The sequence below is a fragment of the Empidonax traillii genome, unplaced genomic scaffold (assembly GCF_003031625.1).
Source record: "Empidonax traillii isolate 1590-97213 ecotype Southwest subspecies unplaced genomic scaffold, ASM303162v1 scaffold441:size580623, whole genome shotgun sequence".
In the NCBI taxonomy this organism is placed as follows: Eukaryota; Metazoa; Chordata; class Aves; order Passeriformes; family Tyrannidae; genus Empidonax; species Empidonax traillii.
Window position 1 is genome coordinate 276,047 of NW_020955634.1, and position 71,910 is coordinate 347,956.

Sequence of the window (71,910 nt, forward strand, 5' to 3'; positions counted from 1 at the left end):
TTATTACTTTTTTGATGGTAAGATATCTAAAAGGCAAAGACAAACAGAAAAACTGGAGATTTTTCTGAATCATTTGATCCTGTCCTTTGGTGGTAAAAGCAACATTTTACAGAATCACTTTGATAAATGTCATGAGCTCCAACTTTAAAGCAGTGTAATTTTTTTGTTCCCACTTAATCCTGCTGGAGATGTGTTACAGACTATCCTCATAATCAGGAGTCTGTAAATTTCTGTATAAATGTATCCATTATTAATTTCTAAACATTCTTCTCTAACCAATATGGCCCTTTCCTTTAGAAAAATAATTTTCCTCCCTGATATGTTCATCATGAAGTCCCTCATCACCTGATAAGTGAGTCACCGTCAATTATTAAGATATTACATGTATGCACAGAAATTATCTCTAGTCAACAGAAATTGCATCTGTTCAGTGATCAGTAAGTAAACTGTATTTAAACAGTGTAATATTTTCTTATATATTCTGTCATTCTGTTTTGCCATGATACCTCACCTCCCCTTTCCTATTTTCCCAGACATCCTGTCTTTCTTCTGAAACTGTTCCAAGCAAAATTTATCTTCTAGAACATGGGAAGAGAGAATCATACACACTATTTCTGGCAAGGTGCCTTAGGGCTTTGCACTATGGCACTAATAAATACCTTCCTGGCTTTAGTGGGAATCTCTTGCCCAGAAGCCACTGGGACTTGTATTCAATTTTCCAAGGCCCCATTGCCAGGGCAGCTTCCAATCACTCTTGGGTCTCCCCCTCAGTCATTCTCAACCCAGACACTTAAGCACAGTTCTTTTTACTACTTAATTTCTTCTCATTCCCATGACTCATCCTCAAAGCCACTGTGCTCTTTCTGTCTGATATTCTGATCCTCCTCATATTTGAACACAATAAATAATGGATAAAGACAGCTCATGTTGCAAAATTAAGCAGACTGCAGGTTATGGATGGCATTGAATTTGAAATAAACCACACATGGACTTTGGCGGACGTTCAGTATATTCAAGGACAATAGTAAGAATTATTATTTAATCAAAAAATCATTGCAAATACGGATTTTATCTTCTCTTTTGAAAGCTTAGAATTTGTGCATTTATGTCAGTCCATCTGCTTTACAACATTCTGATGGCAATCAGCAAACACAAGGTTATTTCAGTGTGAAGGAAGTCTCTGTATTACACAGCCCATGCAATATTCTCTTTTCAGCCTTGAGTTTGCACACAGAGAGAGCCAGAGAAAGCATAGACACAGCGCAGCAGTTGAACATGCCTGAACTGGTTTTGGCAATTGGAACTATGGTTCAGTTATACTCAAATAGATTTGAGTTACAGAGCATCACAAAACTTACAAGACCATCCCTATTCCTACAGTTATGCTACAGTTTATAACCATCAGCAACCTAGAAAAGCAAGTTAATGATGGCAGTCTAGATGACATTCACAAGCAGGAGAACATAATAACTAAAGACTGTCTCTTCTGCCACTAAATGTTGCTCATGTTTTCTTGTTCTGAATTGGTCACTGTAACTAGTAGAAATAAAAATACCTACCAAAAATAATTGTCATGTATCATCATGGGAATAATTCTATATTGCCTGTATATGCTGAAATATCATACCTCAGTCTATGTGTGTAGGCAGAGTTAAAATAATGTATATCTTACTGAGCCTTATTCCATTTGAATTGAACAAATTACTTTCTACCACAATTAAAAATGGCTTAGCTTTTAGGAAGTTTACAGTGAAAAATTACTCCCCCCCCTTAAGCAAACACTGCAGGCAATGCTTATGGAAAATTATTCTCACGGTAATCAGCTGTACATGCTGACAAACTTGTTCTTTTCTGGTTGCCTAGCTGTCTACCAACCTCCTCTGGCTCCCTGCCATGACCTCTGTGAAAGAGCAGCTATAGCAGTTGCAAGTAAGGCTCAGAAAGCCTTATTAGCTGTGCTGTAGGTTTCTAGTTATTGAATAGCAACTCGTTCCACTGTAATTATTGTGAGAATATTTTAAATCAAAATGCTTGATTTCATCTTTTGAATAGATATCAGAAAACTCAAGGTCAAGAAACCTAACTGGAGCAAACAGGTCAGCATCACATGTTACACTGTTGCAAACACTGCAAAACCAAGTCGGCATTTCAAATAAAACAAGATCTGACCCTCCTAAAATCCACAAAAATATCCTATTAGCTGAAAAAATGGTAGGTCTGAAGCTGTGGTAGATATATATGTATATATGTATTATATGCATTATATGTATACATAGATGTAATTTTAATGCATGCAATGGTAGGCTTGAAGAACCATGACATCTACCAAAAAGTTACACATATTCAAAAATTTATTTGTCACAAAGAAATACAGAAAGAAAATTGATTAAAGAAACAGAACTAAATTGCACCACTTCAGGCTGTAGCACACAGAACCAATATTTATTAAAGGATGGTTAGTTTTATGAGATGGACTGCTGCGGATGTTTTCTAAGTTTCACATTTCCTCTCTCCAGATTAGCCACTGCTTTCTCATATGTGTTAAATGGGCACCAAAACTGTACAGAGTTTCAGGCACTGCTGTGCTACACATACATTAGTATTTTAGCAATAAAAAGAAAAAATCAGCTACGCTAGTTCTTACTGGACAACTTGTTCAGGTTGAGCTGATGAGCATGAGCAAAGTAGATATCCACATAAAGCACTGACATAATTTGTATGTGCCATCCTAACACACCATAGGAAGAGTCCTTAATTGAAAGTAATAATAGGATAGCCAGGAATGTACCAATTAAAATAACTTAGTTGTCTGTGCTAAATTCCAGATATTCCTAAGGTCTTAAGGAAATTTGACTGTCTTTACTTCATAGAATGCTATCAGAAACAAATAAGCATTTTTAGACAACTCTCTCTGAGGTGAAAAAACTGGACTGACCAGGGATTTTCTTATTGATGGATCATAAGCATTAAGCAACAGTCATTGACTGCATGTAATAGTTATAAAAAATAAAATTTATAGTTTTCAGACATTTTCTCAAAACAGTTTGCAGCATGTTCAATTTCATTTAGTTTATATATGTTAAAATCCTACAGCGTACATTTGTTAAGCTTTTAGATTTGTTAAGCATATTCTCTTTTTCCTATAAAAACAATATACTTCACCACACCAGCAGCTCTAGTTGGCCTGGAGCTGATATAAGTGAACTCCCTGAACACAAAAATCAGGTTGATCAAGATATGCATGTTCTCGGTCTTGCTTTATGAGGTGGAGCCATACACCTGCAAGAACACTGATGCATTAAGACTACTCTCTTTTTTCTTCCCCCTAAATATTTGCATGAACTTGCGAAACCCGCACAGAAAGAAGCATGACAAATGAAGTACCAGATACAGTTTGATGCAACAGAGAAGCCCCAGGTCTAGACCCAAGTCTGACCTTTGACGGGATGGATCTTAGCCTTTGGCCTCCCAGAGGGCATCAGCAGCAGCAGCAGAGCAGGACTGGCAGGACAGGGCCAGCCCTGACACACCACAAGGCTGCAGTAAGGATCTGTTAATGTGAGCCCCAGCACAACCTCAACAAGAACCAAGGTGTGGTTCATGCCTATTCCTTAGGGTTGTTACATGCCAGATAGAGAATTCAAAGAAAAAATAAAAAAGAAATAAAAACTACATTAAAGTTATTAAGTCATCAATCAGGATCCAAATGGTCGCTGTTGCTGAGTTACATTACATATTTGCCAGGTGCTCATTGACCTATTGGGAGTAAACTACCGACTTCAAGACAGATTTTAGAGGGCAAGTACTACTTGGTGCTTAGCACTTACAGTGAAAAGGGTGGATTTTGAATGCACTTGCCTGTGCTCCCCTCTGCTCAGTAATGACGAGGCTTCCTGGTCAGAACCATGCTGAGCAGGGTGGGGGATCAGTCACGCTGCAAACAAGAACTGACGTTTCAAAGCCAGAGCAAGATTTCTGTTGTTAAGGAAATGTGCTCTAACAACGGATCTGCAGATTGCAGTAAGGAAAGAACATGTTTTTCTTTTGCTTTTTTTTTAACTGGTGAGATTCTTGAGCTCCAGGGTGGCTGACTAATGCCTGAAGGGGGATTTCACTATATTGAATTCAAAAACTGTCAGGAAAATTACAGGAAGGAATAACTGTTACTTTTAATACCTGCAAATAAATCAAGATTAAATTATTTACTCCACTCATGACTACTGCTGAACATAAAACTCAAGAAGTCATACATCTGCTGAGGTATAAAGCAAGTAAAGAATAAAAGGTGTTGCAACAGAACCTGTGCCATACAATTTTGAAAACAAGCTCTGATGCAAGGTTAGATGTCAGCTGGGCTGGGGAAAGAAAAATGTTCTCCTCTAATTTGCAGAGCAGCTACAGAACTGTTCCACAGTTGCTGTAGGCAACTATTGATAAATAAGAGGAGAGAGATCTCAAATACCACTATGTTGCTTGGTCCATCTTCCCCACTGTCTTGAAAAGGAGAGTGATATAGTCTTATGTTTCAGACCTCAAAGGAACCGCTGAGGAGCTCTCAAAACACCTAGATTTCCCCATAACTTGAAAGTATGATTGTACATCCAAACCAAAATCAGTGTTATTCTTTGATGAGCAAAACTTACTCTTCTTGAAGTAAACAGTCTGATGTAAAAAATGAGGACTAGAAAAGATATGGCAAACAAAATGACATGTACAATGGGCACTACAGGAAAAGAAAAAGTTCTAGCTGGCACCCAAGACAGCATTCGTGCAAGAAATGAAAGAACTTATTGTCCCACAGCATTGGTTTTCAGGCTCTAGCCTGCTCACTCTCGCAGCGAGGACGCTCTGCTGCATGGTCTGCCCACCAAAGGAGAGGATTCTTCCTACTGACACTACACTTCCACATCCATATGGAATCAGCAGATGCCTTACTGTCCATTTAAAGTAAAACTTGTCATCTTTTGCAACTTTTGTTGCTAATTCATGTCCTTCTGTAATTGAAATTTACAGCATACAAATTCAGTACAGGGAAAACCCCCCTCCACCATAGCTTCAGATCCTCTTTCTTCCAGACTATTACTTGTCTGAAAGAGATAATGCAAAATCTCTGAGAAAGGAAATGCAGTGACTGAATCTGAAATGAGCCACAACTTAATAGATGATTTAGTTCCCTACAGAATGGGCTGGGATTCCTAAACTTTTAAAGGTTCAGTCACAGAGAGCAGAAGCGAATGAGCCTTTTATCAGTAAAATAACTAATATGTTATTTGACATTGATCCAGTAATGCAAACTCAATCCTCTTCAATGAGCTCCCTGCAAAGAAAAACAATGTGGTTTACTCAAAAAAGAGAACTTGTGTCTTCACAGCTCCAAACCCACTTCTAACCACAAACACAGTTCCTCTTTTTCAATTACCAAGCGGTTTTGCAGTGAGTGGGCTGATGTTTTCTTCAGGCCCAACCAAGAAGGGTATTGAGGGAAAGAAGCTCTTCCTCCGTTTTGCTCACTCCTGGGCTGCCCTGTTGACATGTCCCTCCCATGCGGTGACAGTAATCACAGCTCCCACTCCTGATCTCCCCCAACCATGCTGATGTGGTCACTACAGCGAGGTTTGCACTTGTCCCAGACAGTTCTACTTGTCACTGAGAATAACATGAGATGGAAGAGACAGTGGGAATTCTTTTTTTTTTCCTGTGGAGAGATGCATTCTCCATTACACCTGACTGTGCTTTGGTGTAATCAACCTTCTCTTCATCTTATGGAAAATAAGAAAACCAAACTATGACCTAAACTCAGGACTGGGACAAGATCAAGACTTGGGAAACACTATTTAAAAAAAAAAAAAAATCCTTGGAGAACTAACTTCTTTCCTTTATGTAATTCAGTCTCTAATAAAACCTTTAATGTATGATTCACAGCACTAGAAAAAATAACTTCAAGTAGAAAGTTTTCCTCACCTTTTTACTTCATTTTGATTGCTGAATGTTAGTACTGAAATTGTGCGAATATTTAAACTCTGAAACTCAAAGTATGCACAATTGCTGTAGAGATTCACATTTAAAGACAAAATTCAATTTTCTGTCAAAGCTAAGTCTGACAAGGATAATAAAATCTGTTTATTAAATAGATATTTATAATACAGATCTTTAAAATCATGACACTTGCTTATATTGATACACATTATGCAATTTCCAATTTATTTCACTACCTTGGTGCTATGAGCTGGTATCCTGAAATGGAGACACGTGAAATAGGAGTAGCTTCCATGAAGTTCACAGACATCAGCAATGGGTAACACAGCTTGAACCCTAAGGATTACAGTGAGAAATTCAGAGGACAACCTCAAATAAACAACTGCAATTTCCCTAAGACTGCAAGACCACTGCAATTTCTTCAAAATACAGATAGACAATTCTACCTCGTGGCTTTCCTTGAGAGAACTTCACTTAAATTTTAAGTTTTATGCAGAAATAGCAGCTCTTCGCAATTATTGCTGCAAACAGAAATATCGAGGACAAAAATCTATTTTTCAGTGGGTCCCTTGGATGTACCATATTTCCACTTCCCTTCAGGACTCAATGCTTAGCCATGATATAAAAACAGAAACAGCTTTTGCATTTTTAATGAAACCTAGGGTATGAAAATAGACCTTTTTTCTTCCCTTTCCTGCATACCCCTATTAAAAAAGCAAACAAAATCCTAACAATAGAGCTTGAAGGTTACAAGGCCCTTAGGAACACTACCAGCCAGCTGGTCTGAAAAGAACAGTATGAAGCAAAATGTACCACCCCTAACACCCAGAACTCTCTTTGAATGGCAAGATCTATACAGGAACAGCAAAAGCTAACAGAAATGAGGGAAAAAAAAAAATCAAGGAACGCAAGTGCTTAGAAGGTGAGGACAGTACCAGCAGTTATCCATCAAAAGTATACTATATTTTTAGATATTTACACTATGGCCACACAAGGGAGGTGTGTAAATATCCTCAAAATGGCTTTGGCTATACAATAACTGTTTGTTTTATGAAATAAAACATGCACCCCTCTCCAAAAAAAAAGCCAAAAATCCAAACCAAAAACAAACACCCCCCCCCAAATCACACAAAATATCAAGTATCTTGTAAAGTACTTCCATTTGTTTTATCTCTATGTGCATTTGCAAGGAAAAAAAATGCTGCCTATATTCTATAGCTAAAATATTTCGCGTTCCACTAAAATATGAACATACTTATACAGAGAAATGTGTAAAGCTGAAGAACTTAGGATTGCTGAGAAGTATTTTAGAAGCAGTTTCCTACTATTTTGCTTTACAATAAGACCCAACTCCCTTCTGTGACACCTGCAGACCGAGGAGTCCTGTATATGCATGCATTTCAAATTATTTTAATGCTGCAATGTCAAGATTTTCTGCTGTATTCTCCCTTCTTACTCTTTTTGGACACAGTTACAGGCACTTAAGCAAGGGCAAAAGGGCCTAGAATTAAAGCAGAAGGGGCTGACATCTGTTCCAGCCTGATTTTTGGAAGATACGAAGAGAAGCCGGTACAGCTTTGTATGAAGACTTGTGTCCCCAGATTTTCCTCCTGTGCTTCTTCAGTTCTTTCCTACAATACCAAGTGAATTGCGAGGGGGGGATTGCTTTAGCACCTGCCAGAATCATTTATCAGAGGATGAGAAGCCAACACATTCACCTCAAACCACAGAAAACTAGCAAAGCGCTCATTTTGATATCAGGTTTTCACCTTAGTGAACACTCATTTTGTGCAGCTGAAAGCCACGTTGGGCATAGGACAGCTGCGCTCTGGATCTTTGGGCTTTGAAAGGTCTTCAATCTCCATCGCAGCTATTTGCTGTTAAGCAAAGCAGGGGAAAGAGAAATCCGTCCGACAAAGGCTGCTGATTGTGTACGTGATTTCTCCTCAGCAGCTGATCCCCGGAGTGCCTGAAGTGCCTACCCCTATTTCGAGGTGTTTCACCTCAGACTGTGGCAGGCAGAGTGAGGCAGGGGGTGGGTGACACCCCCGGCTGGGCAATCGCGCCGCCAACCACGGGGAAACAGCTTCCTTTCTGCCTCAAGAGGAGGAAAGATTTTTTTAGTTACAAACTATGTGGGGTTCCGCTGACAGTGAAAAGTCTTCCAGCACACGCTGGTTCCCGCACCCGCGGGAGGCCCGCCCGGACTCCCCACGCTCCGGGGACGTTCAACTCCTGCCGGGCCCCTTCGCGCTCCGGGCGATCTCCCCACGCCCCCCGCCCGCAGCACCGGCGGCGTCCGGGCCGCGCTGCCCCTCACGGCGCCCCTATCCCTATCCCTATCCCTATCCCTATCCCTATCCCTATCCCTATCCCTATCCCTATCCCTATCCCTATCCCTATCCCTATCCCTATCCCATCCCTATCCCTATCCCTATCCCGGCCCGGCAGGTACCGCGGGGGCGGGAACTGAGGGCGACTCCCCCCCTCTCCCCCCGCACGGCGCATGGTCGAGGCGGCCGCGCGCTCGCCGCGCTCCCCCCCCCGGCTGCGGCGCGCTGTGGTCTCGCCCGCCCCCGCTGCCATGTTGGATCGCGCGGCCGCCGGGGCCGGGCCGGAGTTGGAAGTTTAGGGGCGGGAGCGATCGGGATCGGCCCCGGCCGGAGCGGCTCCGGCGCGGCTGCACCGCTCCCGGATCCCCGGAACACCCTCCCCGGCGCCTTCCCCGCAGACCGGCAGCCGGACGAGGCCCCGCCGCCCCTCCCCGCCTCCCTCCTTGCCCGACTCCGCGAGGGAGGCTCCGCGATGCGGCTGCTGTGAGGCCGCGGCGGCGGCGGCTGAGGAGGAGGAGGAGGAGGAAGGGACCGCGGGCGCCATCGGTCGCAGGGTGGCGAGGGCAGCGCCGGGCCGGCCCCGGCCATGAGCGGCGCACCGCAGCAGCAGCCCCCGCGGCGGGTCACCAACGTGGGCTCGCTGCTGCTCACCCCGCAGGAGAACGAGAGCCTCTTCGGCTTCCTCGGCAAGAAATGCGTGGTGAGTCCCGGCCCGAGGGGCGGGGGGCGCGCCGCGCCGTCCCCAGCCGGGCGCGGCGGGCCGGGGCCCGGGGCGAGCGGGGGCGTGTGAGGACAGCCCGGCCGGGCGCCGGGAAGTTGGGGCTGCGGAAGTTTCGTCCCGCTCCGCCGCCCCGTCCCGGGCCCCGCTGCCCGCCCGGCCCGGCGGGGCGGGGGGCGATGCACGGCGGCGGCCCCTCGGGTGGCCCTGAGCGCCGGGCCCGGCCTCGCCCTGACCGGGCGGCCCCGAGACCGCCTCGGATGCCGCTGCGGGCGCCGTCCTTCGGCGCCTCGCTGTCCCTCCGACATGGAGCTCCCCCGGCCCTGCAGCTGAGCCGAGCGCTGCGGGGGGAAGCGGCGAGGCAGCAGCCGCGGGGCTCGGGGTTCCACAAGTCTCATTGCTCGACGAGGCTGGGACGGGCCCCAGGTGCACCAGCGGTACAACAAAGCAGTGTTGACGAAGTTGTAGGCAGGCTCGTATCAGTGCTAGGCCTGCCTTAGGTTTAGTCTGTACTTTTCTTAGCCTAAACAACAGGTTCGTGTACTCTGATGTGACTCAAATACTGCATTTTTTCCTCTTTCTAAATCAGTAAGTTTGTATTCAGAATACCTTCCTGCATGTTAATATAAAACTGTGCCAAAGCTGTACTTATCTGTTTTAAAGAAGTACTTGAAGGCTTCAAAAGTTAAGCACTTATATTAGAAAAGAATCGGTTAAAAAAAAAAAAATCGTATTTTTGAAAAAGTGCTGCTTTTTGGAATCCACTGAAAGTTATGTCTTCTAATGTTCTGTTTCCAGTACCTAAAATACTGTTAGGCACTTGCTATAAAGCTGTCAAGAGTGTTTCATGAACTTAAAACTGTGACTTAAAGCAGGATATCTGTGTAGTCATAATGATTTCACATAACTCTTTGGACTTTGAAATGGTATTGTTGATCAAACTGACTGTTGCAAGGAAAGTGTAAGATGCAGCAACTGAACAGGAAGTAGAGAATATTTACATTGGGGTAGGTTAAATAAGATGCTGTAAGTTAAACATGTCAGAAGGTGGAACCGTAAAGTATGTGTTTTGAAAAGTATGGATTCATAAAAAACCACCTTCAGTTAAATGAACTGGCATACATTTTATGTCTTCAGCTTTTTTTGCTAAAAAAAGAAAGAAGTGCCAGTTTTTCTCTAAATATAAAAAATAGTGCATGAATTTGTGTGTGTAAATTGATTTCTAGGGGTTTTTTTCTACAACTTTGATTTTCTCGTCAAGTGAACACATTTTGAATTTTTTTTTTATACTCAGCTGTAACACTCACCTACTCAAGTTCTCAACTTTTTTGCATAAATAGTATGTTGAAAGCAGACTGGAGGTAAATAGCTTCACGCGATCTGGTTGTTGTGCGATTTGTGACAGGTTGCAGCTTTCTCGACGTGGCTTGCTTGAAACTACACATTCAAATGGTTTACTCTGAATGTTGGATGACTTTCCAATGAGGTCCTTCTAATCGTGGTCTGTTCTTTTCCCCAGCCCCATATGCTCTCTAAGTCAAACATAGGCTCATCTTACCACAGTTGAGGGTCTTTACTCAATCATGAGGACTTGAGTATTGAAGCTCTAGAGATGATTAACCAGGCATTTTGGCTTCCTGCGTGGCATAAGACAGAAATTCATGTACAGGTTGAATATCTCTGTCCCTTGGAGGGCAGTGTCTGTCAGAGAAGTGGGATGAGCACCTGGAGATGATAACAGCTTTGGCTGTATAACTTGAATCCACAGTGTCTGTCAGAGCCCCGCTTGGTACTCTTGACCTTCTAGCCTGACTGAAGGGTAACATGCTATGCTGATAAGTATCTTTTTGCTGTAATGTACAGGATATTTGATCTCTTAATATCCGTGTTTGAATTACTCATTAGTTAAGCTTCAGACTGTAAATGCTGCTCTTTAAGGAAGGAAGATTTTGTGAATTTTGTAGGACACTACATGATTGCTTTCATATCAGCTGAAATGTCTGGGCTCTCTGGCTGCTACAGGTGGTATTTCTGTCACTGTGGGGCATGGAGAGGCTGCTGGATGGGATGTGCATCTGCCACATCAATATAATTTTAGCTTTTGTTTGAATAGACCTCATGTTTAGATCACTACTGCAACGAACACCAGAGTAACAGTTCAGACACTAAACTATGATCCTAGATGCTCTTTGTAGTAATAATTTATAGAGCTCTTACAGAGGGCATAGTGCTGCTCTCAGGCCTGAAGGGCTTGGTTAAGAAAGTATATGGCACTCTGGACCTGATTTATGTCAGTCTTTCTTTTGACTCTGTTTCTGACTGATTAAGGATTCAGCTACCTGAGTTTTGTTCTATAGAAAAGCAAAGAATTTATCAAGTAGTATAATTTTGATTGAGCACTTAACAATGGATGAACTCCAAAACTGACATAATTTCAATGGCATCTTAAGTAATGACTGATAAATACAAAAATTACCTGGAAGTGGGTGAGGTGGTGAAGAGCCATTGTCCTGTGTCTTGCTGAGGTTGATACCATTTTCCAGACTACGACTGATACTTTGAGAATCTCACTGACTAGTAGGCCAGTGTACATAGAGAGGGTAATTGATTTTTTTTTCTTTTTACTCTCTTCCCCCCAACCCCCAACTTGCTGATCTGTAAAATGTTTATCTGAATCTATAAGTAATCAAAATACCTTTTGCCCATGACAGATCAGGCTTCCAAAATCAAGCCACTCACTGATAGTCAAAGCTGCAACTATAGTTAATTTGGCTAAAATATAAATCCAAATGTAGAACTACTTGCAGCAGGTATCCAGTGTAAAGTATCCTTTTAGGACTTCCATTGTTGTTTGGGCATGTCACTAATTTTCATTCAGGTTTGTGACATTTGTTATCTAGGTCAGGTGTAAAATTTGCTATCTGTAGAAAGTTTAACTATTTTTTTATCCTAATGTGGAAATAAAATTCTATGTAAACTTACAGTAAGGTGAGCTATGAGATTACTTTTGTGCATATTAATGAAATATTTTTGTAATTATGCCAAACTTGGAAGTTTTTGCGTAAATCAGTTACAAATCAGTTACTTTAAATTTGTTCTGAGGAATGAGTCTCGTAAGAAAAAGCAAGCGCTAGATTTCCCATTAATTTGTAATAGGGAAGTAACTTTTATAATTTGCATGATTAATATTATTGAGAAATGTCACTGAGGAAAAACTAGTTTATTCTGCAGAAATAATTTTTTGAGAAACCTTAGGAAGGAAAACAAGAGAAGTATGTACTTGATTGCATTAGAAGTAGATCATATGGAGTATGGATATTTTATACTGCTTAAAAGCAGATCTCAACACTTGGATAAGGTGTAGTGAGTAAGGCTGGGAATATGTTGTTATTTGTAAGATCTTGCCATGGTTGATATGGTAAACAGGAACTGCTGAAGAATGGAAAAAGAGAAGTGACACAGCAGTAAACTAAGAAAACTGTTTTGGCTGCTTTTAAACTGCATGTGACCAGAATAAGTTTATGTATCAGAGCCAAAGGACAAATTACAGTAATAGCTGAGATAAAACAAAATAAAAACCTGAATGGCAGTTACAGCTCTTAATTGGTAAGATTCAAAGGTTTTATCAGAAAAGGAGCTGTAAGATTAGTTGTGCACATGAAAACAGTATGAACTAAGACTTGTAGTTGCCCAAACCTGCAGTCCACTTTAAAGTAATGGGCAACTTTACATGCCTGAGAAGTGTTGGGACTTCTCAGTTTGAGTTTAAGCTGCAGTCCGTACATCCAAAGAAAGTTGACATTGTGGTTTAAAAAAGATTTATCTCCAATACACATAAGTAGAACGGAGTCATCAGTTCAGTGGTGATTCTCTCATCTTTGCATTTTTTTCAAACAAAATTTGGAGGAGTAAGACAGAGTGTAAAGGACAGAATCTTGTGGAACAGAAGAGCATTGAGAGTTACTCCTGGATATCTTTTGAGATCTGTCCTGTTCTACAGAAGACATGTAACATCTTCAGATGCCTCACTGGTATCCACTAGAGTCAGTTCCCTAAACAACTTGTCAGCAATAATCTTCCATTGTAGAGGAAATGACATTGGGTTTTGACAGTTTCTTTGAACCAAACCTGTGCCTACAAAACTGATTTTCACAGTAATGGGTCATATCGGACCCTTCAGCAAGTGGCTCAGCCACTGTCCTTATCATAAAATGTTTCTCGTTCTTGTTTTCCTCACAGCTTGCTATTAAGCTAAGGCAGTGAACTATGCTGTAAACACATTATTTACCCATGGATGAGAAATGTTTTGAGACCACTTGTGAATGCTGTTGCATCTCGTAGCTGTATGTATTTGAGACAAAGCAACAATTCATGAGATTTGGTTCAGCAGTAAGAGACAAATTTAGATGTTAAAATCCCAACATTGTCAGTAAACCTCACTGTTGTTTATCTAAATCTTCTGCTGTTCAACTTACTTTTAGATAAAAACTTCAGCTGAATTTCTGTCTTTGCTTTAGTGGCTGTAGTGGTTAAATCTCTCCTGACTGTGCTTGTACCTCATGTGCTAGACACAAAAATTTGAGTCTTGACATGCAGAGTAAGTCCTTCTACAGTTGGTTTGTATCTCTGCTGTGAAGCATTATGTATTACTAAACAGAAGGTTATCTAGTGAGATAGACACAGAATAAGTGTCTCACTCTATTAAAGTCTTCAGCGCTCTTAAATTCTTTTCTGAGTGTCTTTGTAGATATTTTCTCTGTTTTTGAGGTAAAGTGCCAAAAGTCTCTCAGCATCTCCATGGTTAATTAGCTGGTCAAGCGTACCACTCGTGCTCCTGAAAAGAGATCTGGAATCTTATAGTGTACGTATACAACAGTACAAAACCAATTTGTAGGTGCAAGCTGTTGTGTTGTAACTTAATTGTTCTTCGCAGCTAAGAGGAATTCAGAGGATGGCAAAGGTTTAATGTAGGATTCAGATGAACAGTCATGTTTTGAATACAAGATTTCCACCAAGAGGTCCAGATACCCCTTGCTTAAGAGAACACCCAAGGAAGAGGTAGTTTCTTATTAGAAGATAGAGACTTTGCTATTTCATGCAAATATGTCAACATAAAGACTACTTTGTTCTTCCTTTAATGGAAGATTGATGTGATTTCTCGGCATTATCTAATTGTAAATACTGTTTTGAATTTGTTATCACTAGAACGTTTTTCTCTGTGATTATTTATTCTGGGGTTCTCAAAGATTTCGTATAAACCAAATTTGTAGCAAGTAAAATGTGTAAGTTCCATCTTAGACCATGAAATTTCAGGGTAAAAACATCATAATGGAGTGTTCTAATTTTAGGTCTCAAATTTCTTCTTTTTCTTCCCCCTGAAAAAACTCACTCATTTTTTCTTTAGGGCTTATGACCCTTACTCTCCATTGTTAGTGTCTCTAGTAGTGCCAGCATTAAGAACTCATCCACTGCCGGCATTAGTAGTGGCTGCAGGTGACAGCAGTGGCAGCAATTGCTTAGTGCTGGAGTGGGTGGAGTGAAGCATTAAAGTGATTTGTATATGATGAGTGAGTGGGACCTAGGAACTTGGCTGTAGTTCATTTCCCAACGTGACAAAAGACCCGATTCTGTCATCAACCTTTTGTAGACAGAACTGTCTTCAGAGTAGATGGGATTTGTGGAGCTTTTGAATGCTCAGTTTGCTGAGAAAGTTTGCTCTTGACTTAAAGCTGTGTGGTAAGATTTGTGCTCCACTGAGCATGTTTTGTAGGCTTGTCTCTTGAGGAATCTTTGTAGTACAGGAATAAAACTTAGTATAGTGCAGGAGACTTATGGTTTCATGACCTAATACCTAGATAATAAAATACAGGAAGTAACGAAAATGTGTCATAGGCACTAGAGAGAGTTAGTTATGGTAGGTTAGGGTACAATTTCCTCAAGAAAGGCTGACATTAAGTCTTACTGGGTCACAGAAGGATTTTTTTTTTTTTATTGGACAGTTTGTTTTCCTTGTAACAGTAAATCATACAAAGTGGATTTAGTGGAACTAGAAGTGTATTTTCATGAGAGGTTTTAAACAACCTGCTGTACTGGGACATGACTCAGTTACTGTAGAAGACAGTTTAGTTTCTCAAGGTATTTGCTTGGGTACACTGGCACACTAACTTCTGTGGCTTCCAGACATGTTGTTTATGGCTGGCTAAGCAATAAAATGGGAACAGTAGGTGTGCAGTTTATTCAGAGACAGTTGCAGTTAAATTTGAAGATCCTGAAGTGTGCTGTGATCGTCACATGAAGGAGCAGTGTTCTAGAAGGGCCAAATGGAAAAAGAAAAGATGCAATGCAAACAGTCATGAGGACACTTTCTTAGAAAGCTTCTCATTTTATTAATTCTCCAAATTCAGTAGTGTTTTCTCAGATACCCATGAGTTAAAGGTAGACAATTTTGCTGACACCTCTTTGTGCAGAGAATGACACTTCAGGCATCTCAAATTGGAATGCATGTGTTAAGAGTATATGGTTCTGGAATGAGTTCATTAAATGAATTACTCAGTTCCTGTAGACATAATGTTCTGTGGAGGTAATCATTGCTCGCAAGGAAACTGTTGCTGCAAAGCTCCACAACATACTGACAGATCTGCAGATCGCAGCACACCTTAGGCACTTGCTTTCATACATGCATCCCTACATTGGTGAGGCAGTTTTCCCTCTACTGTTTGGCTGTTCTTTAAATCCTCACTCTTAAGACAGCATTTCTTCTTTTTACATTTTCTGAGAAACAGTTTAAAACGTTTTCCAGTGTGTCTAGCTTAAAGCTGAAAGATCACCCTAAGGCTTGCTAATCAAGGTTGTGTTTTCATTTCTGTGAGATGGTTTCACACACCGTTTTTCCCTTCAGAATCTTATGTGTAATTCAGAATTCCCCTGCATTCATCTCCTTTCTCTTCAGTGCAAATCTGTTATTTTGGCTTTATCTCCCTCGTTAATTCACCACTGCAGCTTCAGAATGGTGAATTTAGTGAGCACAGGTATGTTCCTGTATAAGCATATTTTGTATGTGAAGGTACTATGTCTACAGTTTGAGAAACACCAACCTAGCAAAAGAAAATGGCTTTTACCTTTTTGAACAGCTGAGAAAACTGTATTTAATTATTTGAAATCTTAATTATGTAAAGCTAAGTCTTGCCTCTGAGATTACAAACCCTTTTGCAAACCCTTTGTATTTATTTCAAGTGTTATTGATAATGGCTTTCCCAAAATTTAGACCCTTGCTGAGATTAAGTAACAAGGCCTAATACTTGTCTTGCTGTCTCTTGTTGGAGAACAAGAATATTTGAAAATGGGAGTTTAGCAGTAAATTGTAAATGCTTTCTCTCTTTTCAAGGTACTGGCCTAGAGATTTATTTATATGTATGTGAGTAGTGGATAACAAAAGAAATTAGTATTAATTTGTTGTACAAATTAATATTTTTCTGTGTTAGGGATAAAGAAAAGTAACAGATATTTTACAATCTCCTTAGTATGTTTTATAACAGTAATTTATCTACTTAAAAAAATTTTAGATTCTATGTAGGAAATAATGCTTTAATATCTTTAACATTTTTATGCAGCCAATTACTAAAAAGTTGACAATTATGTTTTAGGAATCGATTTAAACACTATTTCTTTTGTAAGTCCTATCCTGCTGATGTGTTTGTACAGTGTCCTCTGTCCTCCAAATCTCATGTCCCCATTTTCATCAGAATCTCCTTGCCCTCTCTTATCACACATACTCTTTTTACCTTTTTTTAGCAAGTTTTCTGTCCTGTCCCAGCAAAAGGGTTTCCTCTGTTTACTTCTTCTTTCCCCCTTGTACCTCAAGTGCTTCCAGGATCTTCCTTCCTTCTTTCAGCCCCTGCATCCATAATCTGCACAAAGATCTCCAGGTAGGACTGACTCTCCTCCTCATTGTTCTTCCCTCTACTCCTTTAGTTCCTCTACTTAACAGTCCCACAACTGCTTTGTTCTTACTGATGAACTTTGTGTTTCATCAGACATGTAGTCCTGTCCATACCCAGTGCAGGGATAGACAGGGCGTGTGTTTTCTACTCAGCAGTGCACTGCACAAGGAAAGAGACAGGAGAGGAGTCTCTGTGCTGGCCAGCTGTTAGCTGCAGTGGACGTAGTATGCTTTAGCCCAAGGCCATTACACATTTCTCACCTATTCCATCTTCACTGCCCAAAGTCATTGCTAATATTACTATAGGCAAGAGAACTTTTGGTGGATATCAGAGGGGGAAGCAAAACCCGGAGTATGGTATTCCTCAGGCTTCTTGCACTGCTCCACCCTCCACTGCTGCTTCTCCCGGGAGGACCAGGCTCTCCAGTTCATAAGCTGCTATATTAGGAAGCTGTATACTGGAAGATACAGCTTCAGCAACTCTACAGGCTCAGATCTGAAACCGCAGAATTGCTTAGTCCTGCTTCGAGTGAACTGTAAGTTATTTCCTGCTCCTCTAACCATGTGACAGCTCTCTCTGAGCACAGCTAAGATGTGGTCATTCTTTGTAAGTAGACATTTTTTCCCTTTACTCCCCCTCAGTCAGCCAAAGCAAACAGAAACATCACTTGGCTTATGACACTAAATATACACAAAGGCATCCAAATAGGCTGCACTCTGTAAAACTGTGCTTGATTTTTGTGGTTAACTGAAAAGAGGAAGAAAACTATGAACATCCTGTAGTGGTGTGTGTTCTGTGCAATACCACAGGCAAAAGCTTCCCCTTGCATTTGCAAAGAAGGAAGCAGTATTTTCTTATAAATAAAACATAGTACTGTTTTTTATTTTATTTGCTTTAGTTTGTGGTTGAGAGTATTTCAGATATGAAATTCGTTTTATACTGAGCGCACATTTATTAGTGTTTATATTTTTAGTAACTTGAAAATTAACAGTTAAAAAAAAATACAGGTTTGGGCTTAATTTTTTGCAATGTTACATCAACCAGTATTTTTTAGCCCTACAATAGGTATTGTCATTTTGACCTTTCTTAAACAATGTTGATCTCTTTGTCCTAAACTGTACTGTTAGCACTGTGCTCAGTTTGTGTAGCTTGAACTTTAAAATTATGCAAGGTCTTAAAGTGTGACTGCAGCAGAAAGTGCCGGTTGCACTTGATCTCTAGAACTCAGCAGTGATTCAACAAACCATTTATCTCCTTAAAAATATTTTGGTTTTGTCTCTAAGAGATTTGTCCATATCAGTTCCAGGTGCCAGTATTTCTGTTCTTGAGAGACTAATCATAAATCTGTATCTCTGCACAGAGCATGCCGTTCCTTACCTTACTGATTCAAGCATCTAGATGCAATAAACCTGTAACTGTGTTACAGTTTCGTTTGCTAGGATGCATGGAGATGGATTTGGTGCTGAATATTTTGCTGGGATATGTAGATCTCCATATCATGGTTTTCAGTTCATATTTTTGTGTCATTCTTTGAATGTTTTGGTTCTTCATTGAGACTTTTCCTTAATAGCCTCTTTGAACATTTCTGGGCTTTTCTACCTCTACACAAGTAATCCTGTCTGTTTCTTTGCCCTCCTCATATTGTTTAGATGAAATTTGCTTGTGGAACAAGTACTCATGCTGCTGCTCTGCTTCACACTGTATGATGGCGGAGTCCATCCCTCATCGTGGCCATACCTGTCTGGATCATGCCTTTATGTCCCACATAACCAGAACCGACAGCCTCAAAGTGGGAGGTATACAGCACATTTTTAAGTTTGGTGGCAGAAGGATGCACCTTGTCCTTTTTCTCACCTCTGATCTGTGAACCAGCTGTGCTAACACACTGATGCTAGCAAACTGAGGTAGGGCAGTAGCATGAGCTCAGGCACGGTCCCATGACTGTCCATGGTGTTCAGTTTATTGGCACGCTTCCTGGCACAGGTTTGAGTGCTAGCAAGTAGTCATCCAAATTAATAATGAGCGTGGGTTTGGTGTAAACACAGTTCCTGATACATGGTATGTATAGGACCATCAGTACCCAATTTGTGTTGTACTGGTAAGAGAGTTTGTTCCTCTGTGCAGATGTGCTTTCTGCTGTACCATTAGCCACCATACCCAGAAAGTGGCCCTGCTCTTAGTAACTAATGTTTGCACAAGCAGTGGAAGCTGCCAGGAGACAAAAAACAACTGTGGTGCTGGGGATGGGGAGATGTGAGCTGTCTGTTCTAGTGTTGTTAGTAGCATATTCATCACAGAATAAGGGTCAGCCCTGCTGCTGTGCTCATAACTGTCTGCTTTGACATTAAGTCAAAGTCAGATCTAGCTTTCCCGATAGCAACAAAATTCGATATTGTCTTTCTGCTCCTAGAAGTTGCTTTTGGAAACTTGAGAAAATGCAGGTGTCTAGAATTTTCCAGCAAATGAAAGTGTTCCTGTACATGTAGCAACCTGCTGCAGTGGACAAATTATTAAGTGCATCTGTTACTGATATCATCATGTTTCTGATCTCCTCTGATTTCAGAGGAAAAAAAGTTTTGTGAGGAAATGTAGCTAATTTGTAGCTGTGCTTCTACAGACTGCATGAGGTACAGCAAGGACGACCTTAAAGGATGCTGCATTTCCTTTACTTCACTTCTTGGTTTCAGAGCACTGGTCTACGAAGAAAATGTATTCCTGTATAGAGCTTGCTTTTCTGATAAGTAGATTGTAAATAATTAAAGAAAAGTTCTGTCCATTTTCAGAGACTCCAGGGATGTCCTGAGTTCTCTTGGAATCTTACCTGAAGCTGCATTTTGGAGCATTTTAGCGATTTTTGTCAGTTCAAATGCAACAATTTGTTTCTGACTTGAGCTCCAGAGACAGTTTTAAGGCATGTAGTGTATTTAATGATAGTTTAATTATCAAATACTCTGTCTGTTCTGGTATCTCACCTTGATCATCGGTTCTGTCTGGGATGTAGAGGTACGAACTCAGGAACCTTTTCAGTTCTGTCTTCTGTGCCCACTAGATCTGTTAGACAGTGTTTGCATGCCTCAGTTATGTAGATACTTTTGTCCCCTCTAGTGTCTGGTGATTCCCTTTTTCCCCCTCAAGCCATATTTTTTTTCCCAGTGTCACTTTTATAAGTCAACACTAGAAGGAACTGGTCCCCTGGTGATCCTTAGTGCTGTACAAGAAGTTCTCTCCCACAGCAGGTAGCATTTGCTTCAGAGCAGAAGGAAGATAGCAATCTGTCATGGATTTAGAAGCTGAGTGCTTTTAGTCTTTATTTCAGGATGGAGGCCTGCATGTCAATTCTGGCTGAAGTAATAGTTCTAACCATGAAATGATTCAGTACCAATATGGCTGGAAATAATTTCTCCCAGGTCACCACATACAAACAGTATCACTGTGATGCAAGTTTGAATTAGCAAAGGATGTTACATAGTTGGCTTATTCCAAATAAACAAACCAGTCATCAATACGGAAGTCTGCCATGCATCATGAAGGTTGTTTTTTCACTTCAGATGCTTTGGGCACTTCATTAAGTGCAGCATGGTGCCCTGGTTTGTCAGAGTAACATAGTCCTGAAGTGGGCTGACAGACACGTAATTTCTTTGACTTTGGAATTCTTCAGAGGACTGTAGTGTTTGTTGCAGAACTGAAGCTTTTACATAGGAATTGGCAGATTAGAGTTCTTAGTTCCACATTAGCTAGTATAGAGAAGTTGTGTGTCATATTGCACACCACATAGTGGATGGCAGTGGCCTTCTAACAAATGTTCAGTGTGATACTTCCATTGGGGAGGTTGGCTAGCCTTCAATTTATCCTGTAAATCTGCTTCATCTTCTGTAAATAGTCCATGTGCCCAGGAGTGCATACTGGACTATCAGGAAATCAAGATTCCTCCCCCTCCCCCCCCCCACCGGCTTCTTTGAGGTTCAGCTGAGTGACTGGCACAGTCCATCACCATTTTCCTATAGGAAGCATCTGTACCACAGTGTTGAAGCTTCTGGCAGTTTAACTTCTAGGTCTTTCAAGGACCCAGTTTTATAGCCTTTAATCTGATGTTCATAAAAACAACCATACTAAACTTCTAGCAACCCGTTAATGCATTGCTGCGTAGGTCCCACTGCTGTGATAATTTCTTCCAAGATTGGGAGAATTTCTATGCTCATGTAAAAGCCTTTTGAGTAGGATGTGATTTTTCTTGAACTCTGTCTTAATTGGGTAATCAGCTTGTTTTTTCTAAAGTATATACTCCTGGGACTGGTATTATCTTTCATACACGCAATATTAAGAGCGTTCTGTTTCTACACTAACAGATTGAGGCTGTTCAGGTGCTCAGAGCAATCGGTGTAGTTAGTTGAGCACAAAGGAAGGGAATATCTGTACAAAAACTTAAAACCCAATGTCTGCTTTGAGTCATTGGGATTTAAGTTTAATCAGTGACCTTAGGAGAAATATCTTGTTTCCAAAGGTGTTATACATCTGAAAAAAATAATCAGTATGTCATTAATAACTTTTTCCCCCCATTTTAATGGTTATTACTAGTATTAATGCACATTTTTATTATGTTAGTGTGGTGTAACAATATACCTGCTGATTCTACTGTCATAAAACACTGTAACTTATCATTGCATAAGTGGAGGTTTTCTGAAAAGTGACAAACATTTGACCTGACAGTAAAGCTGTTGCCAGTTCTCCCAAGCAGCAAGAACCAGTGACACTGAGCATGCTAGCTGCTGTCAGCTCCTGAACACACTTGGAGACTTGTAGAGCGGTAGTTCAGAAACTGATGCATATAATTTTTCAAATCTGGTGCTTGATTAGGGTAATGATACTGGCTAATTGGACTGCCAGTGCAATATAGATTGATTGTCGTTAGTGTTTCATCTTCACTGTGCTCACAAGCAAAGCCATCTTAAAATGTTTTTCATTAAAGTTTACCTTTTGACTCAACTTGCTGTATTTCATTATTTTAGGCAAAAAGAGTAAAGGTCAGTTTCAGACCTAATACTTCTTTTAAATCTTTTTTGGAACAAGTATTTTTTGTCCTAAGAGTTTTTAAAGTATCTTAAAATACTGTGTTCATGTTAATTATATTGGTGTGACTCTATGGATTCTAAACTCTTATACTGATCTAATAAATACTGATTTTTTTTTTAATGTAAACTGTTTTTCTTACATGAGATATAGTACTACTTCAGTACTGTTGTAAGTAGAGTAAAATAATTTTTATATTACCTGTAAATTCAGGTGAATACATACTTTTAATTTTTCATGTAACATATATGTTATTGCTGCTGAAAAATGTTCACAAGTTACAAATAGGAACGCAGCAGTTATGGAGAGGTAATTATCTTCAAATGAGGATGCTTTTGTTCTGATCCATCCAAACATATGAATTTTAAAGAATAAAAGATTGAGAACAATATCACTGCCCCTTTGTTCCTCACTTCTGCCTATGGTTGCTCATTAGAACTGCCAGATCTGCACTGAAGGAAAAAAGAAGTACTGTGTGATTTTTATTTTTTTTTTCTTTGACTGGAAAGTGGTGACTGGACATGGGCACCAAAGTGTTGAGTGCAGTGGAAAAATATGTCCTGCAGCCCTCTTTCTACAACATTTTTGTCATATAAGCACCCTTTTAACTGTGAATAAATAGATTCTTTACAGTTTTTGCTCTTCTGGTTGTGTCCAGCAGAGCAGGCAACCTCATGATAAGTAACATTCTGGCACCTTAAGGAGATACAGAAGAAGAATTTTAGCTCCTGGGAAGGAGCTTTCCTATTCAGCAGCCCTCTGTGCAGTTATTTTCAGATAGTGGGTAGTAAGTTCAGAAGGAGCCCTTTGTAAAAGAATCTAGATGTATGGGGTGATGAGACTGCCCTTATTGAAGGGCTGTGTCAGAACTAGGGTAGTGTGCCTAGTTCTCAAAACTAGGTTTTTTTTGAGGGGGGGCAGGGGTGGTGAGGGGTGTGTCATCCTATATTTTTTCAATCCTTACATACTGAGACTTCAGGGGTTGTTGTTGCTAAAGGGTTATCATGGAATAGACCACTGAGAAAGCCAGGTAGGTGGGAAGTTTTGAGTCATGTGCTTTGTACTCTTTATTCTTTCATCTTAAGAATCAAGTGTTAAATATAGTGTGTAAAAATTAAGTGTGATGGTGACTTATAAAAGCATCAGTAAGTTTGGTAGGAAGAACGTGAAGCCATGCTTTGTCCAAAATGGAAATGCATGATAACTCTTATGCCTGAGATCTGCATAGAACTGGCCGTATAAGACCACCTTTTTGTGCCACTGCTTCCAAACTGCTAAAGTTTGCTTGCACACGGGTCAATTTAAGTGGCTTTTGACCTCCACAGCACATTGGTAAGTGCAGTGCAGGTGCTTGCAAAGAGGAAGCCACCAACAGGCAGAGAAAATTGAAATTCTTTCACTGTAATAAATGTCGCTTTACTCAAGGGGCATATGTATCCTGTGGTAAAAGAATATCTCCATTTCTTTGTCTAAAACAGCAGTGACCAGGTTATCACGTAGTAATTGATGTTCATTCGCTGGGGAGAAAAATAACCCTAGTGATGTGGAAATTAACCCGTCTTAACCTTTGCTATTAGCAGAGAAGATAATGTAGACACACACATAGCACACCCCCCAAAAATAATTTATTTCTGTCTGTGGCAACATAATATTTTTTTCTTCATCAGTAGTTCTCAAAGCACTTTATGAAGGTAGAGATCTTTATTAACATGCCACAAATGAAGAAACTGAGGCACAGGAGAGAAGTAAACGCAAACATCATGCAATTGCCTGTTGCCAAAACTAAATAAAAAACAGCAGTCTCCCAGGCATTCATCTAATGTCTAGTGCTTTACCCCTGTAGTAAGCTTTGAATAAGGCCAGGGATCATAGAAGTAACACATCTTCATGCCTTTTTTTCCCCCATAGGTTATCTGCTTTTTAAAACTTGTCACTAGGAATAACTTTATTCATAGCAGACTCAGTAGCTGGTATATAACAAAAAATAATCTTATGTGCAGTTATGTTTCCTTGTCTCTGACTTGAATTCCCATAACTGTTCTGTTCAAATGTGAACTGCTGAAGGAGGAATTAATACCTGTTGAATTGTGGCACAGTGAAAGTGTGAGGGGGGTTGCATCTCTAAGTACCTTTATGTAAGTGGATTGAGTCAGCTTTATGGGACAGGACACAAGTTGTATACACAATTGCGAGACCAGTTGCTGGCTATTATTCAAAGCGGGTTTACTTTTAATAGCCTTTACTCATATTTGTTAATATTTTGAAGGGAGTTCTTTGTCTTATGTTGGCATGAGATTAATGTGTTCTTAAAAAAGAGTTCTTTTCTTTTAAAACCGTTCAGCTGTTTTACTTCAGTACTTTCTAAGTATTAGAAGTCAAAATTCCATATTATTTTCTGTCTTCGAGTGTAAAGATCATAAGTAAAGTTCACTTAAACGTCATGTCTGCAAAGCAAATACCTTTTTTTTTTTTTTTTTTTTTTTCAATCTGGACCTGGAAGTACTAGTAGATGCTGAATAGCATTTTCAAGGGCTCATTAATGAGCGATCCAGAGCTGGGATAATTCATGAATTCCTGAGGTTTATGCTTCATAGCCTTTCTTTAATCAATTTAATCATTGTTCTAAAGATTTTTACTTGTGAACTTCATGATACATATACCATTAAGTGGGTTGATAGGGAACTGCAGTGGATCTAACTCTTAAAAAATTATCTGAATTATAATGTGTTTTGTTTTTCTAAAAGCACCTTCATGTGTCCAGAGTGGGTATGAGGATCTGCTCATAAGGACTTGCATTAAATACGGAACTAGTATGTAGCATCTAGAAAAGTGTTACTCTGTAGAGAATGGAATGATTGGTGAAGGCTGAAGAGAGAGGACCTTAGTACAAGGAGGCTGGTAGAAGAGATGTTGAGGGAAGGGACCTGGTTTTTTCTTATGTCTGAATAGGCAGCGGAACAGGACAAAACAGATTCAAGCTCCAGTTTTATCCCATGTGTTGCATGAAACTGATTCTTGACTTGAATCTGTATGGTTTGAAATCCAAGTCCGCAGTTTCTGTGTATGATCATGAAACACAGTTTTGAGAACTGGTTAATCTATATATCTGTACAGTGTTCTAATTGCTTAAGGATCATCCTAGTCCTTAGAGTCTTGATAAATTTAAAATGGATTAAAATCAAAAAGTAGACCTGAACATTTCATCTAAAAATTCCCCGAGCTTTGGAAAGCAACAGTCATTTATACCTTGAATCTGAGTGTCTCTTGGGAGGCTGGAGATGGGAGTGGAACTGCAAAAGAAAATATCTTTCTTCTGTAGTGAGAATTTTTGCTCTGTGGCAGTAGGACAGTGACAAATTTATGGACAGACTGTGTGCAGCACGCTCTGTTCTGAAAGTAACTATATGTACAAATTCAACTACAGAACACAAATAACTACCTTGCCATGTGTCTGCTGCTTTCTGGGCAGCCAGGGCTTCAGCAGCATTGAGCTGTGGGGTGCAGCGATGCTGTGCAGGTAAACAGGAAGTGATGGTGTTCAGCTTGCTCATCAGTGGAAACCCCAGGTTGTGCATGTCAGCTGGTAAATGATCTCCTAAGCTGAGATAGCTTGGAATGTTGTAATCTGCAGCGTGCTTGTGGTTATGGTTATGTCATATCTCAGGAAGGCTGAAGTCTTCCATGTGTTGTCCTGAACTGAGGTTATAGGATTTAAAAATATCTTTATGCTGTGTCTGATAAAAGCATGACTCTCTTAATCATGTGCTGTTTGATTTGGGTTAATATGCTGTGCTGTTTACTCACATTTTAATTGTTGGTCTTCTGTGATCCACTGTTAAGCAATGAGTGTTTTGAATAGTTGCCCAGCTCTAACTGAATTGGTGGTTTTGGGAGGTACTGGAAACATAAATGAACTTGTATCTGAAGACACTCAGAAAAATGTGAGCTATCTGAGCTATCTGTTGATTAGGAGCGAAGGATCTATTTGCTGGTCAAGTGCAGATTTAAGTCCAGACAAGTACTTTTATGGCTTAGGTTTGTTAAACAACAGTCCCTTGTTTCCTCCCTTTTTTGTTTTAATATCACTTAATGATCCACTGGTAATTTCTCCACAACAGTGAAAGATCTTCAGTGAGGATATTGTAGCTGACTTGTGTGCTCATTGGGGCACATGCCATGCAGGAAATCTGTTCTTGGATATTAACTATATCCAAGACTTTTTAAGTGGCTTGGTCTCTTGATTCCTTAAATGTTTTGAGCTATGTCTGGAACTGTCTTTTAATGTTTCAGAAATTATAGGAAATACCTGATGTGCCTTTTTGCTGTTTCTGGAAAACCTCCTTTCTTCCTTCTCCCTTCAATTAAGAACAGACAGCATCTCTTATACAGTGGCTTTATTCTTAACAGCCTAACTTTGTGTAGAGGTGGAGAAAACCCCCTAACTTCTTAACATCTATACGTACTGCATTTTTAAATTGTGAGAAATTAAGAAATGAAAAGCAAGCTTTAATCTTAAAATTGGGCACTGCGATTGGTGACTGAAGGAAGTAATTTCATAAGCAGTGGAAATGGGGAGGTCTCAGTGTCTTAAGCTGAGTAATTTTTCAGCTTGCACCAAATAAAGCTTTACTGATGTGATTGGGTATTTACAAAAGGCTCCCTTATGTCAGTTCTGTCAAATAATGTGAAATCTTGCTTTAGTTTTCCTGTCTGTGAAACAATCAGTCTATCTTTGAAAATAATGTCCTGTAAATGGCATTAAAATTAGAAGATTGTTTCCAGCTGCTTAACTTGATGAAATCTGCCAGTAAAATTAAGTTCTGTATGTCTTCTTTCTACGGGAAACTAGTTTAAAATCGTGTTGGTAACATCTGAAGATAGCTTTTTTGTAATACACAATTGTCTTTAAAGATAAGATTATCAGTAATTTGTTAAATCTTTAGAAGCTGTAATAGCTTTAAAAATTGAAGTAATTACAGTTTATCCAAATTGCAAATAAAGTAGTATCCAAATCCCCAGTGGATGAATGCTGTCACATGTTACTAATTTGTGAAGATTCTGGAGGCAACTTGGTGTGAAAACATAAACCAGTCTGAGAGTTGCAAAACCCAACTGCTGAAAATCTGATTTCATAGTCACAATATTGTGGAGTCCTTGTAAAGTATTTTTAGCAATCAGAAAAGTATATATGTGCACGTATGCTATCACACTTCCTTTGTACAAGATTCAGTTACCATAAATAGCCTGATACACTGTTCTTAGGGGGGAAAAGCCAAAAAAAATACAGTTTAGGTGCATCTGTTGTACTTACTCTGTCGTCTGGGGCCATACTCTTTGTGGGCCTTCAGATGAAGGTGTCAGCAGTAAGCAAAAGCAGTCTGCTTTCAGCATCACCAGTCTTTTCTCTCTCCTGGCGCTCTTTCTTCCTATCTCAATCCCTTCCTGTCTATAACTGGAAAGTAAGTAATTAGACACTTATGAATACTTATTGAGACCTTTAAAATTTGGTGGAAGTGTTGTGTTCCTATGTCTTGCTATTAGGCCTGAATGGCATCCAAACCATCATACTAGACATCCATGCTTAAGAAGGTTGGATTACCTACTATCCAGGGCTAATAAATAATGTAGGATTCTGAACCTCATTAAACTAACTCTTTTAAGTTCTGTGAAAATGCTAGGAAATATTTTTGTCTACTCTAGCAAATGCCTCTGCTACTTAAAATGTTGAAATTGTTAGGGAGGCATTTTTGCATGTTGTTTATGTGGCCTAATTAGTTAGGGATCATTTCAATAGTGGCAGGCTTAGTCAGTTCATTTAAAATCACCATTGGAGGAGATTGCATTGCATGCCTTCTGTAGGATTGCGTGGTGGAGAGAACATTCACCCTGGAAGTGGGCTATCAGCCCTTCCTAGCAGGAAGGGAACTCACTGTTCCCACATGGTAGGAGACTCCTCAATGCCAAGAAAAAAGCTACATTTTCTCTTGAAACAGGACCACTGCGCAGAAGGGAAATTAAACTGCCAGGAAGAGCAAGTAGAGCTTGATTGTGTAGGACGCCAAAGCCTTCCCTTGAGAAAGGGGTGAAAGTTCCAGTACCTGGTCCCTGCAGCAGGATTTATGTTTCTATATTGAGTGATGAGATAAAATACGTAACTTTCTTGAGCACTGCAGAAACATTTTTTGATACTATATATTCATGACATAAGACACTAGTGCCTGAAGATAAGTCAACTCCAGAACAAGAGGGAGGTCTTACCATTGTCTAATTCCAATTTTCTTTGCTTTGAATAACATGAATTTATTAATGTACTGACATTTAAAAGTGTAATTGCTTCAACATAAGCTTTTTTAGAGAAAAACAAGATTTCAAGTAATGTCTCTGCTTGATTGGTCAGTGCTACGTTTTGGTCTTTTTTGTTTTCTTCAGAATATTTGTAATCAGAGAAAGAAGTGTCAGCCACTGATTTCTATCTAATTGCCTGATTTTCTGTGAAGTAGGCTCTGTTTTCTGTAGAGCTCATTCTCACTTCTGCTTCTTGTCTTTCTCATTCATGAATCTTAATGAGTTTCCATATCTTCTTCCATGACTCAGATAATGCTAGGCTATTAGAGATTGCCTTGGTACTGAAGCTTCCTGTCCTTGTGGTCAAGATTAGAGTTAGACCTCACTAAGCGTTTTTCCGTAGTGAAGTGGTACTTGATGTCAGAATGCCTGTGCTCCTGAACCCTGCTCTCTGAGGAAAACTATTACCACTGTTCTAATGTCAATGAATAGCAAAAGCCCTTTATTCTTGAACAGTCATCCTAGAAGCAGACTGTGGGCTCTCTTCCCAGTCTTGTACCAAAGAAAGAAAGTGTGACCCAAGAGCACCCAGCATCACCTGGTCAGGCTTCAACATACTGGCTTAGCCGTAATAAGGATTTCTACCACAGCATGTCTTAAAAAGACCTGCCATGGGTACCTTCTCAGCAGCTCTTGTATTGATTAGGACAATGTTTCCAGATACCTGCTTTGTAGAAAAGACAATTAGAAGTATTGATTTCTATTCTTACAGGGTTTGGATTGCCCACAACTATTCACCATAGCTTCACTCCCCTGAGGAAAAAAAAAAAGCGTTAAAGTAGCTATTGTGTTCACTATGACTTTCAGGCCCAAAGTCCTCAGACTGACTTTGTGAAGAAGATATAGGTATTGTATGTTTTTTTTTTCCAAGATGTTACTCTGTTTAGAACAGAGTAACTTGTTAGAAACAACTGATTCTATTTGCGTTCTTACATGACCGGGTGAAGGCATCTTTTTTCCCCAGATTTCTTTGTTAGACAATTCCAGGAGCTGGGAAGGATAACTTAAAAAAAGCAAGACTGTCATGTGCAATTAACTTAAGTATGTATGCAGGGTTCTGCACCTCTATGGGGAAAAACCCCATGACTCTTAAAATTGAAAAAAGATTGACATTTACTGCCAGTGTGTCATCGGTAGTACTGTCAAAACCTAACACATAGTAATACTGAACCATTAGAGGAATGCATGAAACTGAGTTGCATTTTTACAAGCATTTAAAATGGGAGTGATTAAACACTAGAACAGATTTCCTAGAGGTGATTTTGCAGCCTTTAAACTTAACTGGACAGGACCTTGAGCAACTTTTAATTACCCTTGCCCTGAGTAGGAGGTTGGCCTGGAAAGCATGCAGAGGTCACCTCCAACCAAAGTAATTTTATAATTCTTTGATCTTTGCACCACAAGCTTGTTGTCAGTTGTACTACAAAAAACATCCCAATGAATCTTTCTGTTCTGGTGTATACTGAGGTGGCTGAACATCATCTTACAGTCTTAATCTCACTGCCACTCTTTGTTGTGATTTTGGCCCACTATGTTTTAATGTCTGTCAGCTGTAAGTTATCTATTGTGATGACTCTTTCTTGTGCTACTATCTGTGTTGGCTTGCTTCACTGTTTTTTTGAGAAACACTGAGTTACACCAAGTTATTGAGAGGCCACTGCAACAAATGTTCACACCAGAAGCTGATCAAAGTACACAGCTATCTGCTGCCCGGTTGGAAACTGTCCGTGGCTGCTGTGATCACATTCTGCAAATGTGTGATGACTAGTTGTGGCTATATTTTGCAGGCAGAAGGTGTTTTCATTAACCTTTTGCTGATACCACATTTCCTGCCGTATGTGTGTTGAAGGGTAAGACCAGCTCTGCCAGTGAAACAGCCAGTGTACAACTGACAGCACCAGACTTACTGCTTCGTAGCTCATCAGCTTGAGGGATGTGACAAGTCCCTGGAATCAATGGCATGTCCTGCAGCTGGAGGCTGGCTGTGGAAAAAGTAAAGGGAACTGAAGGAGGGTTGGTTTTCATCTCCATAGCCCATCCATTTTTGGTGGGCTACCTTATTTGTTTCCCCTGTGCACCTTTTCCAAATATACACCTATATAAAAAGGACAAGGTCCTCACTAAACTGTTAAGAAAGCAGTAGTGACAACTTCAAAATCCTCCTCCTGAAAATACAGTGATAACTTTATGTATTAAGTAACAAATTATCTCAGAAAAAATGCACTCAGTATATTGAATCACTGGTGTGACCTACTCTGAAGAAGTATTTACATGTAGTTTTAAAGAACCCAGACTTTTAAATGCAGCATTCTCTTCAAGAGTGCTATTGGAAACTGAGCTGACAGCGAATGCTCACTCAGAAAATGCAGTGGAATACTCAAATTATGATATTCGTGTAAATGTTCTCAGATGCTGCAATTGTGCAATGAAATTGATTTTTTTTAATTGAATTTGTGTGGCTAGGATTCATAATGAATAGCAGTAGATGAAGTTTATGGTTCATATACTTTCTCAAGTTTTAAATTTTGCTGATAGGTCTGTAAATTTCCAAAGGATGTGGATGATTAAATATTTTTGCCACCTGTCTTCCAGAAGCTGAATAGCAGAAAGCATGGCACCACTGCTCTACATAATGAAAATGAACAGTGGATGAAGTAAAAGGAGTTGGATTTTACTGTCCTACCCTCCTGACAGAAATACACCTTGTATTTTTTTCTGTATTGGCCTTTTATTAAAAAAAACATGAGTCATGTAACAACAGAATTTATGAATTATATGTTCTAACATGTGAAAGCCTCATTAAAGTTTGTCAACACTAGGGATTTGTAGAATGCTAATGAGTAAGTTAAAATGTGATTGAACTCTAAACTGAGAAGACCTCAAAACAACACCTACTTTAGATTCAGTGAAATTGTCTCTAAATCAAGCTTTGCTCATATGGTAACCAAGTGACATTAAACAAGTATTATGATTATGCAGAATGAGGACACACTCTTTTTGTTTAATATTCTTTCTACTCATGGGGTAGGTGTTGGACCAAGATTTTATACACAGTCGTCATTGAGTTACCACAGTTACTGGTTTACCCAGATAATCCAGTTGGTCCTTTTTCTGTTAGATAAGATAGGAAGCAAGACATAGGCAGCCCTGTCTCAACACAGATCACTGTCTCCCGTGCCTTATATTTAAGACCACCCATTTATGTAGGTAGTCCTGTTGGGTGGAGGTTAGTGGAGCTGGATTTGTTTTGGAGGGTTGAGAAGGTTTTTTGCACAGGTGGTGAGATAGTTGCTGTGATTGAACGTGAACTGTAGAATGGCCCATCTTTGCTCCTTTGTGTTGTCTTGTGTCTACAGCATTATTGGTTTAACAATCAAGATGATATTGGAGAAATGAGAGGAACAAAAGGTGTTAGAGAAGCAGAAGTTTTGAACAAGATCTTGCCAGCTGTGCCCAAAATTAAGTAATTCCCTGTTGCAACTTAGAGGGGAAAATGGTATCTCTTAGCTGACATTAAGCTGCAAGTATAACTGTTTTGTTGTGGTAGCATGGCTAATTCTCAAGTCCCTTTTTACTCATCTGACAAGTGCAGTTATAATTAAATTGCTCATATTACTCTGTAGGTTATAGGGAGAGAAATTTTACTACACCCTTAGTTGCCTCCTCAAGTGCTCTTTTTTGTAGGCTACCAGAAAGATTAGTAGTCAGTCTGACAACTTCTGAAGAGGTGGCTGCAAAGAGGAACAGAATTATATCTTGACTTGTGAAAGTTAACATCACAGTTCTTGGGCAAAGCGTATATAGCTTCCCCAAGGTATAACTACAGTCTGCCTACATTATTTTGACTCTTATCAAAAAAACTTCCAGTTCTGTTAAAGTAAAATAATCCAATGAAGCTTAGATTATTTTTTTTTGGTTTTTTTTTAAACCAGTTGAAAAGTGTGACCATGGTAATAATGATATTTAGTAGATAATCTTAAAATGCAACAAGACATGCCTGCGTTCTAGATGTCTACTGTTTTGGCAAGCAGTCAAATTCATGAAGGTAAAGTAATCCTCGTTGAGTAGGTGGGGAAAACCTAATATGGAGACCATTACTCAAATTAGGTATGATTCATCCAGAAGGGTCATGGAACTATAGCAGATCTATGAAAACATCTGCTTAATATTTCATAGTGAAAAAGGAAATAAAACTCTCTTTGACTGCCAGTGAAATAAATAGAGAACAAAACGGAAAAGTGTTATTGTGACCCTATGTTCAAAAGGCTAACAAACTGCATTCGTATAGGATAAGTCTCATCCCCAGTGAAAGGAAGATGTAGTAGGACTAGTTAAGATCCATGTAAGAGTGACAAGGGTAATTAAAGTTTAGATTTTTTTTTCTTGCTTCAAGATTGACTTAAAACTAGTGTCACTTCCTAAACAGTAGAGAACTTAACAGGGCAAGGATGTGTGACAAACATCTGTAAAAGCATGCGCAGCATGGAGAAGGAACTGTGAAACTATTAACACCATCTCCTAGTGCAAGAATAGGAAGGGACAGTCAGCTGGAATTAGCAGGTGGCAAACATCTAGATAAAAGTGGCAAACTATTCATGCAGTGCCTAAGTGAACTGTGAAATATGATCCTGTCCAGTGTTGTGATGCTCAGAGTTTGAAGAGTGATTAGACAAATTCACAAAGGATGTAAAAGACATGCTGGCTCAGGGAGCTTTGAGCTCCAACCTGGCAGTTGCTAGGGATATGCTTCCATAGTTGTAATGGTGTACTCTTTTATTCCTACCTAGGCGTCTTGTGCTGCTGGAGAGTAGATCCTAGGCTAGTCTGTATTGGTCTGTCCCATCACAGAGCATCTAAGCTTTGTCCATATGACTTGGCTGCTGAATAAATATTCTTCAAGGACTTTGCTTTTCCTTCTCTCATAGGACTCTTAAGGTAGGACACATATGTACTAGAAAATATGCTGAGGAATATTCCCAGTGACTGAAGCAATCTGGTATGGAATAATCTTCATCTCTTATTAAAATCTCTCAGTTTGAAAACAGGACAGTTTCAAGTTGCCAGCTGGGAATGAGCCTAACTCCTGTGAATTCTCAAACTGTGCCCAAGAATTTTAGGAGTTTGCTAGTTGACATAGTGTAGTGGGTTGACCCTGGCCAGATACCAGGTACCCACTAAAGCCACTTTATAACCCTCCCTCTGCAACTGGACAGAGGAGAGAGGAAAAAAATCAAACCAGCTAAGGATTCATGAGCAGAGATAAGAGCTGGGAGAGATCACTTAGTGATTACTTTCACAGGCAAAACAGACTCAAAGTGAGGATAGTACTTATATTTATTACTAACAAGATAAGAGCCAAAGAGGGAGAAATAAAACATCTTAAAAACACCTTTCCCCCACCCCTCCTTCCTTCCATGTTCTCCCTCCTTCCCCCCAGAAGTGCAGGGGGGAAGGAGGGAGAATTGTTTTTTCTGTTGGTACTCATGAGAGGAGTCATTCCTTGCTCTCGTGGCATTCCTCCCATGGGAGACAGTCCTTGGTGGACCTCTCTGGTGTGAGTCCATCCCTCAGGCAGCAGTTCTTCCCAAACTGCTGTCCCATGGGTCACTTCTCCAAAGGGGCCATCCTTCACAGATGAGCTGTACCAACATGGGTTCCCCACAGGGCTGTGAGTCTTACCTAGGAAAAACCTGCTCCATCGTGAGCTTCCCTCTCCATGGGCCACAGGTCTCTGGCAGGACCTCACTCCACCCTGGGCCTCCCACGGGGTCACAGTCTCCTTCATGCATCTACCTGCTCCAGCATGGGCTCCTCCATAAGCTTCAGGGGAGTCTCTGCACTCCTGTGATCCTCCATGGGCTGCAGGGGCACAGCTGCCCCACCAAGGTCTGTACTACGGGCTTCAGGGCACAGCTCCAGTGCCTGGAGCACCTCCTGCCCCTCCTTCTGCACTGACCTTGGTGTCTGTGTTGTTATTCCCATGTTCTCAATCGTTCTTCCCTGGCTGGAATCTCTTCTGTGCAATAATCTTCTGTTCTTAAATATGTTATGGCAGAGGCATTACTGTCACTCTTGATTGGCTCGGCCTTGGCCAGCATAAGGAAGTCTGTCCTGGAGCTGACTGGCATTGGCTCCATGGGACAGGGGAAGCTTCTAGCAGCTTCTAACAGAAGCCACCCCTGTAGCCCCCCTGCTACCAAAACCCAGCCATAGAAATCCACTACACATAGGTTAAAATTGTGTCAGAGACCATTTGAACAATTAAGCAATGTAGGCAGTTGCATTCCAGTACCCGTGTCTCCAGGCACTGTGTCATTCACAGTTCCAGCTTGAGTATCGTGTTTCTATCCAGTTTGATAGAACTTTTTCTACACTTCTCTGTGTGACCACCATAGTTGCTGATTTGCTTCTTACAGGCAAAATCTCTTTGCTGCTTTCATAAACAAGAATAAAAAGTTCAATTGGGTTCTTGCATAGAAGTGAAAATCTAAAGCATAGGAGTCATTTGAACTTTACTGTCTTATCCCATGGGAAATGAGCAAAGTTGCTGCCTAGAACAAGGAACAAAATTAAGAGATGTTTTGGTAAAGGATCAATTGTAGAATTTATGATTTTTACCTTAAAAGTAATAGCTACCTTTTTTTTCTAGACGATGTCTTCAGCAGTTGTTCAAATATATGCAGCAGATCGCAATGCCATGTGGTCAAAGAAGTGCTGTGGCGTAGCTTGCCTTGTAAAGGACAATCCGCAGAGGTCGTATTTTATCAGAATATTTGACATTAAGGTAAGCATCCTTTTTTTTCCCCCCAGACTCCTTAAGCTTGATTGTATTCATTCTCCATTTTGAATTCAATGAGTGTAGATTGTCGTAGCTACAAACTCATAGAAATTCTCAAGTAAATAGTTGTGCTTTAAGCAGTGCAATTACAGCGCTTATTAATAGGGAAGTACAATGCTCAGATATTTGAAATTCAAAAAATTTCCTAGTTGTCATCTTTTATGGATGAAATAAATATCAGACTCAGTTTTCTTATATCTCTCAGAAGCTGTCCTCTACAGATCTGATTAGTCAAATTAGTGAATATATAATAGTATAATATATATATAATATATAATATATATAATAATAATATATATAGTATCACTAAAGGATAGCTGTCACAATTCTAGCAACTGTCACTACTTTAAATGACTTAACAAAAAATATACTGTCTTCTGTATGGGTGGAAACAATCTTTTTGATCAGTGTGTTGGTGCATGTGAAAACTGCAGTATAAACAAGTTACATGGTTTGACTTTTTGGAGGTTTTTTGGTGGCTTTTTTTTTTTTTTTGGTTCCCCCCTTCATGATATATATACTCATACTGAAGATCATTGTCCCATTATAATATTTCATGCAAGACAGTGGGAACTGAGAGATGAAGTGTCCAAAAAGTGTTTTCATTGTAAAAATGGTGCTGAGAAACCTAAGTCCTAGTGACTGTGCTGAGACTTTGGAAAGATTCCCATTATCTCTACAGCCAGAACAGCTCATTATCTGTCAGTGCTTCAGTGCTTGAAGTCTCTCAGATTTGTTCCAGATTGCCAGTTAGTACTTGCATTTGACTTTGTGATTTGGTCACTTGACTGTTAAAACTTATTGAGGGGCCTCTTCCTTGGGTGCTGAACTATAATGTCATTTAAATACATGAAACTTTCTTAAAAAGGTGAGATTTTTATGTCAACTGTTTTCAAGTCAAGGCTGAGATAAGAACAGGAGACTGAAAGCCTCCTTTATTGCTGCTGCTGTTTCGTCACTGTGTTCACAGAATCACAGAATAATCTGAGTTGTGAGGGACCCACAACTCTTAAGTGAATGGCCCATATGGGGGTAAAAACCATGACCTTAATGTTATTAGCACCGTTCTCTAACCAACTGAGCTTCCTATGACTGGTCACTATTACTGCTCCCAGTTATCCCTATTGCAGGATTGTGGAACTTGAAGGATGATTTTGAAAACATCCAGGAATTTCAACAGAATGCAGTGACCCAATGGAATAGGCTTTCAAAGCTCTTCCACAAATTCTGTTGTATTTTGGTTTTGATTGAGCACATTCTTTGGTTTAATAGCAAGGAGGATGATTAACACCATGCTTCATCCAATTCATAATAGGTTGTATTGTGAAAGAAAGTAAACTCTGCAATGTCATCTGAAGTTTTTCAGTTTTTTTTTTTTTTTCTTCTTCTTTTCAGGATGGGAAATTATTGTGGGAGCAGGAGCTGTACAATAACTTTGTATATAATAGTCCTAGAGGATATTTTCATACCTTTGCTGGAGATGTGAGTCTCAATGTCTTTGAATACCTATTTTAAAATGTCTTTGGTTTAAACAGTACCTTCTTTTAATGTAACTCAGGTTATTAATTCATTCTGTAAATTATTTATAAAAGTACAATATTACCTGTGCTCCTTGAAGCTATTTAAGCTTATTTATAAAAGGAATTTTTTTGGTATCTCAACTAGAAAATTTATTCATAGTACAGAAGCATAAAATGTGGTTCTTTATTTTCAACTTTCTTTAGTGAAGTTACATTTTGACTTGCAGCTGATGTTTATGAAGTATCACATGTTCTTAAAACACAAATTTTCCTCTCCCCCCCTTTGATTTCAAGCTATAAAATTTTGTTCAAATCAGTTAGCCATGATCTCTAGAAACTTGATTAGTAGACAGATGTTCCTAAGATGGAATGTTTCACTAAGACTTGCTTCCAAATTTGCAGTGATGATATTTTCTGGTTACACCTTTAGAAGGTGTAAGACAACATATTAAGAAAGCCTTTGAAACATTTTCTTAGTCATGGGTGGGGGAATATTAATGTTTTTCAGACTTGTCAAGTTGGTCTTAATTTTGCAAATGAAGAAGAAGCTAAACTATTCCGCAAAACAGTAACAGATTTACTTGGACGACGGCAGAGAAAATCTGGTAAATATTCAAATTAATCTTAAATTTAGGCTTGTTTATTCTGGTTTTGGGGGGAGGCAGAAAGCTACTGCTATGTCTGAAAACTACTGGAGGCAGTACTGCCATATTTATATTTTGAACTGAGTATGCTATTAAACCGTACTACTTTCTCTATTGTGCGAAAATTAGTATTTTGCTGAAATAACTTAACTTGATGTTCTGTGCTGTGAGTTTCCACGTAGACTGGGACCCCAAGGTTGTGGTGATTGAAAATATAGATTGGGGAAAACAAAAATGACAGTGAGAAAACTAGAAATCTTTCTCTAAGCTGTTTTCACATTCGACTAAACCCTCTTTTAGCTCTGGGCTGTTTATAACTGATTTGTTTAAATTCAGCCCGAGTGGGTTGTAACAAAGATTTTACCATCTGGTATGTTCAGTAGTTCATGTGAATGAATTTTTGGCATTGATCCAGCAGTTAGTAGAGAAATATCTTTTATTCAGAACTAGCGATCTTGGCTCAGGCCAAGAACGGAAGACATAATATGCCTATACTGTCCTTAGCAGCTCAGGACAGTGAAGCACAGCATGCTTTTTGCCAGCTGCAGGATGACTTGGGAACGTAGTCAGTGCTTTTAAAGGGAACTCAGACTTCCTTCAGATCTTGTCTTGGTCGTTTTCCAGGGAGCACATAAACAACTTGCCTGTCTGACAGCCGTATGTCCATGAAGGATAAAGTGATACAAAACATAGGTTGGGAACACATGGATGTGTGCAGGCTTTCTGTAGGTTGTAGTGTGGACTTGTGTTTGAGCTACAGGATGCATTTTTGTAGTCCATTCTGGAATTCAATTGCACTAGCTATGCAGTGTACTGTAAAAGGAGAGCCATCCTTGCAGGTGTTCTGGGGAACATGCATGATCTGTGTGTATTCACTTGGATTTCATTAAGGTATGGTGACTCAGGAGCAGAGTACTTGTTCCAGGAGCTTAAATTACTTAACTTTAAGATCCCCTCTGCTCAGAATAAGTTCATAACATTTCTTGAGGAGAGGTGGGATCATTGGAAGTGGCATTAATAATATTTCTCATACTCATGGTATAAAAGTAATTTTGTGTCTGTTGTTCCTGAAGTTTCATTATATGTCTAAAACACAGTGCTACAGTGCACAGATATGATTTGGGAGGAAACATGTTTATATTATTGGCCACGACAACCTTTGTTTGAAAATAGTGGTTCAGTCAAACCTGCTGTTCACAGTTTTCTTTCCACATAGAGATTTTTTTTTTCCGTAGGACCACATACATTTTTCTCATTTACTCTTTGAACTAATATCTTGGTTTCTGTGCACAAGCTCATGTTGCAGGATGAGTTTACTCCATCTTCTGTCATAACAAACAACTCCCACTCCCCAAACACTTAAAATTTCAAGACAACTTTATTTTAAAACAAAATAAAAACAAACAAACAAAAAAATGAACCCTCGAAACAAAACACTTCAAGAATTTAAAATACTCATGAGATTCCTTAGTCAAACCACCAGATGGAGTTCTGTATTTGTCTTTGTGACTGTTTAATTGTGCTTTTTAAATAACAGACTTTGGGCATGCTCAAATCAAAGCTGATTTGCTCTTGGTGATTATGGTTTTATTTGTTTATAGAGAAATGGTTATAACATTAATTTATACATAGATTTATATACCATAAAAATGATATAGAAGTTGTATATTATTTATAAGGTGTGTATATACATTGTGTATATATTCTAATGCATCTTACTTCTCAATCACCAAGTGTGGTAGTTTTGATGCTTTTCTATTTTAATGGGATTTTTAGTCTCATGCCTTCCAAAATATGTTGCATTTCATAGCAGTGCCACCTGAGATGCTTTTAGCTCGAGTACTCCATGTGATCGTTTAGCTGCCTGTTAGACCGTTCAGGCCTTGCTAAGAGACTTTTCCAGGAGTCTTATGGAAAGATTATGTTGTTGGAAGGTAGCAGGAACAGCAGTTCTCACTCACAGAGCTATGACTTGGTGCTGAGGCTAGTAGACAAAAACACTGTCTCAACTGAGAGAAGAGGCAACAGTGCTCTGCTCTTCCTCACTATGCATGAAATGCACTCCAGTATACAGACAACTCTTGAGTAAGTGTGTCTGGAGTTCCAAAGAGGTGAAAGTTTGGCTCCAAATAGACAATTCACAAAAACTTACAAATGTACAAAATATCAAGTAGAGAATAGAATGAGGGAGGAAGGCAGAGAAAGAATTCTTGATCTGTTGTCCTAATCTTTGTAATATTATGCTAGTTTTTATCTAGCTAAATTCTGCTGTGGGTTGGGGTTTTTGAGGGTAGTGGGTTTTTTTTCTGTTTTGAGGGTGTTTTTAAATCAAATTCTTAGCCTTGGGTTAGGAAGAAATTACTATCATTAGTTAATTTCTGTGGTAGATTTACTTAAATAATCTCTCCATTTACTTATCAAACCAATCCCAAACAGTTCCCCCAATAAGCAAGGTGAACAGTGTTTCACTTCTCAGTGCTTTTCACTGTAGTACAGTCTCACTTTGAGTATTCTTGCACATAGATACCATTACTTTGTCTTTTTATTATCTTGCCTAAGAAATGTTAATGTGTGTACACACACAAGTGCCCTCTCCACATGCTGAGCACTCAGCCCTAAAAGACACTTGTTCTTACAAATTGTTCTTTCTAAAGTACGGGAGTTCTTAACTAATTCTTATGGACAGCTTGTAGCTCATGTGTGGGAGCTCTGTTAACCCTCTCTGAAGCTGCCTTTTTCCTCCACGGGCTTTAGCTCCTGTGTCCCTTCATTTTCAGGCTTAATATGGACAGGGATTTATTGGTTTGGTTTGGGTTTTTTCTTTCATCTTTGGTCACAGCTTTTGTTTTTGCCACCTAGGTGGGAAGGTCATCTCTAAAGTGCTCAGCTTGAATTGGATTCAAGTCTTGGTAGAGATTATTCTCATTTCCAGGAATGCTTGTTGAAGGGAGCTGTGTTTTTGGACATAAGCACCTGCAGATGTTGATTTATTTTCGATCAGTAGGCATCTTCATTTTTCAAAACAGAGAAATCCACCACTCAACAGTCTGGTCATCTGCACTTCAGGAACAAGAGTTCATACTTTCTTGTCAGAAGTGGGAACCACATAAGAAGAGATCTGGTCTCTCTGAGGCCAAAATTAATCTATCCAGCCAAAATTATAGGAAGTCTATAAAATGTCTTGCTTTGTTTCCCACTGTTTCTTCTCTTGAACTATTTCTTCTAATGAAAATTGCAATGGATTCCCATGACTTGACACAAGACACTTAACGTTTCCTAGGAATATCTCCTGTTCTTGCCATCTTCCCATCCTGTGCCACGTGACTTGCAACGAGTCCTGCACTCTCCTTTGCTGTCTCTGAATTGTTGAATAAAACGCTAATTATGGTCCAAAGGTTGAGTTTGGGTGGTTTGTTCTTTGCTTGTTTTTGGGACAGTACAAGATGTGGTTTCTTAAACTGAATATTCTAGGAAGAGAAATCATACTGTTTGGCCAAAAAGCCTTTTTCTTCTCTCTCTCCTTTCTTCTTTTTCTTCCCCTCAGACCTGATACCTTATGCTGAGGCACCCTTGCAGAGGTTTTTTCCATCTCTATGTCTGAAACTAACCTGCTGTGACCTAAGAATAAACTGACTGTCTTTAGAAGGCTTGTTCATCAAAAGCTGATTCTCAATGGGTTTTAGCCTCCTTCCCATGAAAGTTGATGATTCTGACAGATTCTTGTATTCCCTGAAGATCAGCAGATTCATATGAGGCTGACTTGCCTTGCACACTTAGGACTGTATATTTTTTGGGTTTTTTAGGTGTTTCTGGGACAAGGTCAGCACCATCTGTGGAGACACCTTCTCCCTTTTGTTATGTTTATGAAAAATAAAAGTTAACAGGTTTTCTGGGCCTTGCTGAAAAGTAAAATGCCTGTTACAAATTCTTATAACAAAATTCTTGGGAGCCCCTGTTAGATTATCAGTACTCCAGATCTGAAAGGGAGGAATCTACAGCCTTCCTTACAGAGCGGTGGTTTTTGATGTGGTGACATGATAAACTGCTTGCCTTTATGGGTGCTGCTAAATCCAAAATTTTTAAGAGTGTGGTCTAGATAGAAAAATGGTGTAAAGATGTACTGGGGGTGATAGGAATTAATAGTAAGTGAGACAAATCTCCTTTAAAGGGAAATTTACTATTATGCACTGAGAATATTGAGGTGTGAAATGTTTGCATTATAAATCATCAAGGCAGATTATTCATGGTCTGTGAAACAGTGTGGTGCTGTGAATAGAATATTGTATTAGTACCAAGGAGATTCTAGTTCTTTTCCATATTGTTCTTGTTATTATACCTGTTAGATAACATAGATGAAGTGTCTTGCCCCTCTGTGTCCTGCTTTCTTTGCATCCAGCAAAAAGTAACTAAATTTTAGTTTCTGTGAGAGAACAGTAAAGTGCTAATTATATTTCAAGTAAAAATGAAAGAACAATTTCATTCAGTGGACAGTGGAAAGAATAACGCTTCAAAAAACTTTGATAGGTTGTACTGAAACAGATACTCCTTGAATATTTCACTTTAGTTCATAGTTGGAATGCCTGTAATAGTTCCATAGCTATTACCTTACGCTTCTGCTCAGTTTGCACACTTGAAATCGGTGCTTATTATCGAAGATTGGGTTTTTATTGTTCTGTAATGCTTTTTTTCAACTGCACGAGTAGACTTCAAGGATATTAATAGGTTCCTGAGTTTGAGGTTAAGGTCACTGAAAACTTCACTAGAAAGTAAAATCTAGAATTAACTTTTCCTGTGATACCTATGATTAAATAGCTCTTTTTCTTTTTCAACAGAAAAAAGACGAGACCCACCAAATGGTAAGCTTTTTGCATGAATCATTTATTTTATTTTTTCCTACTGCTGTCATTTACTGTTTATGTATAGCTTTGTTTTGGGCTTGTTTAGGACAGTCATGTAGTGGGAAAAGCAGTAAACTCTTGTTCTGCAGGTTACTATATTTCTTTTGTTTCTGTTCTTTGGTATTTAGTTGTGGCTTGAAAGATTTGTGGCTTAACTGGCATTTGTAAAGAACGTTTTTGGAGGAGCATGTTTTGTTGCAAATAGAATAGAGGGCCCTTCAGCTTAAACTGAGAAGAAATCTTTGTACCTTGCATTTGCTGCTTGGTCTCCAGAATATATATGTGTAGGATCACTGTACACAAAGTTAATCATTTTGTCTTAAACGAAGGCATAATGATAAGGGATTTCATAGAACATCCATAAAATTTCAATTTCAGTGCATCTGGCTAACCATGTAACATAGTAATTTGGTTGTATGCCATGTGCTTGTCAATATTAAACTTTTTTTGAATGGAAAATTATTTGAATCTATTTGCCTTTCAGGCATGTGTCTCACTAGTATTAAGATAAAGGTTCCTCAGGAGATCCTCTCATGAAATTAATGGAAGGACTTGAATTATGTATCAATTTCATCCAGAATTTTTTTACTTTCTATTCTAAAATCAAGTGAAAAAAGCACATCAATGAATTGGTGTCTTTGATTTCGGCATTCACACTGAAGTTAAAAAGTGATTTCTCCTGTCATATTTCTGTTGGTGATCCAGATCATAGGTCCTATCACTGTGAGTTTGCTGCTTGAGCAAGGGTACAGTCAACTGATCTTCGGAAGTCCCCTTAAGGCCTGAGGTGGTAGTCTTAAAATTTGTACTAGCCAGGTCATTCAAGTGTCTCTGTAGGTCACCAAAATACGTAATGCTAAACTAATCCTGCATTATGGGAACTACTGATACCTTTTATATTCCCAAATAAAGCCTCCCTCATACTTCTCAAAAAACTGCTTTTTCTTTTTCATAAACATTAAGTTTTGACAATGTTCCAGCAATCATCAGTTTAGGCCAGGCAGTTTAATACAGATTCCTTCAACTTTGACGGGGTTGGTAAGTTTTGAAACATTTGTAATAATACAATCTGTGATTGTCTTGCCAGCTTTTCTGAGTTTTCAGAAGGTTTTAACTAGTGTTTTGCTCATCCCTTATAGCAGTGTGTGCAGAGCAGATGAGAATTAAAACATGTAGTACTACGTAGCACAGAAAATTAAGCCTTTGTTTCTACTGTAACACAAACAATTTGTTTGTCAAATTAGGATAGTTTGCTATCCTAGATTAGAATCAGATTTAAGAAAAATAAACCTGCATAAACTTCTGTGCTTAAAATACCCTTCATAATTCTTGCTGTAAGACCTCAGAAAATACTATTTTTATGAGAAAAATACTCTTATACTAAATTCGCAGTCATTGTCCCTATGCCTTTATCCTGAATATTCTGTGGAAGGCGTAGGGTTTACGCTCAGTCACTTCAAAGATTTCAGTATATCTGCTTTTTAATAAATCGTTGCCCTGGGACATCCACATACTCTTTCACAATCTGTCCATTTGCCTTTTCTGATTCTGTCAAATTCTGTAATGCCTGACTTCTCTTCTGGTTAGGAGCTGTGTGGCCATGCCCTCAGTAGCCACAGGACTCAGGTTATTATACTCTATACAGACTTTGCATTTTAGTGTTTGGAATTAAGACTAGAACAGATATATACTATCAGCATGTGACTGGAAAACAACCCCTATACCTGTTGTAGTATCAGATTTTGTTTTACTCTCTATATGCAGTGGAATCCTATTAGAGAAAAAAAGATGTAACACGTGATTTGGTTTTTTTTGTGCTGGGTATTAATGCATAATTACCTCTAAAATGAAAAACAAGAACAGTCACATTCCTGCACTCACGTGATTCTTGCTTAAAATACTATGGGGAATTTTGTTTTAGTGGGGCTTGTTAGTCTGGATTTTCTGCATACATTGAAGCTGCATGGAAAAAGCTTACTGTCTTTTTGTGTGACGTTTTCAATGATACGGATTTAAGATTTTTTTTTTCGTAGAATGCAGGATTAAACTCAAATTGGCATTAACAGTTATGTAAAATGTATTAGTCTGTAATTTCCTGGGATTTATGTTCTACTCATGTGTAATAGCTAGGTCTCTTTATGCAAATCAAGAAGAGTTATTGTGGTTGAACTGACCTCGGTGAAATTCTGGATGAAACAAGGATTTGTCAGAGTATTAGGTTTTGAGAGAATATTGAAGAACCATGTGGCAGAATTTTGTGTCAGCTGTTAACTAGAGCAGTTTGCATATCTTGTAGTCTGGGACAGATGCCTAGAGAGGTTCTAAATAAAATACAGAGCATTTCATAGAGTTAACATTTCATAATGTTCTGTACGACATTTTCTGGAGCCCCTTCTGAAGATGTCACAGATATTGACAACAGTGGCTGCTTAACACCACTGTACTGTCAGGTGCTTCCTAATGATGAGCTCTATATGCCTCTCTCATCTTCGCTTATTGAGCTGTCTACACCTGATGGGGAAGGTGCATGTCTTATGATGGGAAAAATATTACTGGATATAAATATGGCAGTCCTAGAAGAGTGCAATTCTTTCCAAGATTCTTTTATCCCTCGTGGACATTTAAGGTCTAAACCTGACGGTAAGAAAAATTTTCATCCTTAAGTTTACTGTGACGTATTGTATGAATATTATCAGTATTGAGGAATCAGGCTATTAATCCTTGATTTGAGCTCAACTGATTAAAACATCAGTTTGCAGATGGCTGCTGCTTTACATGATTAAAACCATGTATGGTTAGTTCAGGATTTTACAAATGAACCTTTTTGCATGTAAAGAATGTTAGGAATTGTAAGAATATCACAAACTTACTAGCATTGTAAAAGTACTGGTTTCTTTCTGAATGTCAGTACAGCTATTGAAACTGTAAATATCAATATAGTAGGTGAAAACAGAGAGAAAAAAGCAGAGAAAATATAAGAGATTATTAAAGTGAAAATTAACTCCTACTGTTTTTAGTTTTGTACCTAATCAAATTACAACTGTAGTTTTCAACTCATCCTGAAGATTTTACTGAATTTCATTTGTTGGGCTAATAGTATTTGATGATTAGTCAATTCAGTACTAATTTTAACAATGCAGATTGTTTTGCATAATTATATGGGGTCAGTTTATGTTGTGGTATTCTCAAAGGTCAGTTGTCTAAATCATAACATTTCTAGATCAGAGGATTTCTGCTTAGCAGAAAACATTTTAGAAATTCTTTTTCCTGCAGTTTCAATGAAGTTTTAGATGAGTTTTGTCTAGCACAGTGTTGTGTTTCTGTTTCTTGTCCTGGCCAGTAGTAGGTGCTTTCTACTAAGGTATTTTAATTACAAATATCATGTTATCCATTGCATTATCTACTTCTCCTTTCTGATTTTGACTTTGGACTGTGAACATAAGATTTGTTGGTCCTTTCAAAATGCTTAGAGAGCTTTTGAATTATCCATATGTGGTGGTTTTAATCTAGGCCTTCCCTGGTTACCAGTTTGTAACCAAGGAAGGGGCAGTGTTCACAGTATTCCATACGATTTTTACGTAAATTATGACATAAATAAGAAGGGAGGAGCGACCTTCGCTCTCTCTTCTCTTTCACCGAAGTTCGGGAACAGTGGGTCCCTGCATTGGTCTCGCTTATCTAAGGCTGAGGCCTGCAGCATCCACTGACCTGCTATGTGGAAGCTTGGAGAGTGCTGGCAGTGCCAGTCCTGCTTTCTAAGGGACGTGGTGAGATTTGTTTTACTAGTTATTTTACTAGTTCTCGGGTTTGATTGCACGTATCTATTCGGTGTCCCTTTTTGTTTCCTTTTGTCCCTTTTTCCCCTTTCCCTATCCCTTCGGGGGGTGTTTGGATTCCCGTTTGCTGTGTACATAGCATCTTAACTGTAATATACATAAAATATATTTTTTATATAACTAGCTTGATTTTTGGGTTCTTCAATTTGCATAGTTTTTTTCCTTTGCCCTGGGGGAAGTAGAAAGGGGGGAAGAGAGGGGCTGCTACTGGGGGGTTGGGCATTTGGCAGGGAGCCAAGTCCGAACCATCACACCATACAAAACATTGTGGGTTCCTTCCAACTCTGAATATTCTGTGATTCTGCCCTGCCCTCAATGTATATGATAGATGCATAATTACCTCTTAGTATTTAAATACTGCTATCACTTGCTTATGTCAAGAGGTATCTTCTGTCAAAGCTAAAAAACCTGAGTGGAACACGTGCTAGGGATGTTTATTTGCTAGTACTGCACAAATAACATAATATTAAAATCCTGAAATTGGCAGGAGTATAATTCAGATGCATATTAAATAACTAAGGTAATAATTCAGAATTGTTTATAATTAAAAACAAGGTTCGAGAACATAAATTAAGCATGCTAAGTATGAATTGTATTTCTAGTGCTGTTTTTAGTATCTCTTCAAGCTGTTTCTTATCTGGGACTTCATTATTTTGAAAACCTGTCAAAGAGTAAGACATTAGAAATCCTAAATAGTTCCGTAGATATTGTCCTACATTTGAAGACAGTACTGTGTCCAGAGCAGCATTCTGAAGTTGTTGTGATGTTCAGTTCAGTATGTGATGGCAGAAAGCATTTTCACTTGGGGCTTATTAAGTGAAGGTTCTGTCTCCTTTAGGGTTAGGTTAGTGTGCTGCCCAGGTAATGGCCTTCTGGGTGTTTGGGTGTTACTGTTTATGCAGGTCACTTTTTTGATCTTGTCGAGGATTGTACCTGTGTTGTATCTTAGTGTGTCTCATTTCATGTGTTCTGTGTAGGTGGCAAAAAAACAAATTCTAGTTTAGAAAATTTTTCCGTTGCTCTTTTCTAGCAACAGGTTTTTTTTCTTCATCAGATAACTTAGCTTCTGCATCTGACATCCAGAAACCAGCTGGATGCATGTGGTTTTTAGATCTATGGCTCCGTTACAAGTATTCTACAGCTCAAAAAAAGTCCTCAAGTTTGTAGATTAAATATGGCTTTGTTGAAGCACAGTAGGGAAAATCCTGTACTTTACCTTCACAGGCCCAAATCTACCAATGGCAACTGTTGATATAAAAAACCCAGAGATTACAACTAACAGATTTTATACTCCACAAGTCAACAATATTTCATATACCAAAGAAAAGAAGAAAGGAAAAACTAAAAAGAGAAGATTGACAAAGGCGGATATTGGAACACCATCTAATTTTCAGTAAGTACTTTTTTGAGTTTGGGTTTTGATTGATGGGGTTTTTCTTGTTTTGGGGAGTTTTGGCTTTTGGTCTTGGTTTTTTTTTTGGTGTCAATTACATTGCAAATGCTCAAGGCTTGAATGTGTGACTGTTCTGTGTAACCTGAACTGCAGCAAATGCTAGCTGGAGTGTGTTAAAAAGCAGGTTAGCTAATACACAGGTGAGTAGTTTACTGCAGCTGTAAACAAAAAGTAACTTGCTATCCAAAATTAGCTTAGAAAACAATTTAGCTGCATAGAGATGCCTTACTGAAGTTGTCAGCTCAGTGGAGACTCATTCAGCCCCAATGGTCAACTGTTAACACTGTTATTGTAAGCTGTGCTTGCTTAGCTGTGTTTTGTCACGCAAAATGCACATGCAGGTCCTGAATTGTCATAACAGCAGAAATGACTTGCCATATTTTTATCTTTGGCTTTCTGTTTACAAACTTATTCTGATGTGTGGTCTAGGGCCCATATCTTGTGATGGAAGTACAGCACGCATGTATACATCTTTGAGGAATGGGTTGGATTTTTCCTAATGTCATTTCATATGTATATTTCATCTTCTGGAGTAATGATGTATCATTTTAAGCTTCACTTTCATGAAACTTGGTTTTGGTCACTTTACTGAACTAGTTGTTGTATTCCTGAAAAATAATTGGTGTCATAATCTTCTGCCTTTTAAAATAAGGGTACTTTATTTGCTAAAGCAACAGCAATTAAAGAGCTTGAGTTAGTTACTGGACAGATCGGTTTCTGTGAAGATTAGAAAACCAGTGTGAGGTTTACATGCCAAGTCAATGTCTTGTTCTTTTGAACCATTATATTGCATCACTTAAACTGATGTGCTTTCCCAGAATAAACTTTGTAAAAGTAATGCTGACATTACCAGTTACAGTAATGTTACTGCACAGTGTTTTGAGAGAGTGCTCTGTAGAATGAGACAGTGGACAGAACAGAAAAGCAGAGGTGGGCTAAAACACTTCCCTATCCACTGTGCTTGGACAATTCAGGCATCAACCTTATTGTTACTGATCTGAGTATCAGTGAAGTGCTGCATCTGCTACTGTCACTTAAACTGAAAAATACAGAAAAGGAAGGAAAAGTGAAACAAAGAGTAGTGAAGAGTGCTTGGTAGCTGGTCACTCTTGTGGCTCTACTGATGCAGACTTCAGCATATGTGGACAAAATTTGCATTAGCATGTCATACCTCCATTACGAATTTGTGCAGGGAGTTGTGCAGCAGCATAGATATAAAATGACTTTGAGACTTTGTTTACGATGTCTATCAGGTTCTGACCTAAAAAAGCTGAGGATAAGGTGATGAAATATTTAATGGAGTTCAAACAAAAGATAGGTTCCATTATCATTGAATATAACTTTAAGTTGGAAATAGTGAACCTTTCCAAAAGAAGTCTATTAAAAGTTTGTTTTGTTTGACTAAAGGTCTGTTTAATTTTCCTGATGAGTGCAACTACATGTCATCGTACTGTGTGAGATACTGTAATTGCTGGATTTGTACAGGCATAAGGAAACTGGCGTTTGGTATTGTTAGGCAAATATGCCATTAGAATAACTTATAACTTGTATATTGATACTGGTGAAGACCAACACAGTCACTTTTTATCAGTAGATAGATATCAATCAGTAGATAGAATTTTTTAATGCCTTTGGTTACACAGAACCATAGACTAAAAGAAACACAAAGCATGGAGTTCTGGTAACATTGTGGTTCTTTCTTCCAGTAGCAGTGGAATGAAGTAGCTTGGAGGGGTACAAAACTGGTCTGCCTTTTTAGCTGATTATAGCACCACATAAAGTAATACTTTATTAGCCACACGAAGTGGCAATTGAAAACAGTCCTGACTTCTCTTTGAAAGAAGTGAGTGGGAGAAGGATGATAAGAGAACACACAGTGATGACAGGGAGGAGGACATCTTCCAGCTGCATGGCGCTGAAGACTCTGGCAGTAGGTCAAAGCCCAGTTGCTGTATAAAGGCTAAACTTATCCTTGATCTCTGTGCAGTCCTTCCATCATTATCTGCCTGCATCACAGGGTGCATGGAGCCTTCATGTTTTGCTACAGACCATAACCTAAGGGGTAAGGAATGAATTCTCCCCTTAGTCTTCTGGACACAAGACAAAAAGCAGAAGTAAGACAAGTTTTACAATTCTGTTCTCAAGTGGGGCATTGAGGAGTAAGAATTGCTTAATGTCTTAATGAGATTGGAGGTAGAAGCTGGTAGTAATCTCCAGTTATCTTGGTCTCCAGTTATTTTAGTTAACAAGGTCCTTTTTATGCTGATTAAATGGACTTTTCTGCTTTTTTAGACACATTGGACACGTTGGTTGGGATCCAAACACAGGTTTTGATGTAAGTAATTTAATAAATTATTCAAGACACTGAATGATTGAAATTTTAGAGAGTTTTTAGTGTAAGTTGTAAAGATCGGCATTAAATCAACAGTTAAGTGTACATCAAAGTAGTTATAAATTGTGATTTATAATGTGATGTAAACAGATATTAGAGTAGAAGGGAGTAGGAGGAATCTGGGACTAAGGGGGAAAAGATGCAAAACTTTAGGTTTTGTGCAGGGTACTTACCTCTCCTGCAATAGTACTTTCTGACTGAAAAGTCAAGCCAGAGATACGTACTTGGCTTTGCTATTCAGCTATGTGGTTTATGGAGGGTTTTTTTCCCCCAGTACAAATGATAGTTTAAAAATATCCTCACATTTCAAGCTACTTAAAACTAATGTATCTGACTTGCAGGTGAACAACTTGGATCCAGAACTGAAAAATCTGTTTGATCTATGTGGAATTTCAGAGGCTCAACTAAAAGACAAAGAAACTTCAAAGGTCATATATGATTTCATTGAAAAAACAGGAGGTGTGGAAGCTGTTAAAAATGAACTGCGCAGACAAGGTGGGATTCCTCTTATTTCCACATAAAAATTAGGAGGGCATTTTTTGCCTTAAGGATTAGAGTAGAAGCTGTTGATGGTGAGCAGTTTTTGATTCTCTTCTCCGGACTTCATGTCACTGCAGTTGCACTGGATTTCATGTTTCCTTACACAATACTCTATGTAAAAATGTTCACGCATCACCCATGAGAGTACTTGTCCCTAAGGAATAAGGGTATTTATGTCAGTTCAGTAATTTCTGGTAGCACTTAAGTCTGACTGCAAAGCTACAGTGTGTTTGGTATAGATTTTTCAAAATGTGTATGTTACATATTTATTTATAATTTCAATCTTATAAATAATTTAAAATCTTGGAAGCCATAATGCTGTTTTCAGCTATAGCAGTAGTACCTGGCTGGCAGTTTGTATGTATGGTGCCGTTTACCCTGGCAGGACTATGTAGTGGGCCTTGAAACAGTACAGACCTGAAAATTCTATTTTTTTTTTTTAACTTCTTTTTTTATAATTTAAAGTTAAAAATACTAGTTCTGAGCGTGCTTTTGCTACAGGAAAATTCTCAAATAAGCTGTTGCCTGCCTAACTTTTAAATGTGATCTCGGCCAATGCATTATCTAGCGGAACACAGCAAGTCAGTCTGAAAATTACACTGCCAGTGTCAAACTTTCAAAAATTTGCTTAGAACACTTCTTAAAAGAAATCTGATGTAAGTGTCATTGAAATTATAACAGTTTGAAACCAGTGAGAAAATTGTTCAATAGACTGAAGAGATACAAATTCAGGATACAATGACTTGTTACATTTATTCCTTAGGTCCCCCAAGGTGGAGCGGTATGTATTTGAGCTGGCATCTAAGCATATGCTCCAAAGTATTCTTACTGTTGTGTGTTTTCTTTTCTGGATGAGAAACTTTAGTCTGCATCTGTTTGACTAAAATTTTTAGTATTGCAGTCAAACTTTTTGAATTGTAAACAAAACTTGATTTTTTCTCCGTAATAAAACTGTCAGCTTCTTTAGATCATATTAACTCTGTTTAAATTTTTACAGAGTTATTGATCCCAGACTGCTAACCATAAAATTGGATTGAGAATACTTGCCTTGGAGTCTTATGACTAGCTTAAAATCTTTTTAAAAATGCCTATTTTTCTATTACGTATGTGTTAACTTCACATTGTGGCTACTTGCATGTATGCAATTAAAAGAAAAACTTCCTCTTCTTTAACATGCATGATGATAATCTACCTCTGTGCTTTTTGACAGAAGTAGATAAAATACTCCAGTATTTCAGTGGGTTTATCCACAGTTATGTTATTTAATGTGTAGGCTTGACTGCTGTTTGAAGTGTTCTTTCTCAGCTGAAACACATTTTTGTGTTTATTGCAAGAATTTCTGTGCTTACATATCCACCCTGCTAGGATGCTGACTAGAGAGTTGCAGACAAGTCATTCTGCTCAGATCCCGTTTTCCCTGCCCTTTCCCTCGTTCTGGTATTGGTGTTGGTTTTTTTTGGTGACAGTACTATCAATAAAAGATTGTACAAACTTTTTTGTTAATACAGTGCACAGATTAATGTGCATTTATAAAAAACAATATTTTCCTGCTTTGCTTGTACCATCTGTTTGAGGGGGAAGGGAGAGAGGATGAGGTAATGCTGCTCCCTTCCTGCTGCTCCTCCTTCATTGCACTTCAGTTGAGTGCAGACAGGCTGAACCCTGTTTCCATAGATTGGATGTGGCATATCTCTCTAGATATGATGCAAATAAACCCCTTCCCCGCAGGAAAACTTAAAATTTGTGTTTAAAATCTACAGACAGTACAGACTCTGGGGCACGACCGTATTGAATATCTTCTCAGTAATGCAAAAAACCCCACCTGTCTGTAGTGCTCGCTGAGTTGTTATGTTTGATAATACCGGCCTCCAGTGGCCGGAAAGGAAACTACAGCCATGTCGGCCAAAAAGTGGTGGGAGTTTTTAAAATCGTGAATGTTGGCAGTATGTCTCTTGGAAAATAGATGAAGTTTGAGATGATTCTCCCTGTGTTGTTCTTATGAAGGGATAGAAAAACACCGAGCAGTTTGTGGAACTTAAAAACATAGCACATGATTTTAGGAGCAGTATCTTTCTTTAAAGATGAGCAGGGATGGAGGCACTGAGGTACTAGTGCGTCCTGCTTCATTAAAATCCTATTTTTAGGGATGTTCCCTCTCTATTCCAGTGTACCCAGCCTGTTCTCTCTGCAAGTAACATGAAGGGGATAATAGAGGAGTAAAGAAGTATCTTCTTCAGTGTAACACTCTTTGTTATAAAAGCACATGATATAAAATGCGAATTTTCTTAGTTATATGACAGCACCTGGATTATTAAGTAGTTGTGTGTAACAACCACATGACCTAAAGTACCATAAGTCATTAGATGCTTAATGAAAGAGGAAATGAAACAGTGCTATTTAAAATGCCATTAGCAAAGCAAGTACATTTCAAGGCCTCTTCACAGAGAAATGATCCTGTGTGTAGCTCTGAAGTTGTTTCCTTTCTACAGTCCCTGCCATAAAGATATTGTTGGAAGTAATTTTCGGTAAAAGGGACTAAGAGTCAGCTTATGCTGCATTGTAATGCATGAGTAGGTTTTTTTTTCGTTACTAGAAGATACTGCTTCAAAAAATACTTGCTTTTGTAGCTACCTAATAAAATAATGAATAGATTAGAAAGTGGAAATTGTGTATTTTACTTTATTGTCTAAAACCTTTTTCACTCTCTTCTAGATAAACAAAACTTTACAGTTTTCTTTTGAATTTTAATCAGTCTTTTTATGTATTAGACTTGCTTCCTGCAGTGTTTGACTCTTAAGAAGTTCACAGCAGACCTAGAAACTATATACAGCTTGGTTTGCCATACTTTTGTTCAGCTGTATTCAGTTTAATCCAGAATTCGTAAAATTTGCACAGGCACAGAGATCCTTGCAAAAGGCAAGGTACAGCCTGTTCTATTTTTTTGCTAGTCTCCAAAAGACTCAGGGGTCTTGAGTAGAAGATAATTTGAAGTTGCTCTGTTTCATTTCAGCTCCACCTCCGCCACCACCGTGCAGAGGAGGACCCCCTCCACCTCCACCACCACCTCCCCATAGCTCCGGCCCTCCTCCTCCCCCTGCCAGGGGCAGAGGGGCACCACCTCCACCTCCTTCAAGAGCTCCCACAGCAGCACCTCCACCCCCGCCTCCATCTAGACCTGGTGCAACAGTGCCCCCACCTCCTCCAAACCGGATGTATCCTCCACCACCACCAGTGCATTCATCATCTGCACCGTCTGGCCCTCCTCCTCCACCACCGCCACCAGCAAGTGGGTCATCTGTTCCTCCACCCCCTCCGCCTCCTCCTCCCCCTCCTGGTCCTCCTCCACCACCAGGCCTTCCTTCAGAAGTTGATCACCAGCTTCCAGTTCCTGCTGGAAACAAAGCAGCACTCTTGGATCAAATCAGAGAAGGAGCTCAGTTAAAGAAGGTAGAACAGAACAGTCGACCAGTGTCCTGCTCAGGAAGAGATGCACTGCTAGACCAGATACGACAGGGTATACAGCTGAAATCTGTGAGTAAACTGTTTCTCAGCCAGATCGCCTTGGGACTTGCAAATGGCTGCAGTACTGCAGTGTAAACAGTAAATTGAGGCTCTGCTTTGGGGTGGATTGTACATTTTAGAGTTTCTGAAGTGATGACTTAAGCAGTAGTACTGACAAAATGCAGAGAACACACATTTGCTGCAGATAAGTATTAGTACATGAAGGTATCCTTGTTTCAAACTCATTTCTCACTCGAGTAAAGCTTCAAGCATAAATTCTACAACAATGATGCCACAGTATCATGGCTGTACAGAACCTTTGCAAGAATTATGAAAGATAGCTGTTTTTCTGAATACTTCAGTAAAATCATCTAAACATCCATCTTAAAATGGACCTGTGCTTTTTAAATGTTGAAGCTTCTAAGAAGGTGTCTGTGTCTGGAAAAGTACTGCCTGTGAGAGATGCCTCTGCTGTTCCTGCTGTAGCATAAGCTACTGTTGTTACTATTTCTTACCAATGGCACTGAATATCTTAAAAATAATTTTACCTGTATGTACTTTTTTTTTTTTTTGCCATTCTTCTGCACTCAAGACTTCTGATTTAAAAAGTGTGAGGGTGTGTTCATATTTATTTGCCATTAGAGGTGTGCAGTATTGATTACTTTCAGAAGGGATTATCAGCCTGAAGCAGTCTCAAGTAAACAAATTCCCAAACAGGAAAAAATATTTTGTGGTATATACCAACGATAAAATAAATAATGATTACGCAGCCATACCAGTCATGCCTATACAACCATATTAAGAAGCTTTCCCTTAGATGAGCACTCACTTCATGATAGTCAGAACTGAAATATTGAACCTTGAGTAGAGCTAACCACAGTTGTGTTATATGGTAAAAAAGAAAAAGTTGGCTTTTTTTTATAAGTAAAGACTTTAAAGTTAGAGCTAAAGAAACAAGCTGTTTTACACTTTCTTCTGGCAGAAGATAAACTCATTAATCTTATAAGGAGGTTTCTCTCAAAATACACAAGTTCTGTTTTGCTAATTGCATCTTTCTGTTCTAACCTTTTTTCCAAGGTATCTGATGGTCAGGAAAGTGCACCACCTACACCTGCACCCACCTCAGGAATTGTGGGTGCATTAATGGAAGTTATGCAGAAAAGGAGCAAAGCCATTCATTCTTCAGGTGTGTCTGATGGAATTTTTCTGACCTCACAGTGTCAGGTTTTCAAGAATTACCATTTCTATTCATCGTAAAATACTGTTGGAGAAAAGCAGGGATTTCATCATATAGTCCAGTACAGAATGCTCTTGGCACACACTGGGAGGGGCTTCTGAATGGTTCCTTCATGCTTTGAATTACTAGGGTGTAGTAATTTGCAGTAATCCTGGATTTAAAGTTACTATTTAAGGTTAATATGCTTATAAAGATTTCTTTTTTCTTTACAACTTATTTTTTACCCACTAGCTGTCTGATGAAATAAGTTGCCAAAATATTTTGGAAGGAAGGTTTTTAACACTTTGTTTTTCAAAGGCAAAGATTCAGCTCTTGTGCTGTAGCTCCCGGTGGGCTTTGGCTGCCACCTACTGGATAAGGATCGGATATGTAGTGTTAGTTGACTAGTCCCCCCCGACCAGTACTGAATCAACTTAAGCACTCAGAAAAATTAGGGCTGCGAGAGGATTTGCATTTCTCAAATACCAGCTTGTAATAAATGTAGTTCCGTAGCTGCAGTGCAGCTGTTTGGGTACATCTCTTCCATTTAGGCTTTGATACATTTTTTTTCCATAGCTTGCCTTGATACCAGAACTGGGTATGCAGTCTGCAGAGCATTTGACCAAGTGCAGTATAGTTTGTTGATTTGCTGCCCTATGTAATAATCTTCAGGTTTGGTACTTTACATAAACTAAATACCAGAAGGGATCTAAATGCAGTGTTTTGCTAGGAGAGAAAATGCTCTTGCCTAACAAATAAGTAGTTTTAAGTTTAAAAGGCTACAATTTTTTAAGTATGATGGATATAAAAAAATAGAAGGGTGAATAAAGTTAAACACTGATTTTGAAGTTGATGTGTATTACACAGCTTAGAATATTCCAGTTATTCCGGTATCCACAATGGTGTTTAGCTCTCAATGTGTTTTTTTTAAATCTGTTGTAAAGGAAACAGAAATTCCATTATGTAGGAAACCTGGGGAAGCAGTTCTTACATTTCAGAAATAATTCTGGTTTTGAAGTTTAAAACCCAGTTGGAACAAGCTGGCCACTCTCACTTTCTCTAAGAAAGAGTAATAAGTAAGTAACTGTTAATCGAGACTTTCTGATTATTTCTCTCCTGACACAAAAGAAGATACATTTTTCCTACCTGGAGGAAGAAGTGAGAAAAGAAACAAATTAGATTTAACTTCCATCTAGTAACTATCTAAACTGACTGTCATGTCTAGCAATTTTAAAATAGAGTATTACCAAACGTGTTGTCGTGATGACCTTGAACTGATTGTTCTGTTTTCAGAAAATTGTGAGAGAAGTCAGTAACATTGTAGCGTTAATTCTGTGCATTCAAGTGACTTGCTATTCTTTTCTTACAGATGAAGATGAGGATGAAGATGATGAAGAAGACTTTGAGGATGATGACGAATGGGATGATTGATCATATATTATTATATATATATTTTTTAAGGTGAATGATATACTAAACACTACTTTCTGTCTATGGATTCTGTAAAATTATCATGTAAATGTTCTACCAATTTGCTGTATATTTTTGTTGCCTTTTGCTTTTTTATTAATCTGTGCAATACCTCATTTAATCTGTAAAGGTTTGTCATAATCCTCGACAAAGCTACTCCCTGTTAATGTGTGCAAGTTTACACCTGGATGATCATGTACATGTGAATACTTTCCATTCCATCAATAAGGGAGTTTAAATGTAATATGTGAGACTGACAAAAACCTTAATGTAATTTAGTTATAATGCAAGAAGGAAAACACTATTTTCATACCCTACTTTTTCTGTATCTAAATTTTCTTATTAAAACCTAGTATAGCACTATGTTCTTTAAGTGATGCAGCTCTTAGTTTATTTAGCCCCTTCATTTCAAATGCAATGCTATATGAATGTTGAGGCTGGTTTATACTATTGCATGGTTTCAAATACATCACAACATTGCAGTTCAAATCTTAGCAGTATGCTTTACATAACACAAAAACACTTCAGAAATACACAGCTAGTTGTGAAAATTACCTTGCCCTAACTGTAGCAGTACTGACTGCTATTGAACAGCAGTAGTAATTAAATTCTTCAATTAGGGACCTCTATCTGAAGTTAAACAGGGTGGCTTTACATTGTCATAGTAGTAAAGACAACTTTGAATGCAGACAAGTTCCATCTTTTCTTTGGGTTTTTTTGGGGGAGGGTGTTTTTGGTTTTAGTTTGGGATTTTTATGTTTGTTTGTGGGTTTTAGGGGGGGGGTTGGTTGTTTTTTATTTTTTTTTCTTCCTTCCTAGCTCTTATTTTCAGAATGAAGACATCTAAATTACTGGGGGCTGTACTGGAGGCTGGCAATCGCTACAGTTTGATTTATTTTTTAAATCATTTTTTGTGGTTTTCAGAATGAAGGGCTGCATTTAAGGCTTGCTTCAATAGCATTTAATTACTTCTAAAAATTTGTAGGACATTGGTGTACTAATAAACACCAGTGTGGTGTTACTTTACAGTCTTTGCATTATGGTACAAAACAGATGCTGAAGCACCAATTCTACATTCTTTAGGTTGGAAAGTCATTAACGCAGAATTATACACTTTGAATAAGTACTGAAATTTTATGGCAGTATTCTGTCTTCATATGTTGGCTTTAAGACCAAGGGTTGTGATGAAGATGAAGAACCTGATTGACAAGAATAGTATTTGAATAAGGGGACAGAAAATGGGATTTTCATTTCACAGCTTGCACATTTATATAAGTTGTACTTTGTAGTGCAGTAAACATTGGCACATCTGCCTATTAGGAAATACTAATCTATGCTACGTGGGTATTTAATATCTGCAGCGGTAATTACTGTACTTACTGTAATTTTCAGGTAGAAAATCTTTTTAAAAACCACGTTATCTGACACAGAATGTTTAGTTAAGTCAGTCATATTTGGAGCGTAGTTGATGCATAGTGTCCTGGGTCTTTGACTGTAGTCAGGGTGTCAAATGAAATTTAAGTTATCGGAATTGTGTCGACTGAAACCCAGTGTTGACCTGATCTTGACAGGCTGGACCTGCATGATACGGCTTGGATTTCTAACCCAGTTATAACCTAGTCTTTAGCAAATTAATTTAGTCGTATGAGAAGAAAAGAAAGTTGCTGAAAAGTAGTGGGAGAGGTAAGGTTGTAGTTAAATTATTCAGAGGATGCTAACTTCCTTCAAAGAGTAATTTAAGCACATAACTTGAGGAAAAAAATTGCCAAGTGGTCTCACTTTCTTGCGGTAACTTTTGCATTGGCCTCTGCTGCTGGAAACACTTCCTACTAGCTTTGCTGTTGTAATGGCTTGAGCTTTGTATCAAGTGCAAGTGCAGCCTGGGATAGCTAATGGCAGTGGAGTTAACAACTTGTGTATAAGGAAATATTTGTATGGCTTTCGTATAACTTCTGGCACTGCTCCCTTATTTTTATTGCATATAGGGCATTTTAAAATTAAGCAGATGAGACCTAGAGGTTTTCCTAACATGCTACTTACTAGATATGTTTAGCTGTTACGTTCCCAGAATTGGAATTTCTGTAATATAGTTAATAATTAAGCATCACAATTCGTTAATCAAACTTCAATTCCAGGTTTTGGGAGCTCTGAAGTTACATTATTGAATAAAACTTTATTTTGTAGATGCTGGCCAAAGAAAGTTTTTGGGTTTTCTGTTTCTTCATACAAAAATACACTCACGACCTGTGGTGACCAGGTTAATATTTACTTTAAAGTAGTGTTTGTTCATGATAAATTTCAGGCATAAAGACTGCGATGGCAGTTAAGTTAGTCGTAACTGCATGCTTCAGCACTCTGCCACTTGCACTCCAAGCAGAAAATAGCATTTCATGATACTGGTGCATTGTTGCTAAACATTGTAATGAAGGCCTCTTATATATTCTGGTTAAATGACTGTCCAGATAGCCTTAGCAATTAACGAACTAGCATGAGGCTTTTGTATCTCAACACTCTATGTGCATAGACAATATCAGCTAGCCACTTGTACGTATGAAATCCGTAAGAATTTCTCAATCATTCAGTTTTCCATTTATCAAACTGAAATTTTTAGTATGTGAATTTTTGAAATGTACAGTGAATAGGATGTTGCACTGGTGGCAATTCATCATGGAGCATAATAAAATTAATTTGACCCAAATAGCGTAAAACTGTGTGGTTTTTAAGTGCTAATTGTGGCACAGGTTTTAAATAGATGTGCAGATTGATTACACATTTTAAAAGTAACTTTGGTCACCTGGCCAAGTCCACAAAGCAGTAAATAGTTGCTGTTGAATCGCAGCAGTTTCACGTCTCTGGAAAGTTGGACTGTGCTATTGAATAAACACAATGAGTAAGAATGTGACACCCGGTCCTCCTGGCAGATCTCGTGGCTGCTAAGCAGCTTCCTTGGAAACAGCTACTGCTCCAGGCAAGTGCAATAAACCACCAACGTTTCAAGGTCAAACAAACATGGGTTCATTAATAAACATTCTAGAAGGAGTACCAAGTAGTTAACTCTTGTCAGTGAATGTTCTAACTTTCCAGGTTTTTACAGATGTAAATCTTTGTCTTGTGCATTTTAGAGTTTGAGCTCAGGACTCTTCAGAAGTCTGCTTCTCTCCTCTTGAGCATCTGGAGAGTCCAGCATTTCAAACTGTTATCTGGTATACATTTTCTTTTAAAGTTTAGTGCTTATCTGATTTTTAGGCCTTAACTGCAAGGCAAAATTGTTACTTACAGGATGAGCTGAGGTGTATAATTATTTCCTCTCCATTTAGTAAGCAGAATGTTAAAAAATGCTTTTGAAAGGATGCTTTTCTTTCCTTTTTTTTTTTTTTTTTCCATTTGGCAGTGGTTACTTTCCTAAGTAAGATGTATGTAAAGAGGAAAAAGAAGGAAAGATCCTTTTGGTTTTAAGACCAGTTTTAAGACTGTTAGCTGCAATAGCCTTTATCTAATCATTAAAGGAATTCTTGGTCTAATTAAAGTTCCTGAAGCTTAAGTACAGCGATAAGCAGCTTTATTTATAGAAAAGTGAAAATGGTTTAGGGAAGCTTAGAAGATACTAAACCTGTGTCTCTCAAAAAGCCAGTGTTATCCTCTAGCACTGCAGTAAGTACTCCTGTTGCTATGTATTTGTTTACTGCCTGGAGTTTTCTTGTGTGTGAGAAGATGGAAAGGATGGGGTAGTATGAACTAGGATGTGAGCTTGGGGAGGTTTATTGCCCATGTTTTAACTGGCTTGTCAGTGACTCTAGCCTGACACTTCTCTTTAAGATATTCAAAAAGTTTGATGATGCTTATACAGTTGTGAAGGAGTCTTTTTAGTTTTTTTTAATTGCAGAGCTGCTTTGACATGTCTGCTGTTTTGCACTTAAAGCATTAAAAGTTTGAAATCACAGATTTGAAAATAATTCAGATACATGTTGAGAAGTAGAATCATTGCCTAAATATAAACAGTGAGATTTTTTCTGACAAATTTTATTTCATGCTGAATTTTGCAGCATTTGCAGAAGTAACCTGCTGAAATGAGTTAGCAGTTACTCAGATTTTTTCTCTAATATAGTTTAAGATCATAACTGCAGGACTTACCCATCTATAAGCAGATTAATACACACCTGGAATTAGGAAGCTTGATATGTTACACTTATTGTTGGTTTTTTGGTTTTTTTTTAATCTATTGGTATCAACAAACGTATTTAAAGGCCTCTTTGCTTGTGCTCTAAAGGGTTTTTGGAGTCTCTCTGGAGTGAAATTCTTGAGCCATTACTTCATGTGTGTGTTTTTTCCTTCCTGAAGCTTAATCATCTTTTCTGAGTGGTTACTTGAGCAGTATGAATTTTGAATTTTTTGCTTGAGGACTAGATGAGGGAGTCCAAGGTTAGCTTGAAAAACAGCCATCACCAGCATTATATTTTTGTATGTACCACTTGGGGGACACAATGAAATCTCATGTTTAAAGCTTAAGAAATTTGATAATGCTTGTATCATATATCAGACAAAAAGTATTTGCTTAAATTACATTGGCAGGCACACAAAATTGGGAATTGACTATTCTGGATGTTGATGCCAAAAACCAGGCAACTGCTGGAGCAGCTGAGCTGGATTTGGAGGGTTTCATTGGTACATGGGTCTTTCCCAGATGCTCAGGATATAAGGAACATGGACTGACAAACTTGAGAATCTTGCACATTTTTTTTTTTCTCTAGATAATACTACAGGAATTTTATGGTTGAATAGTCTTTTGGACCAAACCAGTGCTTATTTAATAATCAAGAGAAGAAATTTTCAGCATATAGTCCTTCATGGTTATGCCTGTTCAACTGTCAGCAGAGAATTTGGCTTATTTTTAAAATGAAACAGGAAAAGCAGTCTAGACCCAGTTAACATAAAACATGTTTTCTGTGGTTTGTCTCCTGAGGGCAGTGTGTGTGAATGAGAAAGACCGTGGCTAAAGCAGAAATCTCCTAGCTAGTAGTATTCTTTTTCAAGAACCTAGATCAAGAATTACAAGTTTTCAGCTATAGTAGCTTTTAGTACTTAATCTTTAGAGAATATATTACTGAAAGTCACCTGCTGCCTCCAAGACAGGGAAGAGGAGTAGTGGTTTTGGAGAGCAAGCACAGTGCTCAGGCCTATAACTGGTAAAAGAGTATGAAATGATTCTGTAATGTTTAAAGGCTTCCTTTAGTGCTGTAACATCCTCTGTGCTTGCTTTACAGGAGCTGGGATACTCTTCTGAATCGTACTAAACTAGTGCCCCAGATAAGTGATTTTCTCACAGATACATTAGCACATCTCAGCCCTTACTAAGCCATTCTGGTCTTCACTAACATTGTCCCATCCTGGACAGCTCTCCGAACCTCATGACAGAAACACAATTAGCACAATTGCCTAACAAATACCTTCAGCAGCTGACAGCACGCAGCTGTTGTGTAGCGTATGAGACATTTCAAAGGGAACAGAAGTCATCCTGATGTGGATTCCTCTTTAAAGAAAAAGTAGTCTTGCCTGCCTTCATACTAAGCTGAAGAACACCTGGTAGAGAAAACTGCTGGTTGCTCTCATGAGCAATGTGAGAGGTGGGCTGGTTGGTCAAATGATAGCTGTAATCCAAGGTGCATTCTTCAAGGAATCGACCCAGCACTGATCACTGCGGGCATAGGAAACAAAAAACTACTGGAATCTTTCTTTGCTGCTTTGGACATGGCCTGGTTCATCATGGCAGTGGACCTCAGGAAATCGTGCACACCTGGGGCAGTGACCAGTCAGGCTGATCATCATCATCCCAACATTTTACATACAGAATATGTGTATTCAGTCAAGCTCCCTGTCCAGTCTAGAGGTGATACCAGGAATGAGTTTAGACCAGCATTCCTTGTACTTTGTGCTGTGGATGCTAGCTTCTGAGTTACTGTCAGCTACACTGCCATGTTGGGAGTTTTCTGTGTATTCTGCCTAGTAGAAATTAATTGTCACACTGCTGTCACACAAGGTGTCTCTGTTGCTTGAAAGGCTGTAATTGCAACTTCCTGATTGAAATCAAGTACTGTGGTAGTTGTTCTTACCTGCATTCCTTGTGTTTTCACTGTCAGAACAGCCTTTCTCTTGGCCTGAAATCCTCCAGAAGTGTGATGCAATATGAAATAATTACAGATCTTCATGATTCCTGATTTTGGAACAAAACTAGGTTATATATTTCCTTCTGTCCTTCCCTAAGCCATTTTTAGCACAAAACCTCTTATCTTCAGCCCATTCTTCAAATGTTCCCTCTCTGTCTAGACAGAACTAGTGGCTTCTAAAAGACAGTAAAAAATCAAGCTGTTTGAACATTTAGCATCTTGTCCATTCTCTACCATAAAATGAATGTAGTTTGTTAGCAGGAGAATAGAGCCTGAATGAAGCTGCTGCTGCATGTGACAGAAGCATCTTGTCTAACCTCAAGCAGTTTATCCCTCCTGCTCTTTTGGAGGTGACTCCAGGGAGTTACCAGGCCATTAGGGCAGATTGTCTGCAAGGGGTATCTCAGCAGCGTGTACAGAAACCTGCAGAGAACATCGTGGGGGTCATGTCCCCTGCGGCTGTGTTTTCTCTCAGGAACAGATGAAGTGTTACTGAGCAATCAAGGAGGGATGCAGCACAAAGTAGGATCCTACATTTGTCCAACTCAGTTGTTCTTCAGACCCCTATTTATCTCCACTGGCTGTAATGAGAGTGTAGACACTGAGCAGTTGCCATCTACACTTTAGAGACTTAGATGCAGGTGTTTTAACTGAAACCAAATCTGTCTTGCCTTGTGCCTCAGTTGCTCATTTCTGTAGTGGTGGTAACAAGGAAATCAAAAGTAATGCATATAAATACATCTACTCCATGGTACTGCAGTCTAGACATGTGACACTTAAAACACTTTTAAACACCATTTTCTTTGTTCAAATTTAGTTACCTGAGTTCTCAGAACAAAACCACTAGGTAAGGCTTCTTTTTTTTTCTCTTAGGCCTGGTTTTTAGAACCATTTTTAAGCTCTCAAAAAAACAAACAACACTTGGATCCTTTCTGTAGAGCAGAGTTAATCTGAGCAGTTAATTACCTGTATGTGAAAATACTGGGTCATGCTCTAGTCTTATCTTAAACTATGCTTTTGTATTTAATATCTCCTGTGTGATCAGAACTCTGGAAACCCAGACACAGCATTTAGTTCCCCATGGATTTAGTTTTAATAAACTAAAAATGTTTTAATACACTATGTGAAAGACATGAGTTTTGGGACCTACAGAGTAGTTCCTAATCCCCAGGTTTGCAGCATAGCTTCTCACGACAGTGCCCACTGGGAGCACTTCACTGTGATTGATGTTGTCAGAAGCTTAACTGATCCTGAACAGGGAGTCCTCTCTGAGCCCCGGTGCTGGTCACTGCAGCAGTGTTGGGATGAGGGGCAGCAGCCACGTGTGGGCGGCCCTATCGAATGGCCTGTTGGGGTAGCGGCTGCCTTGCCGGCTGCCCACAGGGGGTCACACATTCCTCCCTGAACATGTAAAGAACATTTGTTTCACGGGTGTAAGTCATTATAACATTGCTGAAATTGCTGCTTCCCTGATGCCTTGTAGGTCTGCAAGGCCGAAGGCGCAGCAGTGCTGCTGCCACACTTCCAGAAAGCGTAGGGGCCTTGGAAGGTTTTGAGTACAGGAGGCATTCTGTTTATGGCTTGGATTTACTGCAGCTCTGTGTGTGCTGGCTCCTGCTGGTTTCGTCTTACTGCCTCATCTGTCTCTATCATCTCAGTTTGAAAGGGGCCATCCTGTTTTCATCAGAGTGCACATTAGAGCTCTGACTTTGTTAGAGGAAAGGCAGCCAATATCTTTGAAGCGTGTGATAATATTTTTGCTGCTGGATGACAGTCACAGTCTATATTCCCCAGCTTCTTGGATCATCATGGGACATTGGGAGAAATTGTGATTGGATGTGGCTGAAATTAGATTGATTTACTTTTCTCTAATAAATTTCTTTTTTTACTATTTGCAATTGAGAAATATTCCAGCCACAGGCCAAAAATGTGTCAGTTGTTTAATCTGAACAATGCAATCCATGCTTACCTAAAAAAACTACTGCACTGTCAGCTTAGAGAGAGAGAGGTCTTCCAGGAAATACAAGGGCAAGTGTAGCGCTTTAAATCTGACCTCCTGTTTTATTGCTATGAAGACAGTTGGGTGCTTATTTAGCAGCATCTATTTTGTTTCATTAAAGGAAAAAAGAAAACCTTTGTTCTTTTTGTTGCTAATTTGATTGAAACTGGCAAAATGTTTCTGCCCTACCCAAATTCTTAAGGTCTTGCTGAGCAGAAGCTCATAGATGTACTAACCCTGAATTTTTTCACTCAGCTTAAATATTGGCTGTTCTCTGCATGCGTGTCCATGCTGTTGGGGTGCCTGGAAGCATGGGATGGGAGCTCTGCAGCAGCAAGTGCAGCTTCACTAAGGGTACTTCACTAGCAATAGTCTCAGTCCTGGAGAAGAGTATGTGTTTAATGGGTGTGATACTTCATCCACAGGAGTAGAGTTATAAGTTTGTAGAGAGTGAGTCCCTGTAGGATTAGTTCTTGTAATGATCACTGAGCAGCTCTCGTGCAGCACAGCTACCTGCTGGGGACATGGACCATGAGGTTGTCTCTGCATTTCATCACTGTTACTCAGAAGCATATTCTAGCTCAGAGAAGCACGTAGCTGATACACAAAATATAAGGTTACACTGCAGATGGGAACATCTGAAACAATCTGCACAGTATGTACAGTCAAAGCCCCCTTCTCTCTCTGGGGCACGTGAGGCTTTGGCAGAAATCATAGAGCAGAAACAAAGATGGAATTACAGAGTTCAGAAGGGATTTGTTAGGCTCTCTGAGGCAGTGCCCCGTTACACAGAAAGATACCAGTTTGTACAAGGGTATATCAAGAGATCTACAAATTCTTATTACAGTTTTGGTGATTCTTGCAAACTGCCAAAACGGAGGTCATTGTTTGGTTGAGCAGGGGCTGATTCTGCACGCTGCACTATATGAAATTCTTCTGGTAGAGAGTTTTTAATACCAGAACAAACCTATTTTCTCCTGCAAGTTGCAATTACATATTTTATATGTAGTGCAGGTGATTATGTAACTTCTTTCCTATAAAATCTGTTAAAGATTTTTAGAGTATAGAACAGCAGCAAATCTATATTAAAAATACTTTCTGGATTTTTTGCTTTTGAGAAATTAATGCTGAATAACATTTATTTGGATTCATAGTGGAAGTTTCAGTTTTATCTTTGTATACCAAAGAAATCTCTCTTTTATGTTGATCACATTTCCAACTGCTATGCCGAATATGGGCTCATTACCCAGTATGCAGCACTAATTCACACACCAGGGCTGGGTATTTCTAATTTTTATTCTAGTTTGTGCAAAGTAGGGAGCCAGCTGGTAACCCACAAAAAGCTCTCCATCATCAAACTTGACACTCACTATTGATACATTTTAATAAAGGCACCAGCATTCATTGGTTCTAGATGACATAACTTTTCCATTAATTAGTACTCAACCCCCTATTTGCTAGTTATATCTCTCACTCCTCATGCTAAATAGGCCACGAGTGCAGTTCTTCCCTCTGTGTCTGGGGTCCGTTTTGAGTAGGTAGTCAATGAGTCAATGGTCACAATCTCTCACTGTCAGAATTACCTTTCCCCCAGTTAGTGCTCAGTCCTGCTGACTTCACTCCTGGTGGCTGTCACCCAGACTGCCCATTCATCTTGGGATTGTTTTCCCATTTCCTTAAAGGAAAAGATTAGCCGAGCCTACAATATTCATAATGCAATCGCTAAATTGTAACTGTCTAGCTATAGTTACTGATTAAAAACAAACAAAAAAAAAAGAAGCAAAATTTTATTCAAATCTTGAGGGGCTCAGATCCTGAGGGGCTCAAATCCTGAGGGGCTTGATATCACAACCACCAGGACAGGACCCTTTACCTGAAACACTTTGAGGGATTTAAAAACCTCTGCGTTGTCTTCGAGGAGAGTACATTCTTCATTAGTAGTGAAACATAAGATGAAAAGCTGTCTTGTTCTTTGTTTTGGTTCAGAACCAGTGGGAAGGAGAAACTAGCTTGATAAAGCTTTGATTTAGACTGTCTTCATGGATTAGGCTTGGGTTTTCCTCACCTCCTGTACTTACATCTCCCATTACCTGAGCAATGCCAGATGAGGCTTAAAGGAGAAAAAAAAGTTTGCAGGGTATCTTCTGACATACCAATATGGACCCCAGCAGAGAGACACCTGTGAGGAAAGGATTGACACTGATGAGAGCCTCCTGAGCCCAAGCTGATAACACTTGGATCATACTGATTATGCCTCTGAGAGAGTTACTAAACAAATTAATGTCTCAGAGCAAACATGGAAAAAAGCAAGCCTCTTCTATGCAAAACACTCAAATGAAGGGAAGAGAAAATGGAAGTGATGTAGCATGCTTCTTCCATAATTTTGAAAGTAGTAATTGGAGGAATGGGAAGAGATATGGAAAGAAAAAAAGAAAACCAGATCATAGTTACGCTTTTCTTGGTGCTGTGCAGCGTGGAGGCCGAGCTGGTGAAAAAGCCCTTCAAATGAGAAGTCTGATCACTGACAGCATGGTGCTCACTTCCACCTCACAGCAAGTGATCTTCACACACCGCTTGGTGAAAAGGCAAATGGAATCACATACTCATAGAATGCCCTGAGCTGTAAGGAACCTTAAAAATCATCTAATCCCAGCCCCTCTGCTGGGGACAGAGACACCTTCCACTAGGAGGTTGCTCAGAGTCCCATCCAACCTGGCCTTAAACACTTCCAGGGATGGAGTATCCAGAGCTTCTCTGGACCACCTGTTATAGTGCCTTACCACCCTCTCAGTAAAGAATCTCTTCCTAATATCTAATCTAAACCTCCTCTCTTTCACTTTAAAGTCAGTTCTCCCTTCCCAACCTTCTCATAGGCTCCCTTCAGGTACGGGAAGGCTGCAATTAGGTCACCCTAAAGCCTTCTCTTTTCCAGGCTGAACAATCCCAATTCTCTTAGCCTTTTCTCATAGGAGAAGTGTTCCATCCCTCTAATCAACTTGGTGGCCCTCCTCTGGACTCACTACAAGGTAGATGTCCTTCCTGTGCTGGGTTGTAGCATATTTACTTCCTGCTGCATATTTTAATGCGGCCTTCCCCTCTGCACTACAGCGTGGGTCCTGCTCAAAAGCAGCAATATAGGTACTGTAAAGGAAATTGTGCCTGCACTGATTAGCTCAGCATTTGCATTTTGAAGGACTATAATATATCTGGTGTAAGAGGCAGGAGATCAGAGGAGAGCTACAGCTTCAACAGCATTTCCAGACTAAATCCCTAATTTCACTTAAAAGCTAACTCCCGATCTGCCTTCAATCATTCCCAGCTGATGTGAACTAAAACAGATGTGCTGCTTTCAAAGTATGATATTCTGTATCAGAAATAACTACTTAAGGCCACTGCTTGCTTTGGAATGCCAGCAATGGCCCTGGAGACCTCCCGTGACCTCAGGGCAGCAGGCAGCATCTTTTGCTAACAAAGACTGGAACAAGGTAGACACATTTGGATCATTCTTTTCACAGATCATTGCAGCTCTCACAGCCCCAGCAACAGAACTGAATGGCCCTACAGAGGTTTCCCATCCCATGGCTGGTTGAAGAACTGAACAGTTTCGTCATTTGCCCCAGATGTAATGAACTCTCCAGACTTCTTAATGAAAAGCAAATGAGTCTGCCCAAGAGACCCATTAACCTTTTATTTCAGAGAAGAAAATAGCCTCTAAAGAAAGCTATAGTCAAATTGAAAATCTGTTGAGACCACTGCTCCATTTGGAGGGGGGGTTTAAATATTTATCAGCTTGGAAAGAGGCTGATTTGGAAAGCAGGTATTTAAATGTTCATTGAAATATGAGAGTGAAGTTTGGGTCTTTGTTTTGAGCCATCTCAGGCATGTGAGTCCCAACACAACAGAAGCACTGGAGACACAGAAATTCCACCCTGAAAGTGAGTAATTGACCCATCTCTGATGAAAGAACCTCTGCACTCATTGCCAGCTTATCTCAGGTGGCACTGCTAGTGTCAACATAACTATGAGATAGTATCAGAAAACCAACAGGCAGAGCAAGCAAATGGGAGATCAATCTTGCAGATCCCCAAATGTGATAAGGACCCCGTGATCCCTGTTACTCACCACCATGTCTCCTCTGGTGGGGAATATATCTGGGGAGCTGCAGAGCAGCACACTGCAGGGGGGATAGCTGACTGCTTCCAAATTAATCATGGAGTTCGTGGGACCACAGCCAGCTAGCATGGACAAGGAGCTGAGGACCCTATTAGCTCTCCAATGGATGACTGTCAGAGGTCCCAGTGCCCTCAGCACTGAACAGGTCTGCTCACCCTGTATTTAGTTAGGTATTAGAATGAAATACAGTATGTTGTAATAGTGACATGCTGTGCAGTCACCCACAGATAAAGCCATGCATTGCCACTCTGAGGTAGCCAAATGATGAGGATCCAGCGTGAATGGTTCTCCACATCCAACACGGTTGATAGAAAAAGTAACGGCCTTACTTTTCGCATGCGAAGGTGACAGAACACTAAATAAGAAGAGCTTTCTATAACTAAGTTTTATGCTCTACAGAGATAGGAAGCTGACAAAACTTGCTCAGTGCCCTTGAGGTAACAGGATGTCTCATAGCATGGAGCTGGCAGAGCAGGATTAGAGCTTGGGATTGTCTGACACCCAGCTGTGAGCTTAGTTCTCCATGTGACCTGTGGGATTCTTTGCAGTGGGAATTTGAGAGTGGGAGCCAGTGGCATGGTGGGGTTTTGCAGGCTGCTCAGCTGTGCTGGGCTATCAATATCAACATCTGTGGTTCTGTTGTCAGAAAGACCTTAGGGTACCAATCCAGAATAATTTAAACCAAGCTAAATCCATGCTGCCTCATGCTGTCCCCACTCTGTTCCTGGCCAGAGGTTCCCACCAGCAACACAGCTCTGAAACCTGCAGTAAGAGGTCTAGGGAAGCAAACCAGAACAATCTTCGCCTTTATTGGTTGGTTTTCTTTTCTTTTTTTGGGTGCTGGTTTACTGCCCTAAACTGACTGACTGTAGATTTCGCGTGAGAGAGGAGGCAGGCGAGGCATGGACAGGCAGACATGATGGGGCAATTGGGACCACAGCAGTGCTCATCCAAAGCTGCAAAATTGTCCTAGATCTGCACCTAAAATCCAACTCTTGGGATCTTTGGAGTGATCAGTTCTCAAACTATTTTTGGTCTCTTTAAACTATAGCAGAGACTGCAAAGTTTAGCTCATGACTGGCTAGACAGAAGTTAATCCTGGCATGGGATGACATAAGTCGTGCAACAAGGGCTAGTGACACACCCAAACCCATGCTAAACTGGGATGAAAGGCAGAAATATTTGCCCTGTCTGAGAGCTTCCTGCGCAGTCATACACTTTCTGGGCTGGTGCTGGCTTGTGTCTTTCCGCTCGCAGTGCAGGCAGAGTTTGCCTGTACCTGCCCACCCTTCACAATTGAGACTGACCTGACACGGTCAGGGCATGCTTGGGGCATGGGAAAACAAAGAGCTGGAATTTGGCAGAAGTATTCAAGAGCACATGAAACTTGAGCGCTGTTGCCTTCCAACTTGTTTGTGAAACACAGCAACACACGCATGTGTTGCAGATTTAGAGAGCAGTAAGCTGAGACTGAGCGACAGGGGTGACCCCTCTCTGTGTACACATAAACACTTCCTTCAGGTGCCTTCAAAATTTACTGCTTTAACTGTAGCTCCTTGACAGCCTTCAAGAACATTCAGGACTACGTTAATTAGCTATAGCTCCAAATGTTTCTCAGAAAAAAACTGGAAAGAAAAGCCAGGGAAATACATATTCCTTCATGGGTGGATTGACCTAATGCTCTCAGCAGAAAGGCATAACAGAGTACAGAAGGAATTATTTCTTACCTATGGAATTTAAGTACGGTTCACATAAGGAAAATAGTCTCATTCATAGAGGCTATACTTGGTTAGTCTGGTGAAATGTCTCCTAGGCCAGTCCTGGGAATTAGAGTCAATTTGTCCTCAACAGGGTGCAGAAGCATTTCTGACTGTCCTTTCAGTTCTTCATGTGCTTGTTTCTTAGTGACAAAATTACAGAAACAGCATGTCTCCCTTTCAGTGATATTGTTTCACAGCCGAGTCAGCCTTAGGATTCCCATCCTGAGGCTTGCCTCATCTGCATTTACAAAATTTCCTGCACTGGATCATGGGCTGTGCTTCTCTTTCCACTTAGAAATACACTGACAATCATCATATTACCTAATATTCATCCAGTCAAAGCATTCCTGTTTGTAAAAATAAAGATAGAAATAATGCATCCAATAGTCCTTGATGTTTGAGGATGTTGGAGCACATTTGAGTGCATGTGAACATAGCCTTGCACTACTGTGAGATAGATCAGTAGTGATCTCTAAAAGGCAAAGTAGAGGCATAGGAAATTAAGCAATACTCCCCTTGTGTTATAGTTCTGTAGAAAATAATTCAGTAATTCAAGGCTTTATAAAATTCATATTCATTTGAACCTGAAAATAGTCAAAGATTAGAGATAGAAATAAATACATCTGGCAGACAGGCAACAGTTTTGCTTTCAACAAGGACAGATTTTTTTTCATACCTCCATTTTTCTTTTGGACTGATCCAACCTTTTCACATAGAACAGTTACATCTGGGTCTGATACTACACAAGCTACCCCACAGCCAGTGTGTGACAGTTGCTTTATTTTTCCACTATCTACACAGAAAGAAAGCAAGCCCCTGCTTACTGCTGCGTATGAGCTGCAGTTCACTCCTTCACCTTCCAGTTTCAGCACGAAGTTGCATCCACGCAGCAGACCCAAAATTACAACAGACCTTCAACCCATCCTGCTCTCACAGGAGAGCCCTGGCAAGGCAGGGAGCAGGGTGGACCTGGGGGAAACTGTCAATGCGTGCTGAGAGGTCCCCACTGCAGCTAACCCACACCAGTCACCCACTTGATTTGGGTGGTTGCAGATCCTGTGGAGTTATCACATCTAAGAACATTAATTTAATAATGGCAGAGCTTCTGTGTTACTGGTTTCAGGATTCTG

The 71,910-nt window shown here is 39.4% G+C and overlaps 1 protein-coding gene across 2 annotated transcripts; it reads left to right on the forward strand.

The window, feature by feature from the left end:
* The first annotated feature begins 8,581 nt into the window (after nucleotides 1–8,581).
* WASL (Wiskott-Aldrich syndrome like) lies at nucleotides 8,582–59,385 on the forward strand. Of its 2 annotated transcripts, XM_027894738.1 has the most exons (12): nucleotides 8,582–9,009; nucleotides 35,029–35,163; nucleotides 36,613–36,699; nucleotides 37,246–37,342; nucleotides 42,214–42,237; nucleotides 47,340–47,508; nucleotides 49,861–49,903; nucleotides 50,302–50,455; nucleotides 53,511–54,031; nucleotides 55,079–55,187; nucleotides 56,587–56,678; nucleotides 57,507–59,385. In XM_027894738.1, exons 1-11 carry the CDS (start codon nucleotides 8,896–8,898, stop codon nucleotides 56,646–56,648), a joined length of 1,515 nt encoding a protein of 504 aa, XP_027750539.1. In that variant the 5' UTR covers nucleotides 8,582–8,895; the 3' UTR covers nucleotides 56,649–56,678; nucleotides 57,507–59,385. The 2 variants fall into 2 exon arrangements, with proteins under 2 accessions (XP_027750539.1, XP_027750538.1); XM_027894737.1 differs by having other exon boundaries at nucleotides 8,583–9,009; nucleotides 56,587–59,385.
* The last annotated feature ends 12,525 nt before the right edge of the window (nucleotides 59,386–71,910 follow it).

Coding starts and splice junctions, on each gene's coding strand:
- WASL (XM_027894738.1), top strand. CDS start 8,896: ATGAGCGGCGCACCGCAGCAGCAGCCCCCGCGGCGGGTCACCAACGTG. Junction 9,010..35,028: donor TCCTCGGCAAGAAATGCGTG/GTGAGTCCCGGC, acceptor TTTTTTTTCTAG/ACGATGTCTTCAGCAGTTGT. Junction 50,456..53,510: donor AAATGAACTGCGCAGACAAG/GTGGGATTCCTC, acceptor GTTTCATTTCAG/CTCCACCTCCGCCACCACCG.